At 45.6% G+C, this 53,325-nt stretch overlaps 3 protein-coding genes and 1 pseudogene across 3 annotated transcripts; 3 read left to right on the forward strand and 1 right to left on the reverse strand.

Moving 5' to 3' along the window:
* Positions 1-6,362: 6,362 nt before the first annotated feature.
* Positions 6,363-19,371, forward strand: LOC136492767 (uncharacterized; annotated as a pseudogene).
* A 925-nt stretch (positions 19,372-20,296) lies between these two features.
* On the reverse strand, positions 20,297-24,820 carry LOC136492149 (uncharacterized). The gene is made up of 7 exons (XM_066488265.1): positions 24,011-24,820; positions 23,369-23,893; positions 22,559-22,972; positions 21,630-22,186; positions 21,382-21,496; positions 21,232-21,340; positions 20,297-20,667 (listed from the first exon to the last, which is right to left on the reverse strand). Exons 1-7 carry the CDS (start codon positions 24,818-24,820, stop codon positions 20,297-20,299), a joined length of 2,901 nt encoding a protein of 966 aa, XP_066344362.1.
* A 283-nt stretch (positions 24,821-25,103) lies between these two features.
* On the forward strand, positions 25,104-28,484 carry LOC136491150 (uncharacterized protein At4g15970-like). Its single transcript, XM_066487379.1, is given in 6 exon segments — positions 25,104-25,387; positions 25,389-25,410; positions 25,412-25,753; positions 26,672-27,037; positions 27,212-27,693; positions 27,794-28,484. Coding segments are annotated over 6 exon segments (1,296 nt in total). The 5' UTR covers positions 25,104-25,325; the 3' UTR covers positions 27,816-28,484.
* A 301-nt stretch (positions 28,485-28,785) lies between these two features.
* LOC136492150 (glutamate receptor 3.1-like) lies at positions 28,786-41,960 on the forward strand. Its single transcript, XM_066488266.1, has 22 exons — positions 28,786-29,287; positions 29,393-29,485; positions 29,724-29,797; positions 29,881-29,939; positions 30,045-30,093; positions 30,660-30,757; positions 31,044-31,078; positions 31,166-31,264; positions 31,526-31,584; positions 31,682-31,856; positions 32,424-32,597; positions 32,779-32,890; positions 33,730-33,787; positions 33,867-33,972; positions 35,259-35,456; positions 36,844-36,862; positions 37,222-37,533; positions 37,747-39,095; positions 39,188-39,465; positions 39,674-39,705; positions 39,810-40,216; positions 40,330-41,960. The coding sequence occupies exons 1-22, from the start codon at positions 28,901-28,903 to the stop codon at positions 40,813-40,815; spliced, it is 4,659 nt and encodes a 1,552-aa protein (XP_066344363.1). The 5' UTR covers positions 28,786-28,900; the 3' UTR covers positions 40,816-41,960.
* Positions 41,961-53,325: the final 11,365 nt, after the last annotated feature.

The following is a 53,325-nucleotide window of genomic DNA, read 5'->3' on the forward strand; positions in this document are numbered from 1 at the left end:
ACGCACCGATGGCACTGTTCATCAGCCCGGCAACACACTCAGCATTGACCGGATGCTGGCGGCAAACTGACCAGACATAGGACAGCAACGTCCGATCTAATACAGAGAGGTTCCAGAGCGGCGAAAATACGACCGGACGCGTCTGGTGGCATGTGACCAGACGCTGGCAGCGTCCGATCAGTTGATCGCGGCTCTAACAGTCGGGACGACCGGACGCATCCGGTCAGGATGTGGTTAGCGTCCGGTCAGTAGCAGAAAAGTAGGATTTTGTCCTTAACAGCTACTTTTCTCAGTGGGGCCTATAAATATAACCCTCAACTGGCCATTTGAGTAGTGTGGAGCTGAGGAAACATATCAAGGGTGTTGACACATTATTTTATTGATCTCCACTTGCATAGTGCTTAGTGTTTTATTAGGTGATTAGCGTAGGTGCTTTGCGGAGTGCTTAGGTTGATTAGACCACCGCTTATGCGCTTGATCTAGGTTTAGGCCTAGTGTTTAGTGAGGTTTGCATACATCTTACCACTCGGTGCTTGCGCGCACCATTGTTGTACATTAGAGGGGCTTGTAGTCTTGTGAGATCACACCAACTGTGTTTGTGGTGTGGCCGCCACCGTGTACCAGAGGGAACAAGGTCCGCGACGTTTTGGTCGGAAGCTTGATAGTGAAGACGGCAAGGTGCATTCGGGAGAGGCTTGCCGAAAGGCACGTCGGAGATCCACTTGCGCGTGGGAAAGGCCCGAGGCTATCCATGGAGTTACCCGACCGGAAGCTTGGCCCTTGCGAGGGATTCCTTAAGAAGGGCTCCAACAAGGACTAGGGTGAAGCTTGCGTGCTTCTCGATACCTCGGTAAAAATACCAGAGTCGTCGACAGGAGTTTGCATATATCTACCTTGCTCTTTAGCTTCCATATTTTATATTATTTGTATTACTACTTTTGCGGTAGAGATAGCAACACACTAGCAAAATCATAGTTACATATTTAGATAGTTTATCTATTGCATATGTTTTGCTAGGGTTAGAAAAAGAGGTCATAGTTTAGAGTTAGATTTTTAAGTTGCCTAATTCACCTTCCTCTCTTAGGCGTCACGGTCCCTTCAATTGGTATCAGAGCCAGGTTGGCTCAATTTGGACCTTTGGCTTAACCGTCGTTGAGCCGACGCTATTTAGAGTGGTTGGGATGGATACCTCTAGGCCTTCGCACTTTGATGGCACTAACTTCCCATACTATAGAGCTAGAATGGCTTGCTACCTTGATGCGGTTGATTTGGGTGTTTGGAGAGTCACTCGTGACGGGATGAAACCCATTAAGAATCCCAATAAACCCACAAAGAGTGATGAAAAAGAAATTCATTTCAATGCTAGAGCTAAGAATTGCTTGTTTGAATCTTTTAGCATGGATGTCTTTAACCAAGTGTTTATTTTAAATATGGTACATGAAATTTGGTTAAAACTTCAAGAGCTTCATGACGGCACAAGTAATGTTCGTGAGCAAAAACATTATCTAGCTAAACAAAATTATGATTCCTTCGAAATGAATGATGATGAGCTTGTTCGAGATATGTATTCTCGTAAGAATCTAATTATCAATGAGCTCCATTCTATAGGATTAACAAAGCAAGATGATGCGGACATCGTGAGGAAGATCATCTCCGTGAAACCACAAAAGAAATATGCAAGCATCATCACCACCCTTCACAACATGGAGGACTTAAGCACCATGACCCCAGCTATAGTCATTGGCAAGATAGTGGCATTTGAAATGTCACGCAAGATGAGTCAAGAAGAAGCCTCTTCATCAAGCAAAGGCAAAGCTCTCGCATGTGGCGAGAAAAAGAAGATGAAAGGCAAGCAAGCTGAGACAAGCTCAAGCTCAAGCTCCTCAAGTGAAGATGAAGAAGATGATGAGGATGAGGATGATGAAGATTCAAGTGATGATCAATCTTTCTCCTCCACCTTCGACCTTGATGAAGAATCAATCAAACTAATCAATAAGGTGGAGAAGATTCAAAAAGCCCAATGTCAATGGTGTGCCCATCCAAATCCAAGATCTTATTTTCACAAATCAAAGAAATGAGTAAAGAAAGAGATGATGCTATGGATGCGGCGAGTTGGGGCACTTTGTGAAAGTTTGTCCAAATAAGCCCACACCCAAGACAAAGAAGAAGGCATGCAAGAAACAAGCCCTCACATCAATAAGGACATGGGATGATTCTTCAAGTGAAGAAGAAGAACATCACAAGAGGCAAGGGCGCAAGCACTCATCATCAAGCTCTTCTCGTATGTGCCTTATGGCACGAGGTAACGAAAGCTCATCCTCTAGTGAGAGTGATAGTGATGATCAAATGCCTTCTTATAAAGAAATTGTGCAACAAAATCTTAATTATGCTAAAGTTTGCACTAGTCAACAAAAGAAGCTCAGAAAAATAAAAGAAAAGCTAGATAGTTCACAAGAAGCATATAAAACTTTGCTTGAACAATATGAGAACTTTACTAATCTCAATGTTGAACTATCTACTAAAATTGAGAAACTTGAGGCTAGTGCAACAACAAATGCATGCATAATCAATGATGAGCAACTTGTAAAGAAAAATGAAAAATTAAAAGAAAAGTTAGCTAGCTCACAAGATGCTTATAAAAGTTTGCTTGCTAAAATAGAAACCATGTGCAAACATTGTGATGAGCTAACTAATAAAGTTGCTAATCTTGGAGCCGTTAGTACAACCCTCACCAAGGTATCTAAAAAGGAAAGTTCTAACATATCTAAAAAGGATGTCTCTACTTCTTGTAATGATTTATGTTTAGACTCATCCTTGTGCAACCAAGTTTGTGTTGAGAAAATTATTATAGATACATGCACACAAGAGGTTGTAAAGGAGAATAAGCAACTCAAGCAAGAAGTAGCTCGCATCACCAAGGACTTGACTCAAGTGAAAGACAAGGCCAAGCAAGCCCAACTTCATCAAGATAACACCGTTAAGGAAGTGAAGAAGCTTGATGAAGGACAAACCATGGTTTGCTACGTGTGCCACAAGAAAGGTCACAAGTCCTATGAGTGCAAGGTGAAGAATGGGGGAGGAGCAAAGAAGAAAAAGAAAAGGCAAACAAGCAAGCTCTCCAACACCTACACCAACAAGGTGGACAAGAAGGCCTCCACACCATACTTGCTAAAGAAGAAGAAACATGACAAGGTGGTGGCTATCAAGGTGAACAAGCAAGCCAACAATGGGGTCAAATGCTTTTGGGTGCCAAAGGAAATCATCTACAACATGAAGAGGGCCAAGAAGGTTTAGATCCCGAAAGGGAAGTGAGAAGTCCAATGGACTTCGAGGAATTTAGAGACTTGTCAAAGTGTGGATGCATTTCATGGGGTGCATCATGATGGACAAAATCATTGCCAAGTGGGTTAGTGAATACTATTGACCCAAATTCCCCTTCCCATGTTAGATAACTAGATTATATTTGCTTCAATTGGTATTAGATTTAACATTCTTACAAATTGGTATCTTTAAGCATCTAGTTACTCTTCAATACCTAGGTTTGCATTTGCATGCTTATATCTTTGGTCATGCATACACTAGGTATATCTTATGGTAGGCTTGCTCAGTTTTATTCTTATTCCTTGGAGCAATTCTACATGGTTTAAAATTGTTTAGGAGCACGGCACATAGCTTGTCTTTCGATTATTCATCTAATATGTGCCAAAGTCCAAATTGTAGATAATCTCTCCCAAATATCGCTTTCGAAAATGACTCTCACATTCATGTGATGTCATCTTTCATGTGGTATTTTTTATTCTAAAATCAATGTGCATGTTTCCTATAAGTATTTCATGCTTGTATGCACAAATTTAGGGGGATGTTACTCTACAAGTTGGATGCTTTGAGACTAACACCTTTTCAAGCTTATCATGTGTGTAGTAGTCTCATTGCAAGGAAAATATAGTCCCCAGAGTAGGCATCATACTTCAAATATTCACCACCTATTGCAAGTGGTAGAAATCAAATTGGTTTACACATGTGGTATTTCTAAATCGATATCATCATATTGATTTCATTTATGATATTTATATGCTTTCTCCATGCATTATATAGATTAAATTCCCTTGTGCAATAATTTGCCAATTATGCATATGCTTTGCCTTCCACCATATGTATGCATATATTTAGGGAGAGCTTGGTCTATATAATGTAAGAGTCAAATTTTGTGACCTATTCCACTCTACACACAAAAGATCACAAAATTTGACCCTCCCTTGTGCTACTAATGTCTTCTTTTTTTGTGTTTGATTCCAAAGGGGGAGAATTTAGAGGACCAAAAGCAAGCATTAATTTGTAGGACCAAAAGCAAGATCATTTACAAGTGGTAATGGTCTATAATATAAGTGGTGTCCACAAGTGGTAATGGTCCGAGAAAGAGAGGATAATGGATTATGGATTAGCCTATGTAATGGGGAGAATTTGTATGAAACAAGGCTTAAATCCATAATGCACAAGGGGACATTTGCAAGGGCAAGATAAGTTTTTATGTAGTCTTACAAGTAGTATCTTTTAACATCATATAACCTTGCCCCTTGCATTACATCCTAGCAAGTAGATAGTTTTTAAATTTCAAATTCTTATTATTTGCTTGTTTTGGTCGTGTTGTCATCAATCACCAAAAGGGGGAGATTGTAAGAAAAATGGACCCTAGGTCCATTTACTTTGGATTTTGGTGTTTGATGACCAACACAACCAAATTGGACTAATGAATTTGCAAGGATTTGTTTTGTAGTTCAATAGGGTGCAAGACGTGACTTGGACAAAGGCGACGTGATGATCCGATGATCAACACCACAAGCAAGACTTTAGGAGCACAAGAGTAGACCCAAGATATCAAGCAAAGTCCAAGCATGAAGAAAAGAACCAAGCCATACGCAAGATCGCGAAGAAACGAACTCACAGAAGTGATCGGACGCTGGAGCAAAGTGATCGGACACTCCGATCAGTGCCTCGACAACAATAGGCGTCAGCAGCAGCGATTAGACGCTGAACAAGTGAATTGACCAAACGCACCGATGACGCTGTTCATCAGCCCAGCAACACACTCAGCATTGACCAGACGCTGGCGGCAAACTGACTGGATGCAGGATAGCAGCGTCCGATCAAGTACAGAGAGATTCTAGAGCGGCGAAAATGCGATCGGACACGTCCGATGGCATGTGACCGAACGCTGGCAGCGTTCGATCAGTTGATCGTGGCTCTAACGGTCAGGATGACTGGACGCGTCTGGTTAGGACATGATCAGCATCTAGTCAGTAGCAGAAAAGTGGGATTTCATCCCCAACAGCTACTTTCTTAGTGGGGCTTATAAATACAACCCCCAATCGGCCATTTGAGTAGTGTGAAGCTGAGGAAAACATATCAAGGGTGTTGACACACCATTTTAGTGATCTCCATTTGTATAGTGCTTAGTGTTTTATTAGGTGATTAGCGTAGGTGTTTTGAGAAGTGCTTAGATTGATTAGACCACCGCTTATGCGGTTGCTCTAGGTTTAGGCCTAGTGTTTAGTGATGTTTGCATACCTCTTACCACTCGGTGCTTGCACGCACCATTGTTGTATATCGGAGGGACTTATAGTTTTGTGAGATCACACCAACCGTGTTTGTGGTGTGGCCGCCACCATGTATCAGAGGGAACAAGGCCCGTGGCGTTTCGGCCGAAAGCTTGATAGTGAAGACGGCGAGGTGCATCCGAGAGAGGCTTCCCAGAAGGCACGTCGGAGACCCACTTGCGCATGGGGAAGGCCTGAGGCTATCCACAGAGTTATCCAACCAGGAGCTTGGCCCTTGCGAGGGATTCCTTGTGAGGGGCTCCAACGAGGACTAGGGGAAGCTTGCGCGATTCTTGATACCTCGGTAAAAATACCGGAGTCATCGATGGGAGTTTGCATATCTCTACCTTGCTCTTTAGCTTCCGCATTTTACATTATTTGTATTACTCCTTTTGCGGTAGAGATAGCAACACACTAGCAAAACCATAGTTGCACATTTAGATAGTTTATCTATTGCATATGTTTTGCTAGGGTTAGAAAAAGAGGCCATAGTTTAGAGTTAGATTTTTAAGTTGCCTAATTCACCCTCCTCTTAGGCATCACGGTCCCTTTGGACGCAAATAAGCGTTTCAGTTGGCCTCATACCCAAAATGTATGCTCTGTTTACGTCTTTTGTTGGAGCCGGTTTTCTTCAGCTAAAACACTGTGCGCGACTAATTTTGGGTTTGCATCGCCCTTTGCATGGGCTGTTGGAGACAGTCTTACCAGTTACAAGTACCAACCCTATTTGCTTGCTCGCAGCCGCTGTCCCCTATGACACCAACCCCGATGCTCGCCGCCTCCCTTCGGTCTCCCCTCTGCCGCTTCCCGCACATCGCCTCTCCCCTAGGTGCCTCCCATGGAGGCGCCTGTGGGGTGAACCCACACCTCCCCTAGCGCAGGCGGCGGGCGCTAGCCTAGCACGTGGACCTACAGTAGGACATGCCGTTCGCGGCCGCCATCGGTGCCTGTGTGCTCACCTCGCTCGTGCTGCCCCCTCCAAGACACCGAGGGTAGGTGAAAGGATCTAACAATGCCTAGAGGGGGGTGAATAGGCGTATCTAAAAATTTACTGCAAATGCTAAGTTCAAATCTATCAGTCGACGTCGGAAGTCCCGACGTTTGGGTCTGAACTCCCGTCGTTGTCAGAAGTTCCAGCGCAAACGTCAGCAGTTCCGACGCCTACGTGAACTACAAAAGCAGTGCCAATTTTAACTTTACGGATAAATAATCTTACAACCTCACTTCCTAGTGGTTTGGTGAAGATGTTGAGTCACTCCCTTGACGCCATAATGCCTCCAAACCGTAGATCGAGTCCAAACCCCAAAATGAAAGTTTGGGAGAGAAAGAGATAAACAAATACAAGTAATCTCTAGCAATCACAACAACAACAAGCATGCGTGACACAAGGATTTATTCCGAGGTTCGGCAACCCCACAAAGGAGCTCCTACGTCCTCGTTGTTGAGGTGACCACCAAGGTCGGAGTCTCTTCCACCTCCTTGCCTCTCTCAAAGCGACCACAAAGGTCACTTGAGCTTTCCACTAAGAAATCAAAGGGTGATACAAACTTCCCAAGGCTCTTCCACAAGATGGAATCGCTTGGGCAATGCCTAGCCGGCTAGAGGCAAAGCCCCAAGAGTAAAAGATGCAAAATCAACTAGCTTGACGAAGAAATCAACTGCTCAAGCTTGCTAAAGTGATGCTCTCACTTAATCCACTCTTCTTTCACCCAAAACCCTAAGGGAATCGAAGATTAGAGCAAAGAGGGAAGGAGAGAGGTGCTTTAGTTGCTTAGGAGCTGTTGAGCACGAAGTGGGTCAGCTGTGAATGAGTTCGTAACGGTTAGAAATGAAGAGAGGGGTATTTATACTCCAAGTGAAAATCTAACCGTTCAGATCTACGTCAAAAGTTCCGACGCAAATCTCGGGACTTCCGACGTTAATAGAAAGCACTATTCATAAAGGGTCAGAAGTCCGCATGTGCAAGTCAATGTTGGAACTCCCGGCAAATGTCAGGACTTCCGACGATTGGAACTTCTGACATACGTCGGGACTTTCGACGTGCGCAGTTAAATAGCTAGCAAAGCTCTAGGTGTCGGGACTCTCGACAAGCTTTGGGACTTCCAATGGTCGGAAGTTCCGACGTACGTCAAAACTTCTGACGAGCACAGACAGCCAGACAGTCAAAACCACCGATGTCGGGATTCCCGGCTTGGGTTGGGACTTCCGACTGTCAGAAGTTCTGACTCACGTCGGGACTTCCGACCTCCATAGTCACCGCACAGCCTAAGTGACTGATAGTCAGAAGTCAGAACTTCATGACTTTCGACTATTGGGAGTTCCGGCTTACGTCGGGACTTTCGACACCGACAGTCATAGAAAAATAATCTACGTGCTCGTGGAGTGCTAGAGCGTCTCTCTTTTGATTTTATTTTAATGCTTGAGCACTCTATTTTCCTCAGACCAACTAAATTTGCATCCCTCTTTATAGTGCGGCGGATCCTAAACTCAAGAACAAAATTAAAACCTTTGGAGAGCGCTTTGAGTTCGTCTGCCTTTTCAACTTCAAAAATTGAGGGATACCATTTCATCTTTATCAACTCTTTGATTCTTTCATGGGACTAATAGCTGCGACATGTCTCATTAAGATCACATTAGTCCCTAATTTGGATGTCATCAATACACCAAAACCCATATAGGGGGCAAATGCACTTTCAGTAGGCGGGCGAGGAGGTGGAGGATGAAGGGTAGCTTGGCTTTGGTGCGATGGACATGAGGATGGCCGTGATGGGGATCATCTCCTTCCTGCCTTACTTCAACTGGTTGGTGAGCGAGGCCCAAGGGTTCAGTGCTCTCCTTCTCCATTTTTCCTGTGATCTCATGGAATTTTCGGTCTTCTGTTCATGCAACTAGACCTAGATCTTTGTGTGGCTAGAAAGGGGAGGCGGTGGTATCTGGTCTACGCTGCCATCTATTTGGCTCCGTACCTTAGGTGGTTTGTAATTCTGAATTCTTAGAGACCAATTTCTGTCGCCTTTGTTATGCTATGGATCAGTTGATTTTGCGTTCTAGTATGTTGGTTTACTTCAGACTTGCTTCTACAAGCTTGTGTAGCTTTACACCCGTCTATTATTAGTTGTCTATGACTATTGTTGTCCAAGGAGCATCTTTTGCTAGGAAAAAATACTTACATGTGCTATTCGATCAGTAGAATTCACAAAAGCTGACTTTAGTGTTTGCGATTATTTTTTAAGTTATCAAAGCAATGGTTATGCTAAAGGTGAACTGTTCTGCAGTGCCTTTCATGAGGTTTGCTGGCAGCCCAGTGTCCTATATTTGTTAGTTTGATCTCTACCAATTGGCCCAATGATCAATTGGACCCTTGGATCCACGCCCTGATCGGGGGCACCCAACCGCTCCATGGTTGGTGGCCCCAGTCGCATAGCACCATAAAAGGGAGGTGAGGGCCAGGGCATAAGGCATGAGGTTCCCCTAAGCTACCTAGGCGCCCTACCGACAATTCCCCAATGCTAACCGATCTAGAGAGAGAGGGTGCTGCTAGCGATGGGAAGCTGCCACCTACTTCATCATCGCCTCTACATCGCCCTGCCCTCTGGACTCCACCGTGCCTATGCTGCCATGACACTGGCGTCCACGTCGTTGTGGTGCCATAGACGCAACTAAGCTAGGGTGAGGTATAGGAACAAGTTACCCCATCTAAGTCAAGATTACCCCCTGATCTATGTTTTAGAGGCATGATCTTCTATCAGTGGTACCAGAGCCAGGTTATCCTAGTGTGTAGATTGTAGATTAGGATAGAAAAGTGAAACAGAATAAGAACCGAAACCCTAACTCTAAGGAAGAAGACCGCCGTCATGTGGGAAGAAGACCACACCGCTGCTTCGACGGCGTGCGGGAAGGAAGCCACCCCAAGCTATCGTGGGCGCATAGGGTAAGAGACAGAAAGAAGGAGATGAGAAAGATCCAATTTGGATCAAAGCAGAGGGTTGATAACCCTAACCTAGAAGGGGAAGAACAACAAAAGAAGGAGGGCCTGATTCAGCCTGATTTGGATCGACCTAGACATGAACCCTAACCCTAACTCGTGAAAAGCAGGCGGGGAAGATGAACAGTGGGTTCGGCCAAACCCTAACCGGCCAAATCTGAACCCTAACCCTACACTCGACCCACTCCAAGAAGAGAGAAGAATGGGTTTTGGGAGATTAACTCACCGGATTAGCTCCGGGAAGCACCGCTGGTTCACCCGTCGTGGGGGTCTTTGTCCCCTACACAAAGTCTGACCCCACCTCCACGCGCCACCGTGAGGCGGCTCGATGAGGCCACGCGTAGCCTCGACGCACGCGCGCTCCGGCGAGCAGCCCCTCGGTGGTGCGGCTAAGCTCAGGCGGCATTGCCATTCACCTGCTTTCTCTCTCTGAAAATGGACGTGTGAGAGAGACGGGAGGGAGAGAGGAAGGAGTGACCTGGGGTTACGGGAGGAGCCGATGCCGAGCGGTTTTGCTCGCGTGAGATCGACGTGGAGCTGTCGGATCTAGATCAACGGTGCAGATCCACCAGGCCAGATTCGGCCCAGGTGGGAGGACGCTTTCCTGGCCTAGGCCCAGGTTGTGGCCTAGGAGGGCGCCATAGGCGAGCACGTGTAACACCCTCAATGTTACACCGTACAGTCTTTTGCTAAAACATTGTATGAGCATTATACTTATGTGTAAATGTGTGTGATATAGGGCATAAAGCAATATACGAAACTTGAAACATTTATCGAAAACATGAAACGAATGTTATAGTTCATGTCGCGTTATATCACTTAGTGTTCTAAACGAATTTTTACTAAACGAGAATGCTATAGAATGCCTATACAAAACTTTAGTAAAGTTTGTAGTATGAACTTCGTAGGCGATAATGAAATAGTTGTGGTCGAGAACAGGATTCGCTGGCTAGCTTACTTAATAACTTGGAAACCGAAGCTGACGCGAATCCAAACAAAAACTTAGTCATTTTCTTAAGTCAGAAAATGGATCGACGAAGCGAAGTTTGGGAATTTTATAGGAGAATTGGGTTAAATAGTGGCATGGTCTTAGGGTTTGTTTTAGTAATTTGATATACCATCTCGAGCATAAAATAGTTGGTTTAGCAATTGAAGCATTGAGGTGGGTTTTGGGGCAGCTTAAAAAATCATGCATGGCACGTTCCGACCGGTGTCAGCGTCTAGACGTGGTCACTGTCTCAGTTTGGCTCGGTGTCGCAGCTCTGGCCTGCCCAACCACGCACCTACCCCACCGCTGCCATGCCCTGACGTGTGCACCCACCCCACCGTTGCTACGCCCTGGTGTGCACATCTGCACCACCACTGCCGCGCTTGTGCAAGCACCCACACACGCACATGCACGCGCACGCCGCACCCAGCGACCTGTCCGCTTGGCCAGCACCACCATCGCCGCGCGCCCATTGCCTTGGCTTGGCCACTGGCGCCGCTTCACCATGTCGTTGACCCCGCGTGTCATGCCACTATGCTGCTACTAGCCATGGCCGCTTGTACGAACTCGCCCGCATGCGCTCTGCCACCGCCGTTGCATCCGCCTACCGCCCTGCCGCCTCACGCTCGCCTGTGCGGTGTCGTGAGCGCGTGGCCACATTTGGCATTACCGCACATCGCCTTGCCTCGTCTACCTTACCGCCACATCGGTGCTCGATGATGCTACACTGCTGCCTCCTCTGACCAGCACCATGCCACTACAGCGTGCAGAGCCAAGCCGCCGCCACCGGTTTGTAAATTATGGCCGTGTGGCCCAATGTCCTTAATGCGTTGTCTATTTCCCCATCACCCTATAGCCATACATGACTGTGCACTGAAGTGACAGCCACATCCCACCACGGCAACGATGAGCACGCCATGCATGTCTCCCCTGTTCTTCTAGAGTCGTGGTCGTCGGACCTGCTCCTCTAAATTCACCGTAGTGGAGCCATCTCAGTTCAGTTAACCCCCTCCGCAACTCCGTCGTGTAGTCAGCCAACTGCCCGACCCCACCTGCAGTGAGCCTCGCCGTGCCATGCTCCAATTCAGAGTTTTCCCTCGTCGGGTCATTAAGACCATCGTGGCACGCATCGAAGGTCAGCTCCCTATCTAGTGCAGCTCATGTCAATTCGTCGCACCGCCAACTTCACCTCCACCTGCTCATCACCCTACGTACCTTTGCCTAATCGCTACCACTACCTAGCCTCCCCTAACACAGCCTTGCCATCGTCGTGCGCCACCGCACCATCCGTGCACATGTGGCTAGCTCGGCTCGGGCCGCCTCTGGCTGAACCATCGCGTCATCTATGTCCATGTGCAGGAGCTCCGCCGTAGTGGATTGGCCTTACTATGGCATCCCAGCTCGTGCTTCCTTCGCCTAGTGCTTCGCGTTCAAGCCTAGTAAGGTATTGGCTCCGTAGATAGGGTGGGAAGGGACTGGTGTGGCCGGTGTAACCGCCCTGTGCCAGCGCCGTCGTGCCTGTGCGCACGTGGGAGGCTAGGGGTATGGTCATGCTAAAGAAGAAAAGGGGGAGGGGGCGAATTGTAATTTAGCAGACTATTAGAATAGTGCGCTTAGTGATCCCGCTATTACTAGGAAGTTCGAGGGCATTTTCGCAAGATGATCGGCTAGGCTACGCCCCCCGCATGGGCCGCGCCGTCTGTCGTGCGCGCGCATTGCTCTGAACTAGGCCGAGCCGCTCGCGTTGGGCCACGCGGTAGAATTGAGTTTTCCATTTTCCAGTAAGGCAATAAATGCTTATTCAATTTAGTTTTGAGCTAAACTTTGATAAATTATAGAAAATTCTGTAGATGTCCTAAAATATTGAAACAAAATTTGTTAGGTTCACAAAAATGCCATCTATCTGTTAGTGTAGTTAGTTTACAGTTAGCTCTGATAATGATAGGTTCATAAATTTGATTTAGAAAGCTTAGTATTACTTAGCTTAATATTTGTAGGAATTTTTGTGGTAAATTGATTATAGCTTTAGCCATGAAACTTTTACAGTAAGATCATTAGATTATTATGTGCTCACTGTAATTTTTGTAGCCCTAGAGTAGTTTGATAAATAGAGTAGCCAGTACCCCTTATTTTATCATATATAAAGTAAATCAGTATTAAGAGTAAGAATATCTTTAGTTGCTAAGATAATATATGTCATGTTTCATACTTGTTAGTGGTAATAGTAGGTAACTTAGCATCTTAGTTGGTAGGACTAGCTTAGTAGCTTGATAGAGGTATTTTATTTTAAGAGTTGTTGTTGCCGTATTACTAAGTGTTGCATCATCATTTCATGCATGTAGATCATGAGTTGATAGAGTTCGTGCTCGTGGACAAATAGGACTATGAGGAGGTCATTGAGGAGTACGAAGAGGAGATTCTCATGGAGGAGGGAGCCTCGGAGTCTTTTGGTGCTGACTTTGTTGACCCACCGCCTGCCCAAGGCAAGCCCCGGTGCATAACCCATATTTTATGATCACTGGATATATATATTATGCGCATTTACGTTACATGCATTTTATGAAAACTACATGCATAAATAGATTCACCTATGAGCCCTACTAGTATAGGTCGAGTAGCTGCTACGCTCATGATTTCGGTAGCATGAGTAACCTGTCGTTACTCATAATAGGTGATAATTATGATCCCTCATGATAAATGATGGAAAGGAAAAATAGTGATCGGACAGGGATATGGTTTGGGTACTGGTGGGTGTAAGAGGTTGTGTCCTGTAGCCAACATGGCATAGCTTGGTTACACTTTTTCCCTGTATGTGTCGGTTAAGGACCGACCATTGCATAAGTCTCGAGTCAAGTCACAGATTTATTATCCTGAGTACATACTTAGGTATGGGCTCAGGGAAGACTTGTTGCTCTCTTGTCGTGGGTTCCGGCTCTTTCCGGACCGACTGATTAGAGGTGGGGATGGTAGAAGTCCTTGCATCGCACTAAGTCCAGGACTTAGGAGCGGGGGCTTGGAGTCCAAGTTTGGATGGGGACCTGGGCCCCATGATAGGAGGGTGATGGGTTGGTCTTGCTTGTGCTTGGGGTACAAGCGAAGCATGTGTTTTTAGGGTACCCAGCTGGGGGCATTGATTCATGAATCGTCTGGCACTCTAGTACGGCTTGTTTTGGGTCTAGCACCGTAGTAAGAACTGAAAGATAGAATGTGATGAATTGGAACTAATTGCTCAACTCTTGCTTGAAAGTAGAACATGTGCTTACATAGAATGGCTAGATAATCAACTAATCATGGCTACTAATAATTACATAAATAAGGACTTACTATTAATATTGCTTTCTATAAAAAAACTAACAAACCATAAAGCTTTGCATATCCCTTGGAGTTAGGAAAATATTCCCATAGTTGGATAAGTGTTGCGAGTACATTGTGTACTCAGAGTTTATTTACCCCTATTGTAGGTAATGCTTGAGGAGTACCATTGTGTGAAGGATTCTTCTAGTGGGCACAGACGGATCCTTATTCTTTATCACTAGATGTTTATTTTTATTCCGCTGTTTAATATCCCACACTCTGACTTGGAAATGTAATAATGTACTTTTTACGCACTTTGGATGTATGAAATGGATTAAGGATTGTAACTCGTTCTTATTATTGGATCCTTGGGGCAAAATATTGACCTTTTGAGCTCTCCCTTGAGGTGTGCCCGACGGATACCGCCTGTTGTAGCTTGCTTTTGGGGTACTTAGTGTCTGGTGGAAGACGACCACCTCCGTAAGTGCGTTATTTCGGACGGTTCTGCCACAACGCGCGAGCTGGGCTAGGCTGTCTCTGCGGTCAGGCCGAGCAAACAATGAAGAATTGAGCCCTTTCCTTTTTTCTTTTTCTAGTGAATTTAGTTTTTTCCTAGAAATTGATTATTGGCTCAAATAAAATTAGTTTTGAGGAGTTTTTCCTGTGGGTAAAATTCACCAATTATGTTTATTTTTCCGCTACAAAGTTTAATGTTTATTATCTTCTAATTAAATTCAAACCAACGAGAGAATTTAATTCGAAGAGCAGCTATATTTAGTAAACTAAGATTATGTTTATCCTCTAATTAAATTAGAACCAGCAGAAAATTTTAAATTAGAGGAGCAGTCCATTTTTGTTTATGTAAGATTATGGTATTATCATTTTCTGACCAACGTTGATGATGATAATATTATAATGAATTTAAGGTTAAAGTTAAATCTCTGATAAATTTTACACCAACATGGTCAATTTTTCAGAGAATAGATAAGGACCAAAAAATATTCCTGAACTAATAGAATGTATTTTATTAACATATTTCTGCTGTGATGAAGTGTTCATTATCTTCTAATTAAATTAGAACCAATGGAAGAATTTAATTTTGAAGAGTAGTTGCATATATTTCAAGTTGATTTATGAGTTTTATGCATTAATTCTATTTTCTGCCCAATGGTGATGTAGAATTGATACAGAAGCACCTTATTTATTTAACCGACGAGATCACTCGGCTGCATGCTAACGGGTTGCATTGATAGGGTATGTGGATAAAAAGGCTTGAGTCAAGCCAGTTCAGGATAATTTTTTATTAGTTTATTAATTTTCTGATTAAATTGGAATCAACGGGAAGATTTAATTGAAAAATGAAGTATAAGTGAATGTTTTAGTCATCATGACTAAATTTTTCGTTACGGTAATTTGTATATAGATTTATCCCGCATGGGGAGAAGTTTGGCATAGTACTTATGCTAGTCAATCCTGCATGGTGGGAGAAGTTTTGTGATGATTCACATGTTTTGTATCCCGCATATCGAGAGAAGTTTGGGTAGCTCTTATGCTATCCTAGTATTGATCGTGGCACAATAGTAATGCATCGTCATGGTCAATACTAACCAAAAGATAAGAAAAGATGCAAGCATGACTTATAAAAGTACTGCTAATGAAAGACCTCATTGAGTTCTTAAAGTGAAATAAGGAAAGTATACTCCTGAACAAATCAAGAAATAACTTTATTTACATGACATAATCATGTGAATGAAGTAAGTTATAAGTGTCTCCTTGTTCATAGGTTTTCTGAATAGTTCTCAAAATTATGGTAGTACAGTTCATGCCATATTTCGAGAAAGAGAATATTAAGATCAATTAAGAAAATACTCTTTATTAAGAGTGAGATAAAGACCGCTGGAGGAGTACAACGGTTACAACAATGATACCCCTAAGCAGAGAAATAGCTAAATTCCTGGACCTTTTAAAGTTACGATAGAAAAATAGCGTAGTCAGTCTCAAAGATGTTAAGGTGGTGCTTAAAGCGCCATATGAGAGTTTAACGGATTAAACCTAAAATAAGATATTTGAAGATACACTATCTTTAGAAAAGATGGGAAGATCTGGGGGAGCATGGTATGTAGAGGTATGTAGAGACCTAAGACTTGAAGAGAAGCGGGACTACATGTTCACTTCTGTGATTCAAAAAAAACAACGAATCTCTTAATACCTGTTGATGTTGTATGACTTACACAACACCTGTTGTTAGCTTTTCGAAGAAGATGAATAATGTAAACAAGGATCTTGTCATACAGGAGCCTGTAGAATCAATTGCCTCTTGGCAATGAAGAGCAACAATAGCCCCATATGAAAGTGCCAGTAGATGAGGCCCCAGAAGGTCTCAAAGAATTAGTAAACCAGTTTTTCTAATGACTATGAAGCCTATGTTAGTAAAAAAATTCAAATGGATGGTGATTCCACCTCATTTAAAGAAGTCATGAGAAGCGTTTACTCGTTTAAATGGCAAGAAGCTATGGAAGTTGAAATGAATTAGGTGAATACCAACGATGTTTGGGACTTAGAAGTAATTCCCAATGGAGCCAAAACAATAGGTTGTTAATGAGTCTACAAGATAAAATGTGATTCCAAAGGGAATATAGAAAGATATAAAGTTGAAATGAATTTGATGAGTACCAATGATGTTTGGGACTTAGAAGTAATTCCTAATGGAGCCAAAACAGTAGACTATTAATGGGTCTACAAGACAAAATATAACTCCAAAGGGAATGTAGAAAGATATAAAGCACGACTTGTGGCAATATGCTTTAAGTAAAGAGAATGAATAGATTACAATGAGAGTTTTCTCTCTAGTCTTATGTAAGGATTCTTTTAGAATCACAATGGTGTTAATGGCTCATTATGATTTAGAGTCACATCAAATGGATGTAAAGACGACATTCCTCAATGGGGATTTATATGAAAATGATTACATGGGACAACCCAAAAGGTTTTGTCATGGAAGAAAAGAACATATGGGATGCCGCCTGTAGAAATCCATTTATGGGTTAAATATAAGTCTCTAGACAGTAGTATTTGAAGTTGATGAAAACAATGAGAAAGTTTGGGTTTCAAAGAAAACGAGAAGGATAATAGCGTTTATGCGATGTTCAAGACTAGAAAAATCATTTTCCACATCCTGTGAAGATGACATTCTACTCACTAGTAGTGATGTTAATCTATCATTGGAGAAGAAGAAGTTTTATCCTCAAGTTTCAATGTGAATGATCTTGGTGAAGCGTCATTGGTTCTAGGAATTGAAATTTACCGAGATAGAAGAAAATGGGGTATTAGGACTATCGCAAAGGCATACTTAGAAAAGATTCTAAAGAAGTAAAGTATGCATACGAGTAAACCTACGCCTGCTCCTATAATCAAGGGTAGTAGATAAGGGAACTTTCAGTGTTTCAGGAACCGATATGAAATCGATCGAATGAACATGGTTCCATATGCTTTAGTTGTTGGAAGCTTGATGAGTGTACAAGTACAAGTAATAACTTACCCTGACGTAGTTTATGTATCCGGGATATTTTGGCAGAAGTACAGTCCAGATATAGATCACTGGAATAGAGTTAAGAATGTCTTGCAATTATGCAAAGTATCATAGGCCTCATACTGAGTAAGAAAGAATAAGTACTCTCAAATAGTCGAGGATACAAAAGTTAAGTCTTGACGATATGTGTAGTGAAATCCACAGCAGTTGCTAACACTCGCAGTTGGAGTATTATTACGGAAAAGCTCCAAAGAAACAATTGTGGTGTCATCAGTGATGCATACCATAGTATAGCTTGACATAAGGTTTAAGGAACAGGTAAAAGAAGGTTAAGGGAATTTGTACCCGGATTTAACAATGGTAGACAACAGCAATAACCATTTAAAGTAAGTTAACTCCTAAGACAACAGATCAAGTGTGCTGCCAAACACATTGACACTAAGTTATATGTTGTAAAGGAGAAAAATCTAGAATCATTTTGAAAGCATTGAGCACATAAGTACCGAGTAAGTACTTGTGGATCTGCTTACCAAAGGCTAACCACCCAGTGCGTTCAGAGAACACACAATCGACATAGATTTATGGGAAAGCCTATGATTTCTGGATACTAAGGGCCTAGTTGAGTATGTGTTTCAAAATAGAGAGGTGCGTTATAGCTATTTAATCCAATGGCAGCATACCGTGACGATGAGACACGCTCTATGCACTGATCTATGATGGAATAGGAACAAGATAAAGTAAGTAAGTTAAGTTTAAGGAATAATGTGAGATCAATAGAGAGAATGTTAGTTTGATCTTCACCAATTGGCCCAATGGTCAATTGGGCCCTTGGATCCGCGCCCTGATCGGGGGCGCCCAACGGCTCCATGGTTGGTAGGCTCCCGTCGCACAGCACCATAAAAAGAAGGTGGGGGCCGGGGCACAAGGCATGAGGTTTCCCTGAGCTACCAGGCGCCCTACCTACAATTCCCTAACGCTAACCGATCCAGAGAAAGGGTGCTGTCAGCGACGGGAAGCCGCCACCGACTTCACCGTCGCCTTTGCATCGCCCCGCCCTCTGGACTCCACCGCGCCTACGCTGCCACGACACCGGCGTCCACATCGCTGCGGCGCCATGGACGCAAGTGTGCTAGGGCGAGGTACAAGGACAAGTTACCCCATCTAAGTCAAGATTATCCTCTGATCTACGTTTTAGAGGTACGATCTTCTATCAATATCTACTTCAATTTTAGTAGTATATATACAGCCTGTTCGCTTGTTGGTTTCAGTCAGAGCTTATCAGCCAGCCAACTGTGTTTTCTTTTCATAATAAATCAGCACCAGCCGGGCTTATCAGCCCAGAAACCAATCAGCGATGCACAAATGTTTCTGGTTAATCATAAAAAAGAACAAAATTTTGTTGTTTTCTTTCTGGTCCCTGTGTTGAAGATTGACTTCATAATGCCTTCTAATTTCACTGATAAACACTGATATTCCTTTTCAGAACTAACTTATCGCTGTCACCTGATGAGAGCTGGTTACCTATTGCTAGTATCTTTTCTGCATTTTACATATTCAGGTCAGTGGTTGAGGTTCCTTGAAACCATTTGAGCAAGTTGCTTCTTTTTGTACTGAAATGCTTTCTTTCCCTTGCAGCTAGAAGCAGGCATCAGAAGTGGTGATATCGAGAGTTTCAAGTTCATCGAGAGAGCTTGGAAGCTCATCTCTCCTAGTGCTGCTAAAGAGAAGGATGGCCACCTTGGAAACAAGAGAGGCTCAATCGGAATAGTACAGTGCAAGGAACTGTACATGTTAGCGTCATGAAATTTCTGCTCACTTATACTTAAGTGATGTCCTTTGTCATTTGGTCCAGGGCGACAGACAGAATAGGAGGATACCAACAGCGCATGAATCAAGGGAGAGGCTTCGCAATTCAGATATCTTCAAGAGGAAGCTTGATGACTCCAACGATGAGAAGCAAAAGAAGTCAGATTGGAACTGATGCTCAAAGGCTCCTTTTCTCCTGCATTTTCCTGAATCTACGGAAAATGGTTTAGGGAGATGCATGCATTTGTAGGAAGCCATGCAGCTACAGGTGAAACTGAAATGGAGCTGTAGCAGTCTGTGTTCGAATGGGTCTGAATCGTCAGATTTTTTTTTTCCCTGGCTCCAAATACTAGATCTTAGGTATAGCTAGCTTCTTACAATGTAGCGCGCACAAATAACTTGTCAGCCAAAGCTAATGGACATGTCACATATGGTGACTTCAGGCTTTTGAGGCTCCGTTGTGTACTCGTATGAATGAAATCATTTTGTTATCTACTCGCACGAATGAAATCATGTTGTTTTTAGTGTCTCTGTGTTAGCAGCAAGGGGGAACGGATCGAGACGAACAGATCAGGGGCGAGAAGAACAGCAGAGGCAGGAAAAACAGATGAATCTCAGGTTCGAGTGTAGAGTTGTTTGTTTACAATATTCATGCCTCTCCACGGCAAAGATCAGAGCTCATATAGGAAACTCACACCTACTCCTAACTGGGCTCACTTGGCGGCCCATTCCGGCCCAAACACCTTGGTACTCTTTATCTTGGGCCTCTTCATGCTTCCTCCTGCCTCAGCTGAAGCCGATGAGCTCAGATGCTTAACCGGCGCCGGCCCAGGAAAAGGAATCCTGACATCCCCTCCCTCTTGCGTGCCTGGATGCCCCAAGACAGCGGCGCGAGGAAATTGCTGACGAAGATAGTCCAAATCTTCCCAGGTAGACAAAGAAGAAGGCAACTGATACCACTTAACCAAACCTTGGTGCACAGGTGTTGATCCCTTGATGATTGTTCGACGCTGAAGAATCTTCTCTGGAATACTCCAGCGAATAGATGATGGTGGCAGCAGCTTCTCGACAATATGGTGAGCACCCACGGCCTTCTTTAGCTATGAGACATGAAAAACAGGGTGAATGGAAGAGGAGGCCGGAAGCTCCAACTTGTAAGCGACTGACCCGATGCGCTCAATGATGCGGAAGGGCCCAAAATACTTGAACGCCAGCTTCTGGTTAGAACGATCAGCCAAAGAAGACTGCACATACAACTGCAGTTTCAAGAACACCCAATCTTCCGGCTGAAACTCGCGCTCTGAACGGTTCTCATCCGCGTGTCTTTTCATCCTTTGCTTAGCACTGTGGAGGTGTTGCTTGATCAGATCCGTCATGAGTTCACGATCATGGAGCCACTCAGACAAATCTGAAATTGGCGAGTCATTGGCAGCATGCAGGCCAAACTGCTGGGGAGCAAATCCATAGAGCACTTCAAAAGGCGATCGCCCCAGAGCAGAATGCGGAGAAGTGTTATACCAGAATTCGGCCACATCAAGCCAAGAGCTCCATTGCCGGGGACAAGCATGAACATAACACCGAAGGAAGGCTTCTAAGCACTATTTGACGCGCTCTGTTTGGCCATCCGACTACGGATGGTATGCCGAGCTCATACAAAGATCCACACCTGCCAACTTGAAGAGCTCTTTCCAGAAGTGACTGGTAAAAATGCGATCGCGGTCAGACACAATTGCATTGGGCAGTCCATGCAGCTTATAAACTTGAGACAGAAACAGCTTAGCCACTGTTGCTGTTGTGAAGGGATGATTCAAACCAATGAAATTGGCGTAATTGGAAAATATATCCACTACCACCAAGATGCAATTGAGGCCCCCTGATACTGGAAGACCTTCGATAAAATCCATAGAAATGACCTGCCAGGCGCGATCAGGAATAGGTAATGGTTGTAGAAGCCCTGGCAAACGGGAGCGATCCGGCTTGGCTTGCTGGCATGTCAAACAAGAACGGACAAACTTCTACACAGCTGACTTGAGACCTGTCCAAGTGAACAACTGCTTAATGTGCCTGTAAGTAACAGGAATGCCAGAATGACCTCCAATGGCGCTGTCATGCATAGCAGCGATGATGCGATGCTGCAGATCAGGCTGATGACCAATCCAAACCCGCTGATCATAACGCAACAGACCATCCCGATAGGTAAAACAGGGCACCGCTGAAGGATCAACAACCAACTTAGCAATGATTTGCTGGGCGTGAGAATCAGACTCATAAGAAGCAGCCACATCTTATAACCATTGAGGCTGAGCCACAGAAAGTGTTGAACAGTTCACAGCTGGCATACGGAACAGAGCATCAGCAGCCTTGTTGTCATCCCCTTTCCTATACATAATTTGGTATTGCAGTCCAATGAGCTTGGTGAACACCTTCTATTGCCAAGGGGTATGTAAACGTTGCTCAGATAGCTGAACTAGACTTTTCTGATCAGTGATAATGCGGAACTCAACATGTTGCAGGTAACTTCGCCAATGATCCAATGCCATCAAAATGGCAAGATATTCCTTTTCATATGTCAAGAGACCCTGGGAATGGAGGGAAAGAGACTTGCTAAGAAAAGCAAGTGGGTGGCCATCCTGAGTAAGCACAATGCCAATTCCCGTCCCACTCGCATCTGTCTCCATAAAGAACGGCTTGGAAAAATCCAGCAAGGCCAGCACCGGAGCAGAAGTCAAGGCTTGTTTGAGAGCATGAAAAGCAGCATCATGTACAGTGGACCAGACGAACAGAGCCCCTTTCTTGAGCAACTCCGTCAGTGGACAAGTGATCACACCAAAATGCTTAACAAAGCGCCGGTAATATCCTGCCAGCCCCAAGAAGCTGCGGAGTTCCTTTACAGATGATGGCACTGGCCAGTGTAGAACTGCCTGCACCTTATCAGGATCCGTGGCCACGCCTTGCTCAGAAATCACATGCCCAAGATACTTCAACTGACGCTGAGCAAACACACACTTAGACAGCTTAACCTGCCACTGGTCACAGCGCAATAGCTCTAACACTTGCCAGAGATGTACCAGATGTTCTTCAAGAGACCTACTATAAATAAGGATGTTGTCGAAGAAGACCAGTACTCCTCGACGCAACAATGGCGCTAGAGTTGTGTATGTGTTCATGGCTTTCTGAAAAGTAGCCGGGGCACCAGTCAATCCGAACGCCATCACACGAAATTCATACTGTCCCGAATGAGTTTGAAAAGTCGTCTTCGGTTCGTCACCCACTTGTAGCCGAATTTGATGATAACTAGCAGTGAGATCCAAACAGGTGAACCAGGATGCATGGGTGAGTTCATCCAGCAACTCCTCAATTACTGGAACCGAATACTTAGCCTTTGCTGTGATCGCATTGAGGTGGTGGAAATCAACACAGAACCGGAATGTCCCGTCCTTCTTTTTGACCAGGAGAACATATGAGGAAAAGGGACTCTTGCTAGGCTGAATAATACTAGCATCGAGCATTTCAGTGACTTGCCTCTCTATTTCGTCCTTGACCGAGGGTGGATAACGATAGGGACGAACTTGCACAGGAGATGCTCCCAGAATGAGAGGTATAGCATGATCAAATGGCTGAGCAGGCAGATAACCAGCTAGAGGAGCAAACACTGACTCAAACTCCTTCAACAATTCTGAGATAGCCGGAGGAACAGAATCCTGCTGAGTACGTTCATTAGAAGAAAGTGCAGTAACATGAATAACTGAGCCCTCCGGCAACTCCCTGAGCTTACCCTGCAAACGCACTATAGACTGACCATAGGGAATCAAAACCCACTTGTGCTGCCAGTCAATTTGCATCAGACTATGGGTAGCCAGCCAGTCCATACCAATGATCATGCCGTAAGAGGGCATTGGAAGAGCCAAGAAAGCTGAAGTGAACTTGCAATGATCAACTTCCCAAGACAGAGCACTGAAAGATTACGAGCACTCAACTATACTGCCATCAGCAATGTGAACCTTTGGCGGATTGGCCAGCGATGTAGCACCTGTCAACTTACTGGCCAGAGTGGTGCTAACAAATGAGCAAGAGCTGCCTGAATCCACCAGAATCTGAATAGGAATGCCCTGGACGGTGCCTTCAAAATGAATAGACCGAACATGTGTTGGTGCAGCGACTGTGGTCAATACCTGAATAGCAAAAACCTGAGTACAATCATCCTCAGTGGTGACCTCCTCACAGCACTCTAATTCTTCACTGTTGCACATGTCCCAGAATTCTTGCAGTGCGTGTAACTGAAGAGCTTCAGGGCACTTATGGTTGCGAGACCATTTTTCGCCGCAACGAATGCAGAGGCCACGGGCGCGTCGATAGGAGCGAAGAGTATTCAGCTTGTCCTCGACGCCCCGAGGACGCCGCTCCTCCCCGACCGCGCCACCAGTAGGGACATGCCCATCGCGATCAGGAACCGGCGCCTGCTGCAGCATGGGCACGGCCCTGGATGGTGATTTCCATCGACTCGGATCCACCAGTTCCTCCTGCAACAGGGCAAGAACACAAGCAGCATCCACGGTAGAAGGTCGTTGCATATGAACAGCAGAACGTATGTCATCACGCAACCCATCCACGAAACGTAATGCATAAAACAAAGGATCTGTAGTTTTGCCATAAGCTAGGAGCTGATCAACTAAGCCAGTGAATCGGCCAGCATATTCCTGAACAACCCCGGATCGACGAATGTGAAATAACTATCGATTCAACAACTCATATTGATCCCGACCAAAACGATCAAGGACCAACTGACAGAACTCCTCCCAACTCATCTTCTTCACCTTGAGATCTAAGGACTGCAGCCAGCGAGACGCGGCTCCAGTCATCCGCATGGAGGCCACATGAATCCATTGACTGGGCTCAACCATATACATGTCAAAATAATCATCACAACGACTAAGCCACAGCTTCGGATCCTCCCCATCAAAAACTAGAAAATCCATCTTAGGTAATTTACTACTAGAGTACTGCGGCCCCCAATGCGCGTGATGCTCATGCGGTGCGCCCCCAGCACTATGGAACTCCCGATCCCCCAAATCCAGCGTCGAGCTAGAAAGCGACTTGTGAAGAACATACTGATGGGTGGGCTGGGGAAGGGTCTCGATGAGCTTACCCTTGACCGAGGGTTGAGCCATGGGCTCGGACCCCCGGTGGTGATGTGCCGCGCCGTGCCCAACAAACGGGCCAATGGCTGGGTGCCCGGCAGATGATGTCGCCGCGGCCACCACGGGATGAGGCTTGAGGACCCCAGTGGATGCTGACAGATCCGAGTCGAGCAGCACACGACTCACGGTCTTGCGGAGCGCGGTCATCTCTTCGCGCATCTGCTCCACCACAGCGTCGGACTTGTGGACCTCGCCCAACTCCGTGCGCAGCTCCGCCACCGACGCATCCACCTTGGGCTTCCACTCGTCGAGCACCTTGGCGGCCTCCTCCAAGCGATTGAATCGGTCCGTGATGGAATGCTCCACGGCCCCGATCCGCTTGCCCAGCGATGCCTCCACCTCTCCGGTTCGGCCGCCGAGAGACGACTCGAGGGAGATCTTCACAGATTTGAGCTCATCGAGAGGAAGCTTGGTATTGGAATCCATGGCCCCGATGTGTTTCCTAAACCTGGTGAAGTGGTCGTGGATGATTTCGTGGGGTTCCAGGATGGAAATCGAGGCTGAAATTACAACCTCCGATCTAGGTGGATGGATCGACTGATTTGGCCAAGGAAGGATAGGCTCTGGATACCAATTTGTTAGCAGCAAGGGGGAACGGGGCGAGAAGAACAGCAGATAAATCTCAGGTTAAGTGTAGAGTTGTTTGTTTACAATATTCATGTCTCTCCACGAGAAGAGATCAAAGCTCATATAGGAAACTCGCACCTACTCCTAACTAGGCTCACTTGGCGACCCATTCCAACCTAAACACCTTGGTACTCTTTATCTTGAGTCTCTTCACGCTTCCCCCAGACTCAGCTGAAGCCGACGAGCCCAGGAAAAGGCATCCTGACACTCTGTTACACTGTTCGTGTAATCCCAGACTGCAGTTGGGGCTTGGGAGAAGAGATCAGAGCATGCGGCTCCATATTCCGTGTTCCTCCTCACCGGCATGGCATGTGTTTCATGTTGCTCCCGGCCTGTCACGTGCGATGTTGCTTGCACTACCACATATTTCCGACGGTTCTCACAATCTCCACTTCCGCAAACCGCAACCGCCGGCGCTACGGCTCGAGAGCGCTGGGGCCGCCACTGAACTGCAGTAGTACTAGTACTTCCGTTCTCTCCCGGCCCGACATGGCCAGGCCAGCGCGCAAAGCCCTGATGGGCGCGCCCCCTTCCGCGGCGCGCTCGCGTGGCCTCCCGAGGCACGCGCTCCGAAGATCCGGTGCCGCTCTCTTCCTTGCCACCCTCGTCGCGCTGCCCTTCGCGGTGCTATACCGCGCCGCCGTCTGGCGCTCGCCGGGGGCTTCCTGGGGGTGGGACTCGCTGCCCTCGTTCGCCGCATCCCAGGAGGAGGGCGCCGTAGGCGACGATCTGGTGAACCCGCTTGCTTCTACCTTCTATTAATGCTGATGATTTGGTGTTTCACTGTTCTGTATGATTGAGAGTTCTTAAGCATAGTGACATTGACATTCTGAGTTATTGGACAATTGAAGTTCGTGGTTGTGCGGTTGTGCCATATGTTTGTTCACTTAATGTCTGGGAAACGGAAGGCTTACCTTGGGATGAAGCAACTGAAACCAGTTCTCTGCAAGAGAGGAGAGAGCGGCGACTCAAATCTGTTGGCCGTGGTTTTAGATCGGCTAGTACATTAAAAGTGTACATGAGCACGTTGATTTTTTAACGAAACATGCTTCCTCCATCTAAACTAACCCCTTTTGATGCCATAGATCGAAAAATGGAAGACCGATACAATACTCATCTCATTCTACTGTATTTTCGGTGTCAGTTCGACTGTATATCCATCTGGAATAAAATTACTGTGTCTTGGAACAAATTTTTAATTCTAGATACTTTATTTGAATCTTGCTAAATGACTCTAAGTTATTAATGTTTGCTGCTGGTCATTTTGTCATTCACTCTTTTTAAAGTACGGATTGTTGCCTTCTTAAAAAAAAATTGGATTGATGATGTTTTCCCAACCTGGATAGGCCAAACAAGCAACAGCATGTTGCGAAGCTTATATGTAGTAGCTGTGCTTGGCTTCCAGCTAATCACAAACTGATGTTGGTTGTTCACATGGAAAATGCTGATTGTAATGGCAAATGAAATGGTGAACTAGGCTTATGAGAACTTACTAAGTATAAGTAGTGATCATGCTGAAGTCTTGCTACTTATCTCTCTCAGAAGATCTGTTTTGTTTTAGTTTTGCATTGCTGATTTTTATAGCCAGTGGATAAGTCACTTTGCTCATTTATTTATTGGTTTCCAGTTAATATATAATGATCTTTATAGGACAGTGAAGATCTCAAACTTGAGCGAGTCCTAAAGAAGGCTTCAATGCGAGACAATACAGTTATCTTGACTACACTTAATGCTGCATGGGCTTCTCCTGGGTCAGTGATAGACCTTTTCATCGACAGTTTCCGTTCTGGTGTCAGAACAAATTTGCTGTTGAAACACCTTGTAATTGTAGCATTTGATTGGAAAGCATACGAGCAATGTGTCAAAATCCATCCCTACTGCTTTGCTCTGGGAACCGAGGGTGTGGATTTCTCTGAAGAGAAGAGGTTCCTGACTTTAGGATATCTTGAAATGATGTGGAGAAGGCTAGATTTCTTGCGGCTGGTTCTTGAAAAAGGTTACAACTTCATATTCTCGGTAAATTCTGCAATACAGTAACTTAATTTGATGACTAGTTATTCCCATTTTGCAAATGAGAAAGATTCAGGTGTCGTTTGTCTGTGAAATATGACCCCATGCATTATTGAATATGTGAAATGAAAGTAATTTGGTAGTCTTATTTATCTTTCTTTCGTTTTCATTGAAAACCAGGATGCAGACATTATGTGGTTTCGCAATCCGTTCCCACATTTCTATCCTGATGTAGACTTTCAGATTGCATGCGATCACTATGTCAGGAATGCAACTGACTTGAGAAATATTGCTAATGGAGGCTTCAGCTATGTGAAATCAAATGAAAGAAGCATAGAGTTTTACAGTTTCTGGTATTCGTCAAGATTGAGGTATCCTGGCTATCATGATCAGGATGTATTCAATGCTATAAAGCATGATCCTTACATTGCAGACATTGGATTGACAATTAAGTTTCTGAGTACAAAGTACTTTGGAGGGTTCTGTGAACCAAGCAGAGATCTGAACGAAGTCTGCACTATGCATGCTAACTGTTGCATTGGGTTGCGAAGCAAGATTCATGATCTTAGGATTATGATGGAGGATTGGAGGAGTTATTTGTCCTTGCCCCCAAATTTGAAAAGATTGCAGATATCTGCTTGGCGGGTGCCACAAAATTGCAGGTACGATATCCTACACTCAGTTCAAACGGTATGAGGTTAAGCTGGTTTCCGGCATGCTGTTGTTGCTGTGTCTTCATCTTAATTAGTATTCATTTTGCAGTCTTTCATGGTCGCAACGTTAAGGCGATAAAGCATGCTGAGAGTCAAGAAAAGGATGCGAGATCACTGATACATAAAAAAGGTTCCGTGTATTTTGATTTAGAATTAGTCAAAAGGTAGGCCCCCTAACCTTTTTTATTTAGTGTATAGTTTTTTCTGATGCCAGCTTCGGCAGGCTAATTTCGTTTGTACCTCAATATGACTCATGACTGCTTAACATAGGTTCCAATGTTAATCGCTGACTTGACTGATAAGTGATTAAGTGATAAGTTTCATCTGTAAGACAAGCAAATAGCTGCACTTTCTTGACGCTTTTGCTGTTGCTAAAACTTCGCTATTGCTATGCATCTCATTGGAACAAAGAAGATTCAAGCTCTGTCTCTTTTGCTTCTTAGATGTTTTACCTGGATGTGCAGCTAAGCATGGTAAGCCAAACATTAAATTGCATCACAGCATCAGTTTAGGATTTGGATGGATCACTCGGTTGCATAGGTGCAGATGGAATTACTCTTTGAATGAGCAGAGCTGTTAAGGCTGATCCGGGGATATAGCCACAACAGCATCAATTATGGCGATTCAATATATTTCTTTAAAGGAACTCAACGTTTTTCATTTGCATGCTTTCTTTGAACCTCTAGACGATAAGATCTCACCAAAGACGCACGAACAGCTAAACACCACAGTTCCATTTTCGATTGGATAAAATCAGTAAACTTCATTCACACTATCCGGTAACTATCACCATGGATGCATGGTCGATTACTGCTTGTTTCATCGAGCATGCTTCTTTTTATGGATATATAGACGCTCACTAGTCACTTACACACGCACTCCAGAGGGCAGAGGAGTCGTCTACCGCACTTAAAAAAAGAGGACTCGTCGTCTACGGAGTACGGAAAGTACAGGGAGCTGTGCCGCGTTCCAAATTCTGTGTAGTCTGGCCGTGTGTGAGCTATCGCTAGACGGGCCTCCATTGGGCCACTTCATTCATACTGGACGCGCGCGTAGCTTAGCTTTTTCTACACAGGCCCGCACCTACGTCCATAAACCCCAGAACTCACCTCCTCCCCCTGCCTCGCCGCCGCCGCCGCTTCCCACCCCTCCCGCCATGGCGACATCGTTGTCGCCAACGGCGACCGTGTCTGCCTCTAAGAAGCGGCGTTCCAGAGGCGGGACCCTAACCCTAGATGAGGTGAAGAAGCTGGGAACCGAGCTCCTTTCGTCGCGCGCCCACCTCAACCACGCCCCCGCCCTCCTCGCGCTCCTCTCCCCCACCGCGCCGTTCGACGTCGCTCTCGAGGCGCTCATCTCGCTCCAGTCCTTCTTCGTACCACTCATCCCATCCATACCTTCCGCCTCTGCGGCAGCCACCGCGGGGGATGCTGGCAGCGACCCCGAGCTCGTGTTTGGAGCCTGGCTGCGGCAGCGGTTCGACGAGCTCGTTGCTGCGCTGGTGGAGCTCAGCGTGTCTCCACACAGCGATGACGCAATCAGGGTGAACTTCGATAGCATTACTAGCATCTTCTCTGGGTGTGTCGAGTAAATAGTTGAACAAACAATTTGGCTTTACTCTTAGTCGCGTACCTTTTGTGCTGTATAGGATGTAGCGCTGGATGCTCTCATGGATTTCGTGAAGCTGGGGAAGGACGGGAAGTTCCAATCGGCAATTTACCACAAGTTTCTCTACGCTGTCGTGAGTTTCTCTTCAATTACAGCATTACAGATGTTCGATTTTTGCCTTAGAAATGTATAGTTTCCCCTTATTGCTGGGGAGGTTTGCGTTGTGTCAGAGTTGAGCTTGTTTCTTAATTGATATAAATCTCTGTTTGTTTCTACTCAAGTAACCGTGCTGCCAACTCAATATTAGCGACTATGTATCTCCTGTTTATTACTCTAGGGTTTGCTCTTATCTGTTCCCATTCTTTCTACAGGTTCATGCTGCTGATCCCATTGATACGTTGTTAGAGTTGCTTGGATCAAAGTACTTCAAATACACTGATGTTTGGTAGGACGTGCTCAATTTTTCAATTGTATTACTGGCATTTTTCTCAATGTGTACTTATTTTCACCCTACCATTGCTTCTGCAGTTACTTTACTTACACTAGCTTAGACAAGATTGCCAACAGTCTGGGCAGTAAAACCACTGGTAGTCTTCAGTCTTTGTTTTTTGTTCTTTCTTTGTTTGACCATCAAAACACTTGCATAGTTTGACATCTCTACTAATTTGTAACTGTATTGTTGTTCTATTCAGGCTCTGGAAAAGATGCCATGCAAAATGGAAATGATGGGTCAGAAAACAGGTATACTTTCTTTTACATACTATATGTCTTAAATCTTAAGCTGTAGACCTTTAGTTTAATGCTTCCAGAAACAACTTCAGCGAAGCTCACACTTTGGACTCACAATGAGACCATAGAAAATTGTATTTCTGTGCCAAATTTATGATTATTACAAACCTATGCACAAAAAATGCATGCAACTCATGCTTCCTTGTAAAGAACGTGGGTAGGAAAGTCTTGTGTGTAGGTGTTATTGTTCCAGTACTAGCTTCTTGGTTTTCGACAATTAGCGTGGAATCGTGGATTTGTTGCTTGTATTTCATCCTGCGCTTGTGCACTCTAGCCATTTAGCAAAGGTTTGTTCCTTGTGGTGTTATAGTTTTGGCTCTGGAAAGTCAATCCGTAGGTTATGGTCATTGGTGTGGATTATTTAAAGCATGATCATGCATTGTCTTACTTCTCAGCTGAAAGATTGGAACCCATACAACCCCTGCGACCCTGTAGCTGTTGCTATATTTGATGCCTTTGAACATCTTCAAAGCTGTATAGTTTTAATGTCTTATGATGTTCTTCTCCTTACATAACAGAAGTAGTATTTTTGTACACAACATATACAATCTTTTGGCACATGTTCCTTCGATGGATTTTCAAAAGGAATCATCATTTGATATGTGGAGTACTGTTGGTGAGTAATTTATTGGCCCTGTTCGCTTGAGCTTATTCAGCACTACTTTTCAGCCATGGAACAATATTTTTCTCTCATAACATTTCAGCATAAGCCAAATTTCAGCATAAGCTTTCCTCTCATTTACAATAGTAATTTCATGTATTCCTGTGAACCTACAAAATTATTCTCATTTAAATTATAAAATGGCTTTAATATTATGCTTTTATGAGCCCACGTATGTATATGCGCTAATGTGTGATTAGTGTTCTTACTCTTGCCTTTTGGTTTTGTACTTTTGATGAAGGGCTGTCTTCTAAAGGAGAAAAGGACTCTTCCAAGGTACTTCATCATATATACCACAAATAAACTGGCATTTTTTTAGCTTAAGCTCAAATTTTCTGGGTGTTAACTGATGGAATTATTTAGGACACTTCTACTTACATCAAGAAAAAACTAAAATTGAAGTTCACCAAAGCATGGCTGTCTTTTCTCAAGTTACCACTACCACTTGATGTGTACAAGGAGGTAAAGCTGTTCTTGCCCTGAAAGACATAAATATGGTTACTGTTGTATCTGAATTATGAGCCCTTGCTGCAATTATTTTCTAATCCTATGTGTAGTCTAGCACATTGTGGTATGGTAACAATATAAGTACTTAGGAAGATGAAAATATTTATCGTCTGCTTTCACTAATCTACATTACGAGCACTCACTTTATTTTGCCGTAGTTAGGTGCTTCATTGTTGGCTATGGTTTCCTGCCTTGATTTTTTTTGGGGCCTTGCAGGTCCTTGCTTCAATTCATCAAAATGTCATTCCTTCAATGTCAAACCCTTCCATCTTATGGTAGGTTGTACGATTTCCGTATTATTTGCATATCAGTTCAACATTTCACTGACATAAATCTTCTCATATGTATAACTCTTTTTTTTTTCTGCTGCAGTGATTTCTTGACTAGATCATATGATATTGGTGGTGTTATCAGTGTGATGGCCTTAAGTGGCCTTTTCATTCTTATGACACAACACGGTCTGGAGTATCCAAAATTCTATGAAAAGCTTTATGCACTACTGACTCCTGCTGTTTTCATGGCAAAACACCGGTCAGTGTTCTTGCAAGTAAGTGAAAAAAAAGTATGACTGCCACATTATGGTGCCTCTCCGAGTATGATAGATCACCCTTTTTTTATGATGAATCAACTTCTGTGAGCTGAAAAATATCATAAAGTTCCACTATGGGAAAAATATCAAGGCCTGCAGCCATCCACAACTTCGTATTTTATAAATGCTGCTCCAGAGCATCTCATTCAGGCTCTATAACAGTGATAGTTTGCCATCTTTGTCTGGAACTATTTTTCAGTTGGAACAATCATGGCCATCTTAATGCGGACTCTAGCAGCTGGCAGAAAGAATTATCCATGTGCAAGTTACCTACGAATTATAGTAGGCTAAACTTGTAGTTTATTAGTTAATCCTGATGCTTGAAAACCGTGGGAAACACCTTTGAGTTCGTGTCCACTGCTGGTCTAGTTGTGGACAACACTTATGATTGAAAAGGAGCAAATATCCATAATACATGCTCCTGAATCTTGAAATAGATTTTGTTTTTATCTTTCTGTAACCATTATTATTTTAGTTACCATTTAGTTATGGCTATCTGCTGACATTTGACTTGTTTTCTTGCAGCTTCTTGACACATGCCTGAAATCTTCTTATCTTCCTGCATATCTTGCTGCTGCATTTGCAAAAAGATTGAGTAGACTTGCTCTTTCAGTTCCTCCAGCTGGAGCTCTTATTATTATTGCTTTAATTCATAATCTGCTGCGGAGACATCCCTCAGTTAATTTCTTGGTCCATTGGGTATGTTACTTGCTACACCATTTTTTTATAGTTGTATTGGATGTGTAGGACGATTGATCCAAGTGTGCATACTCCACTGTCCACTGGGCAGATTTTGAGCTACATTGGTAGCATATTCAGCCGTGCAATCTTCCTTTTGTTGTTTCACAAGCTAATTTTTATGCTATGGAATTCCTTTCAGGAGGTTGATGAGAGTGATAGCAATGCCACAGGAGAAGCTAGTCAATCTAAGAAGATTGGTGCTGATCCTTTTAACAATAATGAGGCAGACCCTGCAAAGTCTGGTGCAATGCGTAAGTATTTCATCATATCAAACAGATGTTATCTCATCCTTTTCTTTTTCTTCGGTTGTTTTCCTTGCAGTCCAGAGTGACAAGCAATCACCTAAAAATCTTTCTTTGAGCTCAAGTTACACTACTGTCAATTCCCAAGCATGTTTTTTTTTTAACTTGATGGTCAGATTAAGGATTTCACAATAATGAGATTGAAATAGGAAGAATTATAACTCTGAAATAGAAAGCAGTAGAACTGTAAACTTCATCCCTTTTTTTGGTATATACTGACCTCATCAACCTACCTTGAAAAATTAATTATAGAACCTATACTTTTCTTAAAAGAAGAAATGTAGCTTCATTCTTTTGGCTCATTGCTTTATGATGCTGATGTAATTTTCTGTCTTTTGAGTAAAAAAACTTTAGAGGAAGCATGTTTACTATCAAAATCGGTATTGTATGAGCTTTAGTATTTAGAATTTTATTGGACTGCTATAAATTCTCTTGCTTGGACCCCCAGCTTTTTTTAGAGCTTTCAGCACTGTTTATGCCCTATGCTATAAAATATCTAGGTTGTCTGGTGAGAACTTAAATGAAATGACCCTTGGTTGATTCTATGTCGTCTGATATGACATTTTTGGACCAAACTAAATGACTATTCTATATTATGATTTATCAGCCATGGTTAGATAATGACAAGTTCTAAATTACAGCCTGAAGTTACATCCATAATAACTTATGGATGCAACTGCAAGTTGATATGCTTGCATGTTTACATATTTATGCCAATAACACATTCATTTATGATTTTTTTGTGAACTGATTCCTCTGTATCATGTGTTATATTTGTTTATGTGTAGGAAGTTCTTTGTGGGAAATAGACACGCTCCGCCATCATTACTCTCCTGCAGTTTCTAGGTAATAGGAAAGTAACTTGCTGTCCTGATTGCTACGCAGTTTTCTTTGTTGTGTGCTCATTTTCTCGTGGTACTCTTAGATTTGTCGCATCACTTGAGGAGGATCTCACTGTCCGGGCCAAAACTACTGAGATGAAAATAACGGACTTCAGTTCAGGTTCCTATGCAACAGTTTTCAGGGATGAGGTACACCTTCACTGCCTTAGTACTTTTCACCTCGTGCATTTATACTTTAATCAATGCCATTTGCATCCTCCCCCCTGGAACTTGTCGCTGAGATTTAAAAAAATGAACTTGAGTACCAAACAATATACATCCCTGATCTCTCAAAACCACACAAATTACGTGGTTTCGAAGGTGGTTTTGGCTGGCATGGCATATACGTGGCATGTGATACATGCCATCGGTTTTTTTAGCCATGTCATCTATATTGGGTCATGTCTCTATCCCTCGTTTTAGCCATGTCATCTATATTGGGTCATATCTCCAACCTTCGTCTCTCTCTCCCTGCGATGCTGCACGTCTGCTGCCTTCTCCCTCTGTGCAACACTTCCACCTCCCTCTCCCTCCTCAAGCCTTGTTTGGAAGCCCATGTATCCACCTCAATCCATGTGTGTGGGAGTGGTTTGGTGTGGATTTTAAACTAAATTCCACATCAAACCACTCCCACACACATGGATTGAGGTGGATACATGAGCTTCCAAACAAGCCCAAGGCGGCATGGGCCAGCTCATCTGACGTGGGCTCTTCTTCCTCAGTTCACTAGTGCGCTTCTTCCTCGTATCTACGCGGCCATGGCAGGATGTGGCCGAGCTCCCATCTCCCTCTTCTCTCTCTCCACCTGGTGGGATGCGGCCTAGCTTCCAAGCTCTGCACGGGAGGTCATGGCAGAGGCGTGTGACAGTGTTGCATCTCCGGTTGCTCACAAGTGTTCATGAGGGAGGTGGTGGTGGCACGTGTAGAGAGGGAAAGAAGAGAGAGACCACCTAACATGTGGGCCTCACTGCCACGTCAGCAAAACCACTTTGGAATAGTCAAGGGGGGTAATTTGTCCGGTTGTGGAAGTTAATGTATTTGTGATGTCTGGTATGCCATGAAGTATGTTAATTGTGCCATCTATTGGGCTGAAAGGGAAGGTTTGATCGCGGTAGCAATTTCAGGTACTTTAGCAGAAACTGCAGGAACTTAATCATGACCTCAGATTTCTTTTGAAACCTGAAGGAAGTGAAGAATTTTGGCATTTGCCATTAGAAGATATGAGGCTGCCTGGTTTATGCATAAATACGGACTATTGCTAAATGGTGTCTGATAGTCTAAATTTGTGTCTGCTAGAACCCATCTCCTTTCTTTGACTTCTCTGTAGAAGTTCAAACCAGAGCTGAATTTGCATATTATCTGTTGTCATGTCCATTATTAATTATAACTAGGAATTTTCCAGAAAAATTCACCAGTCTTTCACTTTTGAATTGTAGGTACGTCGGCGAATAAAACAGGTCCCCCTTGCATTCTACAGAACCACACCAACTTCTTTATTTCTAGGATCAGATTTTCCTGGATGGACCTTTGGGGGCCAACACAATAGCACCGTAGAAACTATTGTAGAAGGCAATGGAAAAATCGAGGTGGTAGGGGCTAGCGACAGCACACCTTCCAAAAGGTTGCGGATGGAGGCCTGAGAAGGACTCAGAGCGAATCTCCAAGAATTAGGCCGTTGGCTTGTTTGGGTAGCATTGGGTTGTTGTGTGGTTCTCATTGGGAGTTTGGTTTCCTTGTGTTATCTTTATGAATGTCTGGGTGTTGTAGCTTCAATTTTGAGCTGAAAGGGTTATGTGAGGAAACTATTATTTCTGTTACAACTAATATAAGATGTAAGCCTGGTTGCCGATTATATAGAGGAGATATCGTTTCAGCTTATTCAAGCAATTCAACAGGTGGATAGTGATATATTTATTCGTTGTTCTGGACGTATGCTTTTCTGATAATGCTCACGTGTTTTTGACTTTTGAGGTAACGTTCTGTCATCTGTGTCTCTTAAGTATTGCATAAAATACACATATTTGGTGAAGACGCATTAAAATAAAGGAAAAATTGGGCCCTTAAGTAGAATTAATTAGTGATCGATTAGACCAAATGACTAAGAAATGAGGAATTTGATGAGGATTTCTCTTTCATAGATGTGATGGCCGGGCCCAACGTCGTGTTCCGTGGCTATTGTTTGTGACAACTCGCTGCACCGATGATGTTGCTGCTGTTGGCCTTGACAGGGGAAGTTTGTGGACTGGGGTTGTCAAGGTACCTAGTCCACCCAAAAGAGCACAAGCTCGATGTGTCCTCAGGTATTACTGAGAGTACTACATGCCCAGATACGCTCACGTATGGAGTCGCATTTTTAAAGGTTACGTGGAATGTAGCTGCGACTGAGTTACTCCCAGTCACATGTTCGACGTGAGGACCTGAATTTCTGAAGTAAAATATCTGTGTCTTGCTGATCTGTTTAGAACATGTTGGCATTGTGTGATATTTAGGCACTCCAAATATTAAGCTTTACAGGACAAACTGGAGCCAATATCTAGGAAAATATTCAGTGCCTGAGCTGCAAGAGCCAAGCAGTGCGATCACAGTCGCAAGAGCCAAGAAGTGCGATGACAGCCAGACGAATTTAAACATGTATTTCGGTGAGGCTTGCACCGTGCAGCTTCCAGAGCCAACAGGGTTATTCTCGTTCACACGGGCTACCGGCCCCTCACACCTATCTCGTGCAGTCTGAGAGGAAGCAACTGCCAACTAAGCTGCTCCGGAGCCAACGGTAAGAGCAACCATGCCTCAATTCACAAAAAAGAAAGCGCAGAAAGGGAAGAGGTTCCGGGGGGCAATTATTTGCGAATCCTGCATGCTCCACGCTTTTGGATTCACACTGTTGTTTTCTCCAAATAGTCCCATGTCCCCTTCGTACCTGATCTTCTTGCCCCTTGAGCTCATATATAGAGAATTCTGTGGTCAAACCCATCTCAGCTCATGCTTAGGTTTATGTTCTAATTTTGCTTGTTATGCCGATAGTTCATGGCCAAATCTTCAGGTGAGAGGTTGCTTAATCTCCACAGCTTCTAGGATCAGAACTCTGTTTTTAAGTTTGTTTTGGTGCTTTACCTTCCAGTTGTTCTTTGTTTCTTTTTATGGAATGGAATTCCCAGCTTTTTTCCACCATGAGTGTCCATTTTTGTGTTCTTGAGCCCTGAATTCATGTTGATGTGGAATATATCCCCCCCTATACCTGATATTCGTTCCAGTTTGTAATTTGTGTCTGTAGTTCATCATGTAAATGCCTGAATTTTCCTTGATGAGTGGCTCGAGTCATTAGATAGCGAAAATATCTGCCAAACAGGCATCATCTTGAAATTTTCTTTTGGTTCTTCCAGAACATATGATGTTGAGCAGGAGGATGGACTCTTAAAGAATACCCCAGCTATCCTTTGGAGTCAGGACTAATCATGAAGTTCATGCTCCATATTTTGAGCATCTTCTGCTGTTTGTGGTCCTGTGCACTTGGACAAAATATTTCTGTGAGACCCAGTGCTGTAAACATTGGAGCTCTTTTTCCATTCGATTCGACAATTGGGAGAGTTGCCAAGGTTGCCATCGCTGCTGCAGTCAATGACATCAACAAAGATCCAAGTGTTCTTCGGGGAACAAAGCTGGTTGTTCAGATGCAAGATACCAACTACAGTGGTTTCATCGGCATTGTTCAAGGTACCCCTTTCATGTCTCTCGCCCTTTTGTTAGCTAGTCCTCTCTGCCTTTGCGACAATAAAACATACTCCTTCTGGTTCCGGTTAACAATAGTTGACATAGTTTGTCCTAAACGTCAACTATTTTTGACTGGAGGTGCCTAAGTCTTATTACAAAAATACAATCCGCATGGTGCCTGACTGACTCCTTATCCTTTTATTATATCTTGCTTAGCCTTGCAATTCATGGAGAAAGATACAATCGCAATCATCGGCCCACAATCTTCAGTTGTTGCACACGTCATATCCCATGTTGCAAATGAACTCCAAGTACCTTTGATGTCCTTTGCTGCAACTGATCCAACTCTGACACCACTTCAGTATCCTTTCTTTGTGCGTACCGTCCACAGTGATCAAATTCAAATGGCTTCCGTTGCTAGCTTAATTGATTACTATGGGTGGAAGATGGTGACAGCCGTATATATTGATGACGATTATGGAAGAAATGGCATATCCTCCTTAGATGATGAGCTTGCCAAGAGGAGATTGAAGATCTTGTATAAAGCTGCAATTAGGCCAGGAGCAAAAAAGAGTGAAATGGCTGCTGTGTTGGTCAAGGCTGCGATGATGGAGTCCCGAGTTTTTGTACTGCATGCACATGATGATTCTGGAATTGACGTGTTCTCACTAGCGTATAATCTTAGCATGACATCCGGTGGATATGTGTGGATTGCAACAGATTGGCTCACTGCATACCTCGATTCAGCTCCTCGTCTTGAAAATGGATTACTAAGCACAATGCAGGGTGTTCTTACATTGCGTCAGCACACAGAAAACACCAATAGGAAGAAGACATTAGTTTCACAATGGAGTAAACTAGTGAAGGAGGATAGTGGCAGCAGCGGCAGCTTGCTCAATTCCTATGGCCTTTATGCTTATGACACTGTCTGGATGCTTGCTCATGGGTTGGATGCATTTTTCAATAGTGGCGGAAACATTTCCTTCTCTCCAGACCCCAGACTGCGTGCAGTTGCAGGAGGAGCTTTGAATCTGGATGCATTGAGCGTCTTTGATGAGGGGATGCTATTACTAGAAAAAATCCGCAAAGTAAATTTCATGGGTGCAACTGGCCCTGTAAAGTTGGATTCAGATGGTAATCTTATCCAGCCTGCATATGACATTGTGAACATAATAGGGTCTGGTTTGCGGACAATTGGTTATTGGTCCAACTATTCTGGGCTGTCCATTGTGTCTCCTGAGACACTATACAAGAAACCATACAATGTCAGTGCAAATCAGGAACTCCACGCTGCAATCTGGCCAGGTGAGACTGTAACGAGGCCCCGGGGATGGGTGTTCCCTAACAATGGAAATGAGCTGAGAATTGGAGTTCCCAATAGGGTAAGTTACCGTCAATTTGTATCAGTTGACAATCAAACTGGAACGGTGGGAGGTTTCTGTATTGATGTGTTTGCTGCTGCAATAAACCTGTTGCAATACCCAGTTACATATAGGTTTATACCTTTTGGCAATGGCCGTGAGAATCCAAGCTACACAGAACTTATCAGTCGAATTGTGACGAGTGTAAGTTCTATTTTCTATTTCTGAAATAAACTTCATTTACAGTTAGTATGTGTCACTGAGTCATGTTTTAATAGTCGTTTTTCTTTTTCTAGGAATTTGATGCTGTTGTTGGGGATGTAGCTATTGTCACAAATCGGACAAAAGTTGTTGATTTCACCCAACCATACGTTGGTTCTGGGCTTGTCATACTTACTGCTGTTAAGACACAGAGCTCGAATGGATGGGCTTTCCTGCAGCCATTTACCATCAGAATGTGGTCTGTGACAGGAATTTTCTTTCTGATCATAGGAACAGTGATTTGGTTGCTCGAGCACAGAATCAATGATGAGTTCCGCGGTCCTCCAGTGAAACAGGTTATTACTGTTTTCTGGTGAGTCCTTACTGTCTAACATGTATTTACATTTGCTTATTAATTTCCTTAATGTTTGCCATCAACTTACTGTCATCTTACAAGGCGGGTTGGAAGGATAAGCAGATCAATTTTGCTTGTTGAAAACATTTCTCTGCTTCTTCTGCATAGATTTTGGCTGTCTGTCGAATATCACATACTTAACATGCTATATATGTGCTCTTTGCAGGTTCAGTTTCTCAACTCTGTTCTTTGCCCACAGTAAGTGAAATGCAGCTCTTTACATTTCTGCACAAGAATCAAGACAAAACTCTGCAAACATGCTCAGGAGTCATTTCTGCATCTTGAACTTTTTTTTTTTGCAGGAGAGGACACCAGGAGCACGCTCGGCCGCTTCGTGATCATCATCTGGCTGTTCGTAGTTCTGATCATCCAGTCCAGCTACACCGCGAGCCTGACCTCCATCCTCACCGTGCAGCAGCTGACGTCGCCGATCACGGGCATCGACAACTTGATCACCAGCGACGAGCCCATCGGGTTCCAGGTTGGGTCCTTCGCAGAGAGCTACCTGGTGCACGAGCTGGGCGTCTCCCCGTCGAGGCTCAAGGCGCTGGGCACCCCGGACGAGTACAAGACGGCGCTAGACCTCGGCCCTCGCAAAGGAGGCGTCGTGGCCATCGTCGACGAGCGTCCGTACGTGGAGCTCTTCCTGCTCCAGCACGACAAGGTCGCGATCGTGGGCGCGGAGTTCACCAAAAGCGGCTGGGGCTTCGTGAGTCACCTTCACTCATGCCATGCATACGTACAGCTCGATGAGCTATTGAGCTGTTGTTCTGCTGCAGATGTGCTTTCTGATAATTGTTTGGTCTGGTCTGGCTCTGGCAGGCGTTCCCGCGTGACTCGCCGCTGGCCGTGGACTTGTCGACGGCGATCCTGGCGCTGTCGGAGAACGGCGACCTGCAGAGGATCCACGACAAGTGGCTGTCGAACGGGCCGTCGCCGCAGTCCACGGCGGACCTGGAGCCGGCCGAACGGCTGCGGGTGCAGAGCTTCTCGGCGCTGTTCCTCATCTGCGGCGTGGCGTGCCTGGCGGCGCTGGCCATCCACGGCTGCATCCTGGTCCAGCAGTACTCCCTCCACGTGGCGTCCCTGCCGCCGGACGCGTTGGCCACGGGGCCCGACGGCGCCATCTCCCACTCCCGCCGCAGCAGCATCCGGGCGTTCCTGTCCTTCGCGGACCGCCGGGAGACGCAGTGCCTGAAGGGGGGGAGCTGCAAGGACCCCGCGGCGCTGGGAGGGTCCGGGTCCGGTACCAGCTCCAGCAGCGGCGTCAGCAGCTTCACGTCCAGCAACGCCAGCATGTCGAGGTAACCGCCGCGCGAGTCCGGTGGACGGACCGGCGTAGTACGCACGATACGGCGATGCGTCACCAACAGCTACTAGTACGGTACATGTTGTACGCGCGCGTAGGCCGTTTATGGAGCAGGCGTGTACGTAGATGGTCGCAGCGACATTGATTCGGTTTTTACCGTGCACGAACGGGGGTCCGTGCAGGGTGTAGTGAATTTGGATCTCCGTGTGCTGCGGAATTGTATAGATGCGTAAAGCAGCGCACATGGGGGCAGGGTCGTGGTCTTAATTTGGCGCACATGTTGGGGTCTAGGCGTGTGATTAAGAAAGCTACCAGTACATACATACAGTAGAGAAATACATGTTTTTTTACGAGCCCGTCACGGCGGTGCGACGCGAGTCCAGCGGAGCGGAGCCGCGCTCGGCGGCCTTGGTTCCTGGCCGTGCCGAGTGCGGAGTGTCCCTCGCAAGAACCTCGGTGTCGGGGGCGGGGAGGAAACCGTCCCCCGCGGCTCGTGCCGGCTGCCGGATTGAGGGCATCATCGCGTGGCGCGCGGTTGCCCGTTGAGCGAGCGAGCGTCCGGTGACCCTGACCCAGCACGCGAACGGGCAACCGGGTCGTAGTCCCAGCAACCTGTCGCGCGCCGCGCGCGGGACACTTCACATTTGTATTTGTATCGCTTGGGTGGGTCCGTCCGTCCGTCGGCTACTACTCGGTCCGTCGGTTTGTCCTGCGATTCCTACAGCCCCGCCGAACCCAGTACTCCAGTAGCGGCATTGATGAACGATGAGTGAACTCGATATCTTTTCCACGACAGCAATCAGGGTCGACATGGAGCTGCGCGTGCGCGCGGATGATGAGGAGGGACACACTGACACACCTCTGCGCGGACGATGAGGGCGAATGGGCTGGGCGAGCATGATCATCACAACACATGGATATATGCATGCCTCTCTTTTCTTTTCAGTTTTCATCACGCTCGTTGACCACTCGTGTTCTCATGAGTAAGCTCGTGACCGCGAGTTGTCCGTGCTCCACAAGCTACCAATAAAATACGTACACGTACTTTCTCCTGTTCCTGATAGCTGTATGATGGACCGCGAGTAGCAAATACCTCATTCAATCCTCGAGGGGTACATCATTTACCGCTATATCGAGAAATAAATTCTGGGGTCTAGAAATAATTTACTGTAAAACAACAAACAGAAAAAGGTTCCAGCTGAGAACACGCCAGCCCAACAGAATGAGCACGCACGCAACGCAACGCAACAATCTTTCCACCCCTTGAGGACAAGAAACGGCCTGATCAATGCTCGGATCTTCCATGCCGGATTGTTTTCAGCAGCAGGTACCACATGCGCAGCGCAGGCCGCCCTTCGCCAGCGCGGCGTCATCCCTCGCGTTCTGTTACGAAAAGAATAGAAAAGAATCCACATGCGTTGCTTATTGCACTAGACTGCACTAGTAGTGTACAGTAATGTACTATACCCAGCTAGCAGACATTCCGAAAGAAAATATAATAATATACTGCGAATTACGGAGACATGAGCAGGACGAGGGTGCTGTTTAGTTGCACTTCATTTTACAAAAAATTTTAAGATTCTCCGTCACATCGAATCTTTGACGCATGCATGAAGCATTAAATATAAATAAAAAATAAAACTAATTACACAGTTTAGACGAAATTCACGAGACGAATCTTTTAAGCCTAATTAGACTATGATTGACATCAATTGCTAAATAACAACGAAAGTACTACATTACTATTTTCCAAAAATTTTCGCGAACTAAACAAGGCCGAGAATGAAGCAGGGCCGACCCACTAACCACGTGCACACGACTCGTTTTTTTTCTCTCGAGCGGAAAATATAACCCATTTTTTATTAAGAGGAGTGAATTATACGACACATGAGAGAAACCTCGTAACACAGATTATAAACCATTAAAACAGTGGTAGAGTAACCTAGAATAAACATAGTAGGAATAAGAAAAACACCACAGAAAAGAGTGACCGTCCTCGACACCCTAGACCTACGACTGAGCCTGTAAGAGGGAACGACTCCAAGTTTATTATTCCTTGCGCATAAAAATACGAACAGAGAAAGTGGCACGTCGAAATCGAATTGTGGGGTATGTATTTGTACATACATATACGGCTCCGTTTGGGTGTTGTTGTTTTTTAAAACTGTAGTATTGCTAAACCACAATTTTAAAAACCATAGACATATAATACCATAGTATTTAGAAACCACAGTGTTTCTCTGTTCCAAAAAAAAACGTGACGTGTTTAGCTACTCAGCAATACGTTCTTTTGAGGCTAGTTGTTTATGTCTTTGCTGCTAAAAAATAGCATGTATCTATACATACGTATGAATTCATTTTTATTTAAATGAATGTTTATAGTACTATACTACTACATTAAACTGATTGGATGAGCAGTCAAACTGTCCTTGATCGGATCGTCTTGCTGTAGGCCCCCCCCCCCCCCCTATTGATCGGATCTTATGAAACCACCGAACCAGCACGGGACATGGGCTGTGGAGTGGGAGGGGCTCGAGCAAAGGAAAAATGCACCGGCAAAAAAAGAAAAAAGGAAGGCGCGTAGTGAAAATGAGTACGCGCGCCGAGCTCTGTCAAGAAAAAAGAGGGTCTTGGTGGAGTTTCCAGAACAGCAAAAATACTGTAGTTTTGTAAATACTCCCGTTTTTAAAACTCCAAGCTTTGTTCTATCCAAACGCCTCCTTTCTACATGAGACCTAAGTATTTTCCAAAAACCACAGTATTTATGTAAGGCTGTCCACACCGCCGGTACGCTAGCGGTGGCGTACCGCGCTCCCGCACCACGTGTCTGTAACGCGCGCGGTAGCGTACCGGCCGCACATAAAAACGCCACAGACAGCGCAGGCTGGAGACCCACGTTAAGCACTGTAGCAATACTGTAGCGCGGAGAGAGAAAGAGAGTTGGTGAGAGAGAAAGGGAGAGAGAGGGGAATAAAATATGGAATAATGGGTATAGAGTATGGGATAGAGATAACACGGGTGCGGAAGAAATGGGTATAGAGTAGAGAATCTCGATAAATATGATAGAATATTCCTTTTTAGAGATGGAAATAGAGGTGGACGAGTGCAGATAACCTAAAACTCAAAAAAAAAAAAACTTTGTATCCAACCAGGGTTTACAGGAAAGAAGCATGTCAACTGGGCGGGGTGATCGATGGATCGGAGTCTCGTGCGCACAGTATCATGTTTAGGAACCGAACAGTGCGCCAGCCGCGTTATGTTTCGTCCCGTCCGGTTATTGTTTTAGTCCCTGAATTTTGTTGCTAAACTTTAGTTTTTGCTGGGGTGCTTGAGTTCCATGGCAAAAAATAAAAGGACTAAAAGTGTAAAATAAGTTGTTCTTCACGTCCCTAACGCAGTAACGCTTTTAGCTCGGTTTGCACATCTAAATAGACTAAACTTTAGTCTCTTCTTTTACTCACTTTTAGCCTACCTATTTAGATCTGTTTGTAAAAAAAATAAGCTAAAAACGCAGAACAAAAGTTTTGCCAATGAAAACCAACAGGGCCGACCTTACGTGCGATTTGTCTCGGCAGATACAGCCGCTACCAGTTGCATTATCATAGCGTCACGTCGTTGCCAATGCCCAACCTCGTCTTATTGGGGTTAGAAATCAGTATTTGATACTGTAGTATTTTCGTTTGTATTTAATAATTATTGTCTAATTATGGTCTAACTAGGTTTAAAAGATTCGTCTCATAATTTACAGTCAAACTGTATAATTAGTTATTTTTTATCTATATTTAATACTCTATATATGTGTCTAAAAATTTAATGTGATGAAGAGAGTGTGAAAAAACTTACGATCTAAACCAGGCCCTCCTCCATGTGCTCGCGAGCGCGAACAGAGGTCCACGCTAAGTGAAGAGAGAGAGAGGCATGCATAGTCTACTGCCCCAGTAATTTTCTCTGTCAACAGCACTGAGAGAGAGGCCATGGTAGTTTAATGAATCTATAGCCTTGTTTAGATTCCAAGTTTTTTCACCCTCTTTCTATCACGTTAAATCTTTGGACACATATATAGAGTATTAAATGTAGATAAAAAAATAACTAATTATACAGTTTGATTGTAAATTACGAGACGAATCTTTTGAGCCTAATTAAACTATAATTGGATAATATTTATCAAATACAAACGAAAATGCTACAGTGTCAAATACTGATTCCCAACCATCATCTGAACAAGGCCTATAAATCCATATATGCAGATTCCCAGGGCGGATCGCACTGGATTTGACTCGGGGAAGGAGCAAGAAACAAATACTATTCGTATTGTAAGCAGCCAGGCAAGAAGATGCGTCCAGCACAAGAAAAACGAATGAAGCACCATGGCACGAGAAACTCCGGTGTACGAGGAGGCAAAAGGCAAAGGCCATGGGCAGGAGCCCAGGATTAAGGCTGGTCCATAAGAGCATCTCCGAAAATCTTTTTAAAACTCACTCTCTAAATCATCATTTAGAGAGTTATTCGTATAAAAATCGCTTCTATATTTTATTATTCTCCAACAGTGTTTATATATCTTATTTGCACTCTAGAGATGATGATGCCATGTTCTGCGGTACTACTTCAACGGTACATTTCAGCGAACGAATAGTGTTTTTCTTTCACAACATTTCAGCATAAGTATCACCATAAGCCAAATTTCAGCGAAACGAACAGGGCAACTTCTTTTTTTTTGATAGCGAGAAATCCAGAATAGAAGATAGCTATATTTAGATAACCAAATAGAAAAACTATTTGAGGGTATTTTTCAAAATCTTTATCCCAAGTAATTATGAAGAATATAGAGTCTATTGGAATTGCTATAAGTTAGCTAAGCTAAGTTTGACCATATCTAAATCTCTTTATATTGATATTGAGAATGTTTGGCTGGTCCCTAAGAGCATCTCCAAAAATCTTTCTAAAACTCACTCTCTAAATCATTATTTGGAGAGTCATTCATATAAAAATCGCTTCTATATCTTATTATTCTTCAACAGTGTTTATATATCTTGTTTGCACTCTAGAGATGATGATGCCCTGTTTCTGCAGTACTTTTCAGCGAGCGAACAGTGTTTTCATCTCACAACATTTCAGCATAAGCATCAACATAAGCCAAATTTCAGCGAAATGAACAGGGCAACTTCTCGTTTTTTTTATTTTTGATAGCGAGAAATCCATAATAGAAGATAGCTATATTTAGATAACCAAATAGAAAAACTATTTGAGGGTATTTTTTTTATCAAAATCTCTATCCCAAGTAATTATGAAGAATATAGAGTCTATTAGAGTTGCTATAAGTTAGCTAAGCTAAGTTTGACCATATCTAAATCTCTTTATATTGATATTGAGAACACAAGGTTAGTATTATTAGCAAATTGAGCGTAACTCAGCTAAATTGTGTTCAATATGGTGGAGTCTGTCCACTCGGATTCGAATACTTTCAGCAGTAAGTGAAGTGCCCATTGACACTGAGACACTTAGCGTGACTTCATGCCTCGTAGAGGTAGATTCGAGAGAAAGTTAGTATTTACTAGATTCATTATCATAATAATCTTCATAACATGTACTCCTTTTCTTTCTATATTTAGAAAAATATATTTATATAGTCGTTCCTTGTCACAAAATACTTGATTTAAGGCTTTTAGGATAAATTAGTGCTAAGAAATTATCGATGTATCTTTATGTCGGGTTCATAAACCCGGGGTCCCTCGGGGACTGGCTTCCGCGCCAAGGCTCGGCCCAAGAGTCTAAATACAACAGGCCGGAAGGACGGCCCAGTCGCCGACCGGAAGGTCTGGACCGAAAGGAGCGGCGCCCGCTCGTCGACCCCTTGGGCCTACCACTCCGATCGGAAGGCCTGGCCCAAAGCGCTACTTCCGACTCCGACCCCGCGTCCCTCTGGCCGGGGCTCATAGGAACCCTGCTCACCGCTCTTCTCCGACCGGCGCACTCAGAGCCGACTGGAGCCATCCAACTGGGGACGCCCGCTCGGTAGGAACCAGAAGACGTGCGGAGAAAGGTAAGGCAAGACTCACAAGTCAAAACTACTGTACCAGGGACCATACCCTGCACGAAACAGTACTCTGCAGCCACTTGACACAAACAGTATTGTAGGCGCCGACATCTCCCTCTATAGTATTGTAGGGGCCACTAAAATTCCCATACGGTAAGGCTCTCCACGTGTCTCTAGGCATCAATAGCGGTATGGGCGCCAGGATTTACCGTACCGGGTCAACATAGCGAGACTCCTCACATGCCTCTAGGGATCAAACAGTATTTACAGGTACCGACGTCCACCATCCCTAAAAAAGGCAGCACGACCTCCCATATGCATCTGACATTCTATAGTGACATCAACGGTGTTGTAGGCGCCTATCATTATCTGGTACCGCCGGTGTGGGCAACAAGGCTCGGTAGGCGTGGACAACAAGGCTCGGTAGCATACGCACCCTTTCCCTCTCACCTGTAAAGCCACCCCCTTCATCTATAAAAGGGGGTGCGCTTCCTCCAACAAAAGGAGACCGATTCTAGTAGGCCAGAGTTCCTTAGAAACTCACCTCTGCGGCGAGAGCAAGGACAAGTACCAGAAACTCACCTCCGCGGCGAGCTGCAGGTCACCCTCAACCAACTGCCGAGCGAACTGAGCCTGCTTCCGGGCGCTTTCAAGCTTCGCTGATAGCTTGGTGAGCTCGGACACCGCGGCATGCCCTTGCCCCCCAAAAATGTCCCAGAGCTGACGCTCCCAGGAATCCCGGACGACGAATCGCGCCTTCGATGGGTCCTTAGGGTAGGGCCACTCTAGGTCACCCTCCGGCAAATCGCTGGAGGGCCCAGCCTCCAACTGGACCACCGCCAGCTCTCGCGGCGACATCGCCAGCTCCCACGATGACACCAGCGGCTCTACCGTGATGTCCGCCTCGTCGTCAGACAGGATGTACGCCACCTCATTCGCGTGGAATGTCGCCAGGCATCCCAACTTCGTCCTGGCCGCACTTCCCTCCAGCGCCTTCCGCTTCGACGGCAAGGATAAGCCGTGCGACCCTCTAAAAGGTCCTAATATGGCTAGAGGGGGGGTGAATAACCTATTTAAAAATCTACAAATCAACTAGAGCAATTTGATTAGTATGACAAATAGCGTAATGCAAACTTGCTCTAGCTCTACAAGGGTTGCAAGCCACCTATCCAACAATTCTAGTTGCAATGAATACTTAGGCACACAAACTAGCTATGTAATTACTCACTAAGAGCTCTCAACCTTGCTACTCTAAAGAGCTCAACTAGATGAATGTAAATAATAAAGCAAGCTCTCAATTCTAATCACTGTTCGCCTACACGGCCGTGTAGCCCGTGTACACGCCGTGTACACGCTACACGGTGGTGCGCCGTTTCCGTCCGTTTCCGTTTAATCGTCCGTTTACCCCGTTTAATTGACCGTTTAGCCCGTTTAATTGACCGTTTAGCCCGAATAATAGCTAAACGGTAGGTGACCGACTGTTTACCGTTTAGCGTTTAGGAAAACACTGATTCTAATTACACTAAAGAGCTTGTATCAACTAGTTTGTAAGAATGTAAATGAGTGAGTAGAGTGATTATACCGACGTGTAGGGGATGAACCAATCACAAGATGAATATATAGCCAATCACCGGGAGAATGACAAAGAAGAGAGACAATCAATTTTCTCCCGAGGTTCACGTGCTTGCCAACACGCTACGTCCCCGTTGTGTCGACCAACACTTGGTGGTTCGGCGGCTAAGAGGTGTTTCACAAACCTCGTCCACATGATTGGACACCGCAAGAACCGACCCACAAGTGAGGTAACTCAATGACACGAGCAATTTACTAGAGTTACCTTTCGGCGCTCCGCCGGGGAAGGTACAACTCCCCTCACAATCACCAAAGGCGGCCACGAACAATCACCAACTTGTGCCGATCCTTCACCGCTGCTCCAACCGTCTAGGTGGTGGCAACCACCAAGAGAAACAAGCGAAATCCACAGCGCAACATGAATACCAAGTGCCACTAGATGCAATCACTCAAGTAATGCACTTGGATTCTCTCCTAATCTCACAATGATGATGGATCAATGATGGAGATGAGTAGGAGGGCTTTGGCTAAGCTCACAAGGTTGTTATGTCAATGAAAATGTGCAAGAGTTGTCCCTTGAGCCGGCCATGGGGCTATAAATAGAGCCCCCATCAAATAGAGCCGTTGTACCCCTTCACTAGGCAAAACACGCTCTAACCGAACGCTCTGGTCATACCGACCGGACGCTGGCCCTCAGCGTCCGGTCGCCCGATGGACGCCACGCGTCACCAGCTTCAAACGCTGTTCGTCAGATTTCAACGGCTACGAAGCTGACCGGACGCTCTGGTCAAAACTGACCGGACGCTGAAGCCCCAGCGTCCGGTCGTTTCCAGTAAGCTCCCCGAGGCTTGTTTTTTTCGACCGGACGTGTCCGGTCCACCTTGACCGGACGCAGACCAGCGTCCGGTGCTCAACCCTACCCACTGTGCCGTCCGACAGCTCGACCGGACGTAGCCTTTCAGCGTCCGGTCACTGAGTGACCCAGCGTCCGGTCAGTAGACCGACGCCAGCATTATTTCGACCAACTCCATTTCAACTCTAACTTCTTCACCCTTGCTCAAATGTGCCAACCACCAAGAATTTTGCATCCGGCGTAATGGAAAATAGACATTTCATTTTTCCAAAAGCGCCGAATCCCATCTCAACCCTGCAAACACCTTGTGCACATGTGTTAGCATATTTTCACAAATATTTTCAAGAGTGTTAGCACTCCACTAGATCCTTAATGCATATGCAATAAGTTAGAGCATCTAGTGGCACTTTGATAACCGCATTCCGATACAAGTTTCACTCCTCTTAATAGTACGGCTATCTATCCTAAATGTGATCACACTCTCTAAGTGTCTTGATCACTAAAACAAAATAGCTCCTACAAGTTATACCTTTGCCTTGAGCTTTTTGTTTTTCTCTTTCTTCTCTTCAAGTGTAAGCCCTTGATCATCTCCATGCTATCACCATTGTCATGTTATGATCTTCATTTGCTTCTCTACTTGAAGTGTGCTACCTATCTCATGATCACTTGATGAACTAGGTTAGCACTTAGGGTTTCATCAATTCACCAAAACCAAACTAGAGCTTTCACCCTCCACCCGGCAAGATAGGGAGCTTGCCCTCCCTCATCTCTTCCACCACCACCACCAGAGGAGGGGCCGCGAGAGTTACCTCCGACGCAACCCCTGCCATTGGCACCGGGATCGCCGCCAACACCGCCGCCGCCGCTGTCGCCTTATCAGCAGCCGCCTCGGGGGGCACCACCCCCGAGAGGGAACGCTACAGGGTAGGCCTCCAAGTCTCCTGCACGGGGGTTGGAGCGACGCTCAACCCCGGCATCCCCCGGCCGCTAACAGAAAGTGCGGGTAAGTCACCCTCCGAAAAAGCTCAACCAGCGGAATATCAAAAAACAACAGAAAGAAAAACATACCAGGAGGTGAATGGCACGACTCTGAAAGCAGGGCCCGATGTCGACGAGCCTGCAGCACGAGGACCGCTCCTAGGCTATGACCCGTGCCCCTTACTTTAGACGGGGGTGGAGTCGTCCCGACCGGCTCCTGCCCGGCCTGTGGGTCACTATGACCTCCGGCTCGGGACTCCCTGATCGGAGCAGCGGATGGAGCGTCCTCCGACTACAAGTCATGCGTCGCCCGAGCGCCAGTCTGCTCCTCAGACCGCTCAAACTACTCGACCACACCCATGGTAGGCAGGGCCTCCCCCGGCTACGAGCCAGGCGTTGGCACCGGTCCCATCGGCGCACGAGTGCCAGTCCGCTCCTCGGACCGCCTGGCTCGCTCAGCCGCGTTCGCCACGGGCGACGACGGGACCGGCGACACCACCGAGGGGCGCGGTGACCGTGTCCGCTTCGCCGCCCGTCCACCGACGGCATCCGTGCCCACCGCACGCTTCCTCAATGTAGGAACCTCCGTACGCCGTGCGGCCTCCTGCTCCTCACCAGTGGACGTCGCCGCAGGGTCGCAACGCTCCGCCGAGGCCACAACGACCTCCCGACTCTCCTCCTCATCGGAGAAGACCATGTCATCCAAATCCATAGGATCATCCGACACGAGTTCCGACTCAACATCGCTCCTACGTTCCCCGACCCTCGCGCGCCGGGCGACCTCCTTCTTCTTCTCTTCCTTCTGCTGAACCTCCCCGGTTCTCTTCTTCTTTCGAGCGTCTGCTGCCTCTTTCTGGGCGACCTACCGAGCCCTGCCCTTCGGTCCCTTAGGAAGGTGCGGCCGAGACTTGTACCTTTCAAGCCCCTACGAAACGGATGGCCTGGGATCAAGAAATAGCAAAGACAGAGGAAGAAACACGAACAAAATAAGGGATCATACCAGGTTGGACACGATCGAGGCATTGAATGGTATGGGTTTCCCCACAACCGTATCCTTGGACCTCAACTGCAGCACCTGGCCAAGGCGACTCCAGACCTCGTCGTCTAGCAGGTCCTCCGATGACACATGGTCTAGGTCCGACCGGCCACCGTACATCCACATCGGCTGTATCCTCTATGCCAACGACGCAACCCAGCGGTGGAAGAGGATGTGGAACACCCACACCCCGTCAAGGTCGAGCCTTACGAGCTTCCGTAGCTCCTCGATTACCTCCACCTTGTGCCTCTCTATGCGGGCACAACCCCACGACCAACTTTTTTGCTTCACCGACCTCCCACCGGTGAACGCCAAAAACGGCGCCTCCGCCGGATTTCGGATGTAAAACCATTCCCCATGCCATCCCCGGTTGGAGTCACATGGGGTGTATGCGGGACACACACCTCCCGCGCTCGGCTTCCTCTGCAGGGCGAACCCCCCACCAGTGCAGTCTCGGCCGAATTCCTCGCCGTCATAGCTCTCCCAGAGATGAAAAGCCAGAAGAGATCCGCGTGCGGCTCCATCCCAAGAAAAGCCTCGCAGATGATGATGAAACCAGCGATGTGCAGCACCCCCATCGGATTGAGGTGCTGTAGCTCCAGACCCCACTTGTTGAGGAGCCCACGTAGGAACCAGTGCGCGGGGTATCCTAATCCGCACTCATGAAAGGTAAGCAAAGAAACCACCTCGTTGGGATGAGGTTGCGGGAACTCCTCCCTGCTAGGGACCCTCTAGTGCGCCACCTTCTGTGGCAGCAGAAACCCCTTCGTGATGAAAGCCTCTAGCACCGACGTTCTCACGGTGGATGACCTCTAGTCCGACATTTCGGTGAGTTCCTCTCTTCTCCCTCGCTCTCTCCCCTTTCTTTCCTAGAAACCTCCATGGCTCTCAGGAACGCTCACGGCAAAAAGGAAGAGAGAAGGCGACGGCAGATGAAGAATAGGCAAAAGAACAGAACGAAAACCCTCTCCCTTCTCCTACTTAAGGAAAAGGGAACATCGGTTAGGGAAGGACGCGTCGATCGGGGAAGCCGGAACGACGGAGCGAGAACCTCTCTCTTTTCCATTTAATGCAGATAAGATGTGCCCTGACCGATGAGACGTGCTCTGCCCAACGGAACGGCTCCTGATCAGAAGGGACGTGGCCTGGCCATGGCCCACCACTACCACATGATCAACCACTATCGCACGACGAGCATAGGAACCAAAGCGCCACCGCACTCGGACGGCTCCCCGCTTCCCCAGGCCAGACCTAGAAGAACCCAAAGCGAAATCTTCCGCCGGAAGAAACCATCCGACCCCCGAGTCGACCGAATCACTCAGGATAGACACCGAATGATAGGTAAGGAAGCGAAGGGGCACTCCATATAGGCCATGCCGACTCCGTCACGAACGACGAGCACAGGTCCCGGTCGGACATTTCTGACTGAAGCTCTTCGAACCCCATCACTCAGGTCGTCAAGGTTCCGGTCGGACATTTCCGACTGAAGCTTTCCAAACCCCGTCAATCAGGTCATCAAGGTGAGCATGTGTTCATTAAATACAAAAACTGTTCACACAAGGACTCACCCACGATTGACGAGCGCAGGTCCCGATCGGACATTTTCGACCGAAGCTCTCTGAACCCCGACACTCAAAGCCATCAAGGTGAGCACTACCAACCCCCTCTATTTCCTTACAACCATTTCATACATCCATACGCGCATTCATTTCATACACCCGTGCCTCCTGGATGATTCGAGCCCTGAACCGCCCGGGGGCTCGGGAACTAAGCATCGCACATGCGGCGAAATGCATCAGAACGCTCCGTGTTGCGTCACGAAGCGGCGGTTGCCTCATTCGACATGAGTAACCAACAGAGCCAGGAGAGAAAACCATAGATGAGCACTGTGCGGCCCTCACCCGGTCTGGCAGACTGGGTCATCTCAACCTTCTTGTTTGATCCTGAACCTCTCGCCAGGCCCACAGAATCTCCATCGAGGGGAGGCCGTTAGGCCACTCGGGTCAATCTCCGAAACAACCTAGGCATCTATCGGG

Source organism: Miscanthus floridulus, chromosome 11 (genome assembly GCF_019320115.1).
Source record: "Miscanthus floridulus cultivar M001 chromosome 11, ASM1932011v1, whole genome shotgun sequence".
NCBI classification, from domain to species: domain Eukaryota; kingdom Viridiplantae; phylum Streptophyta; class Magnoliopsida; order Poales; family Poaceae; genus Miscanthus; species Miscanthus floridulus.

Coding starts and splice junctions, on each gene's coding strand:
- LOC136492149 (XM_066488265.1), bottom strand. CDS start 24,820: ATGGATTCCAATACCAAGCTTCCTCTCGATGAGCTCAAATCTGTGAAG. Junction 21,497..21,629: donor CAACGTTTACATACCCCTTG/GCAATAGAAGGT, acceptor TCTGTGGCTCAG/CCTCAATGGTTATAAGATGT. Junction 20,668..21,231: donor GCAGTTGTTCACTTGGACAG/GTCTCAAGTCAG, acceptor CGCCTTTTGAAG/TGCTCTATGGATTTGCTCCC.
- LOC136492150 (XM_066488266.1), top strand. CDS start 28,901: ATGGCGACATCGTTGTCGCCAACGGCGACCGTGTCTGCCTCTAAGAAG. Junction 29,798..29,880: donor TTCAAATACACTGATGTTTG/GTAGGACGTGCT, acceptor TTGCTTCTGCAG/TTACTTTACTTACACTAGCT. Junction 32,891..33,729: donor TGCAAAGTCTGGTGCAATGC/GTAAGTATTTCA, acceptor GTTTATGTGTAG/GAAGTTCTTTGTGGGAAATA.